Genomic DNA, 72,089 nt, shown 5'->3' with positions numbered 1-72,089 from the left:
ACTTGTAGTATGCACGGTAGGGCCCCTTCCAAAAACAAAATCGACTTTCAGGTACTTGTTTACCACGCTGTGTCCGGCTACAAAGTTTCCAGAAGCAATCCCCCTGAAACAGTTCAGCTCCACCGAAGTAGTAGGCGCGCTTTTGACAGTGTTTTGCACGAGTTGGGTTTCCAGTAGAAATTCAGGCAGATCAAGGGTCAGTATTCACGAGCGCACTGACTTCCACATTCTTGCAAAAGTGGAGGGTAAAGTTAATACACAGTTCTGTCTATCACCCTCAGTCAAACAGTGTAGAGAGGTGGCATTCGGTGCTTAAGCGAGTTTTGCGTGCGCTCTGTTACGAGCACAAGGACGACTGGGAGAACTGTCTGTCGGCACCTTTCTTTGCTTACGGTTCCACATGAAGCGACAGGGTTCTCGCCAGCAGAACTAGTGTATGGGAGGACACTCCGTTCTCCACTGAGAATGTTAAGAGAGATGTGGGAGGAAAGAGGGGAGAGTCCAACAGTGGTTGAATACGTGCTAAATTTGCTGGAACCGCTAAGCGCAACGCAAGAACTGGCCGGAAAGAACATGAGAATAGCTCAAAAGAACGCCAAATTCTATTACGACAAGAATGTGTGGCTTCGTACGTTTAACGCCAGAGACCAGGTAATGAACCTCAAACCTTCAAGAAAGAACAAGCTTGATGTTCACTGGGGCGGGCACGTTAAAGCGTTGCACAAATTTTCAGATACTAACTATGCTCTGAAAATTCCCGGTCGCAGGAAGGAAGTGAAGATATCTCTCGGTAATTTGATGATGCCGTATGTAGAGCGGAGCGGAGTCGTTAACTATATCATCAAAGAGCAGGATGGCACTAGTACCAAGTTTAAGGAGTATAGGGCGACCTCCATCGACTAAATCGGCCTAGAAGAAGTAGTAGAACACTCGGTAGGCTCACACGCTCTAAGACCCGAGCAGCTAGATGAGCTAAGAGGTGTTAGGGGAATATGTCGACAAATTCAGCTACCGGCCGGGTAGAACTGAACTAATAACGCATGAAATTGAGCTGACATCAACCGAACCAGTAAGATCAAAGCCTTACAGGGTGTCTCCAAGACAGAGAGAGATTATGGAGGCAGAGAAACAGCGCATGCTAGAGTTGGGAGTTATTGAACCCTCTGAGAGTGCCTACACGTCACCGCTAATACTGGTAGAAACCCCTAACAAGGACCCTCGTCCGTGTGTTGACTACAGGAAGTTAAATGCCATCACTAGGGATCAGCTGTACCCGATACCCAACATTGAGGAACGAATTGAAAGAGTTAGCGCTGCTAAATACATTTCAACTATAGATCTCATGCGGGGGTACTGGCAAGTTCCCCTTTCAGAAAGCGCTAGCCGCTATGCCGCATCATCTCACCTGTAGGCACTTTTCGCCCTCTCGCACTCAGCTTCGGGCTGAAGAACAGCCGTTTAGCTTCTCTAAGTTAGTGGATATTGTCCTAAAAGACTTGAAGGAGTTCGCCTTGCCCTATCTTGATGATGTAGCAATTTTTTCACACAGCTGGGAACAACACGTATCGCACCTCAAACAGGTGTTCTCACGGTTGAGGGAAGCCGGCGTAAGGATGAAAGCGGAAAAGTCTAGGTTTGCTTGTTCGCAGGTTACTTATCTTGGCCATGTTGTCGGTCAGGGCATGAGACGGCCGGCCGAACTGAAAACAACTACGATTGGAGGATTTTCTCAGCCGCGCACGAAAACAGACCTTCGTTCATTTTTGGGACTTGTGGGGTACTATCAACGGTACATTCCGAATTACTCGCAAATGGCAAGTCCATTAACGGGCGCCCTCCGAAAGGGAGCACCGAGTAACGCACACTGGGATAAGGACAAAGAGCACGCTTTCCAATGTTTGAAAACGCTATTGGTTTGTCGTCCTGTGCTTCGCGCGCCAGACTACACAAAGGAATTCATAGTTCAATGCGACGCAAGCGACAGAGGTATTGGTGTGGTACTTAGTCAGGTCGGCGACGATAACGAGGAGCATCCTATCCTCTATGCCAGCCGTAAACTAAATGTAAGAGAGGAAGCCTACAGCGCTTCAGAGAAGTAATGCGCTTGTTTGGTTTGGGCCGCCCAGAAGTTGTCGTGTTACTTGTGCGGAGCGAAGTTCATCTTCGAGACCGACCAATGTCCTCTGACTTGGCTCAATCAAATGTCACAAAAAAATGGCCGTTTGCTCCGATGGAGTCTCACTCTCCAAGAGTACAACTTCTCCGTTAGATATGAGAAGGGAAAGTTGCATAGCAATGCGGATGATTTAAACAGGCTAATTGGAATTCTGCGTTTGAGGATCCCGCCTAAATTTTTGGGTTACTAGTGTTAATTTTTTTAGGCGAAGAAGATCTCCTCTCATTTAGTAGGATTCTCTCCATGTTTGCTGAATTTGTCAGCACGAAATTGCTTCAGAAATCGCCATAGCGAAATGCAGCATTTTTTTTTGTTTCTGCACGTATGTTTTTTTTTTTGAAGCCTAGCGGGTCTAAGTGGAAGCCAAGGTACGCCATCTCGTCGCAGAGCCGTGTTGTAGGGTTCATTTTGCAGTTGCCTGTCCTTGTTGGATGTTTTGGGGCGGTGACATCACTACACAAGTGGTCGCTGCGAGCCAAGGCATCAATCACCCCTTGGCCACCAGCCGTTCTCATCCTGCCCAGTGGTTGTCAGCGCTAGACAGTCGAGAATTTTCGGGCCACGGAGGCGCTGTTAAGAACGGCCAACTGCAGTGCAAGTTTGCCACCCAGTTACAACTATGGCGGCAACATAGCTGTAAGAACGGCCAGCTGCAGTGCAAGTTTGCCATTCCGGGAGCGTCACCGCCAACTTCTAGCCACAGCGTGACTAAATCGATTTTGTGTCCGGGAACAATATGGGCATTCCCCACTCTCCGTCGCTTCAACTAGGATGCGTTCGATGAAGCAAGCTTTTTGCGGAAACCGACACCAACCTGAAGCCTCATCGCCATTGTGACGGAATGAGTTCGGCGGGCCAACTATTGTTCCCAAACTCCCCAACGCGCTACCCGGAACGGCTCCGAGTTATACGGGGCCCCTCTGACGTCGGCTCCAGACATTCGAACGTGTGTGCATTTGTGTATGTAGACCGTCCTGCGGGGAGGTGGCTAGTTGGCGATGACGAAACGAACGTTCGCATCACCTTGTATCGGGAGAGGACCGAGTGTTTAAAAACCGCTGTTGTGCGGCTGCTCAGGTCACTCTCTCTCAAGCAGTCATTTTAGGATGATGTACTTTCTCAAGCAGTCATGTTAGACTGGTATAAATACTCTAAATAAACCCATATTCCTCGTTCTCGATGAGAAGCAGTCCTTCCCTTCATCAACGTCCTCAGCGTGGATAAGTTGGACGATGGCATGGGCCAGCTATCTTCTAATTCATGCCCGCCTCCAATCTTGACAATGGATCACGAGCGATGGGACTGAGCCCCCAATCCTGACATGGCTTAAAGCATACCTCAATTTTTGGTGAGCCCTTTCGTATTCCTTCAGCAGGATGTTTCGTGTTGAGGGAATCAAAGACGTCATTCACTGTGATTGTAAACGCTTCTGTTCCCTTCGAGTCTTGAAGGCCTTCAACGCTTTCTGCCCTGTATAACTGCAATCCAATAGCAGTACTACGGCTGAACAGCTGTGGAGGGCAAAGAAAGTGTAACAGTTGCAGTTGAAAAAACTTACAACGCAACAAAGAGCCACCTTCTATATTTGGCATATTACTATTTTTAATCGCTCACCTGTGCAGCGAGTCGCACGTTCATTCTCTGCAAGTTTGTGGGGTTGATGTCGGCTGCTGAGAGCTTGGGGACGACCTTGAGATGATGCTTTCTTTCGCACTCATAGAGGAGTTGATAGTGGGCAAAGTTTATGCAGTAATCTCCAGCCTGAAAATAAGTTATCGACGGCAATCAGCACGGGTTATATATGAAATACACTATGCTAGCTCACCTGTCCATATTTTTGCTTGAGCAAATGGTTGCGTACACGCTCCACGGCATGTGGCACATCACACAGGAAATAAAGGTACGCGCGCTCAGGCAGGCATCGATGTCGAATCTTGTGAGGAGGTAAGGTTACGCTGCCGCTGATTCCCATCTGCTGCCACATCGAGCGATTGTTCCCAGCCCCGTCAATGACTACGGCGGCCACCATGGCACCATGTTTATGCAATTGCATTACTGCTTGCAACACCAGGTGTGCTAAAATCTTGCCAGGAGCAGCACCTTTCGTGGCAAAGGTCAGTTCCTTCATTTGAAATACCCCCGCAGTCCACAAAAACATCAAGTTTGAAGGTTGACTTGTGGAAATCGTACGGCTGGCGTAACTTCATTTCATCCAAAATCAGTGTGCCGAATTTCTCTCATCTGCTCTGTTGCCCAGCTGTTTTCTAATAGGCTCCATACAAAGAGCATTGAAACCATACTTGCATGGCATTCCTTTCAGAATTTCTGTGAGACGGCTCAGGGAGGGCAAAGGCAGCATGTTCATGTCAGATAGAAGCTTGTATGCTCGAGAGCTCGCTATCTTCAGCATTAAACAATTCAGAAGCCAGAACGCATTGTACCGCGCGCCACACGGAGACTGCTTGCAACTGTTTAAATATTGTCATAAATGAAAGTTGCTGTAAAGGCGGAAGTTCCGCCAGCGCTTCCTCGATTCAGTTATCGGGCATTTCAGAAAGCTTTTTCTTCAGAGCGAAAATTTCCTTCTTTTTCTTTTGATGCGCAGCAGCCACTTTAAGCAGCCTTTTCTTCACATTGCGTACTTTCTGATATCACATGAGCGTTGCGCTCAGAGCCTTAATGCTCAGTCGATGTTTCCTCTGTAAACGCAGACAACGCGCACAGACTAGTTGCTTTGTAAGTACATTGCACTGCTTGTGGTGCATATTATATGAGGTCGCCGTGTCACGCTGGCCTGATTTCATGCCCTCACATATGTTCAAGCTGTCTGCTTCTCTCAGGATTCTTTTCACGCTTGCAATGCTAGTCGCAGCTCGAAATAGCCTCTTGTGAATTTTGTTGTAGCCGCTTACTACCAGCCTATTCAAGCACAACAGTTTTCATTACTCGCTGATGCCCGGCTACCAGTTGCCTCATATAAAATACTGCACACCATTTCTGTGTTGCGTCGTCCTCAACAATTTCGAATTTCCAGAGCGCAGAAAGCAGTGTCACGTTTGTGAGTTCGTTGAGCACAAAATGTGTAGCGTATATTTCTTAAGTTCCTTCTTCCGAGCCCAACAGCAAGTTCGAAGTTGAAGCGCTGCCACTACAAGCTTTGCCCGATATACTTGCCAAAACTTGCGCTGGTTCTTTTCGTGGACGTCGTTTTCGCTTCACATTTTTTGGCTTTGAGATGTGCTCTGGCAGCCCAGGAAAGAGCCGAGGGAGTGCGCCGGGAACAAGCATCCATTTCCCGTGAGGAATCAATATTTCTTTGTTCCCCACAACATGCTTGTAGTATTTCAAAATGTGGTCGTCCTCAAAGTGGCGTTCACACACTTTTGATTTGTTTGTGAGACGTTTGTCTTTTCGGTGTAGCACGCGTTCCCAACTTTTATGCTCTCCAGCGCCTTGCGACGGTGCGAAAGAGTGGTGAACAGCGGGATCGTGTCTCAGGCCGCTGGTGCAGCCGGGGGCAAAACAGCACGGCATAGGGAACTTCTTGCTGTCATGAGACGCGGAAACGCTTCTTCGAGAAGCTTTTCAAGAGAGCAAGTCACGACACATCACACAACACCTACAAAACGGAGAAGGATAACGGCAGACGATGCAGGGCAACCAAGAGGAAACCAAAAGTGAAAGCAGAAGTCAAGTTTCAAGTTCATTAGCAGAAACGCATTTACAATACCTAGCTCAGATATGACAAATTTTTACAAAGAGGCTCAAATTAACAATTGTGAAATAACTACTTCTCGAAATGGAAACCAGAAATCTACCAGAAATGAAGCAACTTCTATCAGAAGCGAAACAAAAAGTCACAAAAGACTCGATCGCAGCGCCGCTAGTTAACGTGACCACCACTTCGGCCATCTGCTGAGCGGAGCTGTGAAACTGAAGTATGGCTACGAACGTTGTCCCAGAGAGGTCTTCTTTATTCTATTACGGTGTACTAGAACAGGGGCAGTGTGTTCAGGAAGAGCTCGCCGCTGAGGCGCTTCGTGTAGATAGGACAAGATGGCGCTGCATGCACAAAACCGAAACTTGCCTTTGGAAATGCGGTTGTTTGCTTTAAATCAAGGGTACAATCAGGGCTCGACGGGAACCAAAGGTCAGTGGGTCGCCTCGCATTGGGCGCTCACGGGAAGACTACAAATGGAGCTGTGCAGGGGGATATTGGCTGGACTAGTTTTGAAGTGAGGGAAGCTCGCAGTAAAATTGAGTATGAAGAACGGCTGAGGTATATGGAAGAAAGTAAATGGGCTGGGAGAGCGTTCAGGTATCTGTACAGGCAAAAAATTGATTCACAGTGGAGGAAAAGAACTAGGAAGCTTACCAGCAAGTATGCGGCCTGTGGGGTGGGCAACACAGCAACAAAGAAGGTCAAGTGGAAAGTCAGAGAGGCTGAATTAATCTGATGGGTGGCGGCAATGGAAAAGAAACCTGCCATGAGTAACTACTTAGGAGGAAAAAACGAAATCAGGAAAGAAACCATGTATGATAACTCAAAGGGAAGCTCATTACTTTTCGAAGCGAGATCGGGGTGCCTCAGAACACGCACCTATAAAGCGAGATATAAGAAGGAAGAAGAAGCATGTGCTTGCTGCGGTAAAGCTAGGGAAACTACGGAGCATATTTTATTAGAATGTGAAGACGTCTACCCAGCGGTCGATTTAGGCAGTACTGGCCTCCTTGAAGCCCTTGCGATCAGCGGGAGCAGTGGTATTAGTTAGAGTGGCATTAGTTAGAGGCGATTCGAGGATTGGTGGCAGAAAAGTAGGGAAACGACAAAAGACGGAGACGTACAAAAACACAGTTCGCAATAGGGGATCAGAAAATTTGGACGTGGTAGTTCATAGTGTTTTTTTTTCTTTTCTTTTTTCATTGGTTAACCTAGGTAGGATATTAGGCAGCATAGTAGCAAGAGCTTGGTGGCGCAACCCACCACCCCGTTCCAAAGGGGACGCTCATAACATCCATCCATCCATCCATCCATCCATCCATCCATCCATCCATCCATCCATCCATCCATCCATCCATCCATCCATCCATCCATCCATCCATCCATCCATCCATCCATCCATCCATCCATCCATCCATCCATCCATCCATCCATCCATCCATCCATCCATCCGATGGCGCAGCGCTTGCGCTGCGCCTTAATATTCTTGGGATAATTTTCTGCCGCAGCCGAATAGACGTGCAAATGCTCGGCGTATGTTAAGATGCATGCCCGAAACTTACTTGATGTAAAAGATGAATTATATGGGCATTCCTAGGGCATCTCAACGCCCATTTGACGGATTTACTAAACTGACAGCAAATGTTTTGCAGAGACCGCTGCAGTGGCGTAAAGCCCTTAAGTTTGTTTTGAGCCACGCTGCCACGTACCCAGAAATTATTCGGATGTAAAACTCGGCTGTAAATAACTCCGCAGTAAAGGACATCGAATTGATTATAACCAACTCGGAATCCAGGTGCACACATTATCTTGTGCGGTTCGCATTCATAAAAAAACGGCCGCGGCATCCCTGACCCTACGTCAAGCGCCTATAGTTCCTCAGCCACTCTTGTAGAAGGCAAAATAATATGTACGTACACAGCCCATAGACAAAGAGCTTACCTGCTTGGCATTTAACTTTTTTTGCGATAAACATTTGTCCCTCGTTCTTTCATTCTGTTTCGCGAAACCCCTCAACTACATTTGCACAGTTTATTCGTAATCTTTCTTTATTTACATGATGTAGTGCGCCCGAACGTCAGGCTCATGTGCGAATATGAGACACAACCGACATCCTACATTTCAATGAAAGGAATAAAACAGGTAGGAAAGACGCCAAGTAAAAGAGATCACCGCAAAACTACTCAAAGTATGCCAAAACACAAAAAACAGTGCCAGTACATTCCATTCCAAACAACAGCGGAACGATATGCGACAACGAATTCCTTAATTCATTCCTAATTATATTCGCAAAATTAGCTTTTTGAATGCGCCAGAAAAAGTTCTAAATTCAGATAAAAAAGACAAGGGTCAGCATACACATGCTGCACGCGCGAACATTAAGGTGCAGTTTTTTTTTGTCCTGCTTTTCTTCACCGATTAAGACCTCTAACATAAATGTGCAGCCTTGTTAGGACATAAAAACGCACAACTGATGATGTGAAATCATCAGCATGTAATCTGCAGCCTATGGCATAGCCAATTAAATTTAAAGCTTTCACTAGAATCATGACATCAAATATGCTGTCGCTGCCAAGCTCCTCTTTGCTGAAGAACGTTGTAAATATATTCCCTCAATTTTCTTTAGTGCTTAAAAATCAACTTGGAGGGATACAGAAATCCTCCCATTTCACAAATTTGTCAATTTTGAGACTCTGCTACTGACACTAGAGTTCTGCAAAAGAAGAGAGTGATCGTCCTCACATTTGTTGCGAGTAAAAAAATCCTGCTGAACATACTCTATTATATATAATGGATGAGGCGGTCATCGCTCGTTTTCTCCGCATAAGCCCGGTGCTCTGCAGGAGTGCTGTTTAGCCCTGCTCTACCAGCGTTAAATTTCCAGCTTCAACTAACTCATCAAGTTACGTAACGTCCCCTCCCTTGTCAAAATTATGAGGTGAGTGAAGTAGCGATACCAAGTCTTTACTGACCTCTGTGTTCCCTGTTTGCATTGACTTCGCCAAGTTATAAGAAGACAGGCAATTCTCAACAATCAAAAATTGAGACGGCGTTGGGTGATCGTTGCATCCGCACGACTACCTCACATGAAGTTCTACAACTTATATTGGTTTAGTCAAGATGTCAAGAGGTATTTAAAACCCTCTCCTTCCAAGTATTCTAACAGAGCCAAAGTGCTGCACAATGTCACACGGAGCCCATCTGCCGTCGACTGGCTCAAAAAGCCGCAAAGTCCTTTTGCATTGGAAAGCATACTTAGCGCCAGCGAACAAGCATCGAAGGGAGAGGAAAATACAATGCGCTAACTTCAACAACTTGATTTTCAGGAAACACACACCTATTTAACCAAAGGAAAGTTATGTAGGCGTGTGTTTCCTGGTGGTATCGTCTCCCTTATCTCCTTGTTCGATGGCGCTAAATATACTTTCCAAGTCAGTCTACCAAGACGCCTCCAATATGGCAATCATTTTGCATGGGACTCCCAAGGAGAGAGAAACTCGAGGAATTCCTTCAGAGCAAGCACCTTCAGAGTCCTTCAGAGCAACTGGCCGCAACACGCGGAGAACGCGTCCGTACAGCGCGTGCGACTGCAGCGCCGCCGCATACATCCGGGACCTGTCTACGCTCCCGGCTTCAAAGAAGTGCGTGGGGCGCTCCGCCGTCTGAACACACTGCCCCTATTCTAGTACACTCTAATTCTATGGAGAGGTCCAAGGCCTGCGCGTCACGTGAGATGGCGTAGGCCACGTGACACCGCGCCGGCCGGATCGCTCCTGCTCGATCGCGGTGCGGTGCGACTCATGCGTTGAGTGCGCGATACCGCCCGATTTCATAAGGATTGTAATTTTTTCCCTTTACAAGCAATTCAGTCTCTCCGTTGTGTTCTGCACAGGCATTCGATAAAAAAACAGTTCACACTTGCCCGGAGGGTGCCGGAGTGGTGCTGGGATATTCAATCATGAAAGTTGGAGAGACTCTTTGCCGCATTAAGACGTCGTGAGCTACTTGATTGGAACCGGGTGGCGTTCACTGAGGTATTGTTTAACAATGACATTGTTAACTTGTGGAATAATCAACCCATCCCTTGACATACACTCATATCACAATACCATTGCGCAGCGCTTATTAAGATTAATAAAGGGAAAATCAGACATCCACGTGTTCGCAGCAATTGTTACAAAGGAAACCCTTTTGCTAAGGAAACCCTGGATTCCTTTGTAGCGATTGCTGCGAACGGGTGGGTGTCTGATTTTCCTCTACTAATTACTTCCCTCCACCTTGCGGGTTTCCGCAGAACTAGTTACGTCAATCACTTGCCTTTGCTTCGTGTTGTCGACAAGTTCGACTTCGCCCTGCCACTTGCTGTCCCAGAAAGGCGGTGGTCCCGGGTTCGAGTCCCGCACCAGGACGAATTTTCCTTCAACTCTGAGGCTTTACTTTCGGGGAACCCGTTTGGGTTTCCGTTGTAGCAATTGCTACGAACGGGTGGATGTCTGATATTCCCTTTATTAATTACTTCTCTCCACCTTCCGGGTTTCCGCAGAACTACTTACGTTTATTACGATTATTCACAATGCTTTAGTGACAATAACATCGACACTGTGCAACAAGAGTATTCAAAATGGCACAATTGAAAAATTCTTATCAAATGTTTCAATCTAATGTTTCTCTATGTCAGATTCACTTAAATTACTTCACTGTTTAAGTCATACATACATACCCATCAAGATCTGCTTGGCAAACGCTTTCTCGGTTTGACTGTGAGTACTATAAGCCGCGATCGCATGAAACCCAAATGTGACGTTGAAGGGTAAATTGTATTCAAAGATGATATTCTCGAGCGATCATTTCCGGTATAGTGCACCATTTTCAAGATGTTTGGTGTTGTCTACATCGGAGGCGTCGAAGTAGACGAACGAAATTCTTTCTGACGCAGCGCTAGAAACGAACCGTAACCGCATACTGCACTTCTCACCTAGGAGAACGTGGTGCGGCGGCCATGGTGTAGTACATGCGGCGGCAAGCCATCCATGAATGCAATGCCGCGAGAGCGAATTGGACGAAGCTTTATGACGGCCGCAGTCGGGGCTGTATGGGCGTGACTTTACGCACACTTAGCCACTTAGCCTCGAACCCTTATGGCCCGACTGTGCAAAGCCTTATCATCATAAGTGTGAAAAATGATCTCCTTTGTAGGCAGCTAATATTCCAGAAGTAGATCATGCCGTCAAGTCCTACTGCCTCTAACATGCTGACGATCGCTTCGTGTGTTACGTTTTCATCTGCTCAATTAACATTCAGAAACCTGAGTTGACGAGAAGGTAGCGCGATTACTTTGTTATCACAACGAACGCTTCAGCGCCTCGCGCTTTTTTCCGCAGATGTACATAGCGCACGGTCATATGATCACAGTTGAGGGCTTGGTAGTCTTTCGAATAAATTCCAACAGTAATTTCTTTCTTTTTTTTCTGGAGCGCGTGTTTCTGATTTTACCGAAGTAATTTGAATCGCCACCTACCCCTGCCTGTAATACATGCTATTTGAATTTCCTTTTGTTTTAAAGACAAATATGTAATTTCGGTGATGCTGGCCATTCTGATTGTCATATACAAATATGTGACCTGTTAGTAACTTGCAACTAACGACTTCTTTATTTCTGTAGATTGCTACGCAAATACTTTTCGAACGGGAGTGTTCATTACGCCACTTAGTTATTTTCTTAGCCTGGTGGTCAGCAACGCATCCTAATTGCGTTTTGTGAGCAACTTCCACAGGCATGCGGCGCTCTCAAAGAAAACACTTTACTAGTTTACTCCGGCGCTTTTTCCCGATGACATTTCGTGCAAAATCTTCTGCAAAATAACTTTTCCTCAGCGAATGTTTTTACAAAGCCACCACTCTGTTTCCCAAAAAAGTTTAAAGAATGTGAAGTTTCGTTCGAATGAGGTGTTCTATTTGTAAGTGTATCTGTCTGCTGTCTGCTGTAGCGTGCAGGGGCGACGTTTCCTTCGGTGGCGATAGGACGCAGATAAGGCGGCGCGTCATTCCCGGGCATGTTTTTTCGTGGCGCTTTTTCATTTCCCTGGCTCGCATTTCGTCCTTCTGCGGTCATGGTGGCAACGGCAGCGAGGTGACGTTGGACCATGGAATTATGAAACTGTTCGGGAAGGGGGGGCGTTTCCAGCGCTCGTTCCGCTCAGACGTGTTTTTCCGTAGCTCCGGATTTGCGCCGTGCTTGCTGGTTTTTTTAACCCGCTACTGGAATGCTCTTGTGTATGGACCGCTTTGGCGGTTCGTAATTACTACTGGCGCCTATCTACAAGGGTAAAAAATTAATTATATATGAGGTTTTACGTCCCAAAACCACTTTCTAATTATAAGGCACGCCGTAGTGGAGGACTCCGGAAAATTTGACCACCTGGGGTTCTTTAACGTGCACCTAAATCTAAGTACACGGGTGCGTTCGCATTTCGTGTCCATCGAAATGCGGCCGCCATGGCCGGTATTCGATCCCGCGACCTCGTGCTCAGCAGCCCAACACCATAGCCACTGAGCAACCACTGCGGGTTATCTACAAGGTCCGTCGTCATCTACACGCTCCTGGTGCGTCGTCCAACTCGAGTTCTTGCGCGGCTTCGCGAGTGCGAGTGCCCCCGTGGCACTCGCCGCGTCGGCGCGGAGCATCCAAGCTGTTGTCCGCGGCGTCGAAAGAGCGGAATGTTACCGATGCAACTGCCATCCAAGTCAGGAGCGTCTCCTTCGTGGGGACAAGTGCATCGTGTGAAGGCGGTACCCTGAGTATGGATACTACATACATGGAGCAGAACAGCCCTGCTGTCGTGGCGCACACCTCGGCCAAGAGAACGAAGGAAGCTACTGGACTTCCATCGGATGAAAATGTAGCTGCAGCAGCCCCGAAAAGACTTCGCTCATAACAAGGCCTGCCCGCACCACCAACACGCACGTCTCCGGAGTCGCCAACGACATCGTGGTATAAAGTGGTTATCGAGCCTCGAGCTAGATATGACATGTCCACTCTGCAAAACAGTATCATTGAAGCTCCCATGGACGCCTGCCTCGAGACTTCCCTATTTCAAGGTTTTGCTCTACACAAACCCACTAATATACTCCCAATATGGGTGTCTGCTATGGCACTAGTTAATAAACTCGACGAACTGCAACAAGTACAAGTCTCGGAAGAATGTGTCCTTCCAGTCCAGGCGTACCTCGCCAGATGTACCGGCTTAAGACGTTACGTGGTTAATGGTGTTAACCTTGACGAAGTACCCGAGAGGCTCGAGTAGGAACTATCGTGCCCCAGACAGAAGGTGGTGGCTTCTCGCTACCTAGGCAGCGGTCGTACGTGCCTAATCACGCTTCAAGGTCCTAATTCCCCACCTGAACGTATCCTGTATTACGGCTGCGTACTGCGCCCGCGTTGAGCCTCCGTTGTGTACTGCTACTCTTGCTTTAAACAGGGACACATGAAATCATCCTGCTCCTGCCCATCCAAGGACGACACCATGGAGCCTGAACCGTCAGCATCGTTTAGGTGCGGCCTATGCCAAACAAACCATCATGACATCACTTCCACGACGTGTCCTACGAAGTTGAAGGCCGCTAAGAAGGGTTGACAACGCCAATCGCGACAGCCAGCAAGGACCACTCGAGATCCATCAATGAAATAAGTCCCTGTGTTCAACCATTACGCCGTTCTGGCCTCGCTGGAAGAGGACGCTAGCCAGATGACAAGAGCAAGTACAGCGACAAGTGATGCTGCCACTCGTACCTATAGCGCAGCTGTTAGGTCGTCCACTTCACGACGGCAACGGGCATCACAACCAATAGAAGACACGCCGCTTCCTTTGGCAGACGAAGAGTTCGAGATGGACGCTCGCCTGGTCAACCTTGAAAAGGAAATCCAACGTCTCAAGGAACGCCGTACAGTGCTCCGGCGTCATCATGACGGAGCGCGGCCATCGCATTCGCAATCGACATCTAGTCCTGCTCATATGGTAAACCCGGCATCTGTGTCGAAACCTTTTTCACCCCAAGAACTTCTGCGCTTCATTGCGCAACAGCTCCAGCATCTCCCCTCGGTTCTACTGGACAATCTTAATCTTTGATGGCTGCTACGTCTTCAAGTGTGCCAGAAGGCATCTTACAGTGGAACTGTCGCGGCATCGCGGGGAAGGTCGGAGAACTGCGTCAGCGTCTCAGATATGGGAAGCTGCGTGTTTGGGCTTTACTGCTTCAAGAATCCAACGGCCTGCCACCCATTCCAGGATTTGTGGCATACTCACCGCCTTCAATGTTGGATCGTAGGAGTGCTACGCCCGATGTCCCTCCAGGAAAGGCTGCAGCGTATGTAAGATGCACTCTTCATCAGACTCGTTTTGATCTTTCGCGGTGGTGTACTCCATGGCAAGAAGTCGTGGCCGTATTGGTTCGTCTCCAACGTACGGACGTTATCATCGTTTCGTGCTATGCCCGCCCCTACTGCGGTCGTACGGCTCGGTTGTGCCTCGGCTGGCTGGCGCACCTACGACAGAAACATTCTGGTTGCCCCATTATGGTCGCAGGAGATTTTAACGCGCCCCGCATCACATGGGGTTACGCTATTTCCAGTGCGCGTGGTACATGTGTGCTGGACACGTTTATGGACGCCCAATTCACTCTGCTTAATAATGTGTCAATGCCTACTCGTCGGCATGACCACCCTCGCGCGCCGCCACACTCACCGGACTTATCTTGGTGGCTAGGACGGACAACCGTCTCGTGGTCATGTGAACCCGACTGCTGGGGTAGCGACCATCATCCGATTCACCTTGGCTTATCTTCGGGCGGAACAGGCCGCCTCCGCCGACTATTTCGAGTGGTGGACTGGGCGGTATCAGAAAGCAATGTATCCAATTTCATACTGGACCCGTCCTATTGTCTCAAGGTGGCATTAGTTGAGGCGACACGTAGGTCCTAGGTTGATGAATCACAAACCGCTCCTGATTTGGAACTTTTGCGTCTCTGGGCGTCGCGCCGCTAAGCAGAAGTTGCATCAGAACGTCACCCTGTATCAAATACCCTTCGCTTAGAGGCCCAATGCCTTAATGCAGTAGCTCGGCGCCATGAACACCGCTTAGAACGTGGCCGCTAGATGGACTGGTGCTCTTCTCTCGGACCGTCGTCGTCCAATGCCTCCATTTGGCGTACCTTTCGAGTAATCGAATGTGGTCGGCGCCCTCCAGAGACCGCAGCCTGCGCCCTGTTAGCATCGGGCCAGACACCAGCAGTATTCGCAGAAACTGTCGCCCACACTTTTTTCCGGCTTTGGACACAGCACCGCCTCCCTTCGTTGTTCAAAACTGCCTTCCCGTGGACGCAGCCACGCCGCTTACGCTTTCCGACATCGAGGGTATACGACCTGGCTTAACTACGACGGAATTTTTAGCGGCAATAGACCTGTCAAAGCCATGCAAGGCACCAGGACCAGATGGCATACCATATGAACTTTATAAAAACATGGTAGGCAAGGTTCTCGAAGTGCTGTTGAGGGCCATAAACGAAGCTTGGGCTACAGGAGTTATTGCCGATTCTTGTCGGCATGCAGAAATTGTCCCTATTTCCAAACCTGGAAAACCCCAAGATAGTATCGCTCATATGCGCCCAAAAGCACTAACCTCAACGTTAGGCAAGCTGATGGAGCGTATGCTCGCGACACGTATTACATGGTGGCTCGAGCGGCACTCATGGTATCATCGTGGCCAAATCGGTTTCTGTGCGTGCTCATCTAGGCGCAGAGTATGGCCTTGGGTACCTATCTTCTATGGTTCGTATCGGAGGGCGCTCCCGAAGAATTCGCATGATTCTGGTAATGGATATTCGCAAAGCTTACGACCATGTGAGTCACGAAGCAATTGTCGGAATTCTCCGTTGGCTTCAGTTCCCTAGCCGTGTCTGCAGATTCGTCGAAGCCTTCCTGTGCGCTCGCACCTTCTCTATTCGCCTGACTGGGCAAGCAGCAGGTCAATTCGTCGCACATCGGGGTGTCCCACAAGGATCTGTGCTTGCACCAGTCCTTTTGAATATTGCTCTCCTTCCACTAGCTTGGAATCTAGCCACGATACATAACGCACAGTACATAATGTACGAAGATGACATCACTGTCTGGTCAGTTGATCCTGAAATCTGCCACCAAGAACAAGCGCTCCAAGAGGCCCTAAACATGACGCACAACTGGTGTGCTCAGATAAGCCTTGACATTTCCAAGGACAAGAAGACGCAGATGTCAGTAGCGAACAAGTATGGGCGCTGTGTACTGGCACTCCGACCTCTTCAATTAACTCTGGATCAGCAACCATTACACGAAGTGTCAACTGTCCGTGTACTCGGCCTTGAAATGGATTCCTCCGAATCTGCGGGACCATGGTTCAAGAATGCAAAGCATGAGGCCGCAGAAACGACACAGTTGATAAGTCGGATTGCGAAGAAATCTGGCGGAGCGAGCACCAACATGGCTCGCCTTCTTGTCCGTCCTGCATTGCAACCACAACTCGTCTACAGAGCCCAGTTTCATCAGCTCACGAAGGCACAATGGGCTCGCCTTGATGCCATTAATAATGAAGCCATGCGAGCCATAACGGGAATACCACGTCTCACTCCGTTGCCGTCCCTACAGGCCGAGTCCCAACTCAACACTATTGACGAAATCGTACACCAACGTCGATGCGTGCGCGCCCTAAAGCCATCATATTTGTTGCTCAGCTGCTTCACTGGCCCGGCAAAAGGGACAGGGAATAGAAAATCCAGCATCTACGGGACGCGATGTAGCTCCATGGCAGAGGGTACAATTAAGTGAAAATAAGCCTCTTGGTCGTCTGCATAGCCCGGTTCCTCGTCAGGCGAATGCCCATGTTTCCAGCCCTCATCGTGACGATGACAATCAAGACGATGCGACTCTTGTAGCATACACTGATGCCAGTGTTAATGGCACCATGATTCACACAGTTCTCGTGTGTGCATTGATACCGGAGGCAGGCCAGACGTGCTCGTATGTTGCCGATCCTGCACCACCATCCTACCTTGCCGAGCTTGCTGTCATACGAGACGGTTTGGCCGCGTTGCTACCTACTGTTCAAGATGCTCGATACTCTCAACTGATCATTCGCACAGACTCTACTCAAGCCATCCACGACATACGTTGGGTATCTCGGTCCACTCTATTCTCAGATAGCATTCACCGTCTTGCTGCCACTACGGATATCCTCATACGCGTCCAGTGGCTGCCTCGTACAGCCCTGCCGGGTCCCCTTGAAGCAGCTATGGCAACGCACCCACAGATTACAACATACCGACTTGCACATTTTCCTGAAGACGCCTGTGGATGACTGATCCGGGAAAAGGAAAACCTCCGACGTACCACACGAGCTCTCATACGTCCGTGTGGGTCAGACCTCCCTGGTGGGTTAACCCGCCGATAGGAGGTTACGTTAAGGAGGCTATGTTTCGGGGTCGCGCTCACCCTGTCTGTGACCGCTTTCTGGCCACAACAGTACCATGGTCCTTACTGCTCATCGTGCCCATTTTGCAACACAGAAATCTAAAATGTGACAGTGACGCACCTATTATGAACGTGCCCAGGACTTCATCTAAGCCGTCTCCATCACATCCGGGCAACAGGCCTTCGGCCTGGCCGCCCACTCGACCTTGAAGGTTTGATCCATGGACTACATCATCGTTAACTCCTCGATTTCTTGCAGAAGTGGAATCTGTTGGTGTATCTCTAACATCTTTTGTATTATGCCTAAGGGCATGCTTTCGAATTAAAAAGAAACTGTTCGAGCTATGGAAAAATGTCGTTGGAAAAACAAGCGAATCGTTACTCGCCACCTCATATATGCAGGCAGTAGCTTTAGCTGTCGTCACGGTATACATCCTACGGATCCAGTTACGGGAGGGCTTAGTTCTTCCACCCCCCCCACTCCTATCCCCCTTGACGTGCTTGCCCCCTGGATGTTCCTCTAGGTCTGCTCCTGCGCCCAATGCATGTCGAGGGCGGAGAGAGCGGATATGTCACGTTTCAATGGGAACAAAAGAACGAAGGCGCAGCTGCAAAAACAAAGCGCACGTCGCTCTCTAACGGAATGATTGATAGCAGATATCACGCCACAATTGACGTCATGGCGTTCGGCACGGTTCAAATTGACGAATCGTATTTGGCTTGGTGGAACGAACCGCCTCCGTTCTATTTTGGAACGCGTACAAGATCGCATCCTAAATGTCAGTCTTGCGCTTCGTTTGACTACGATGTGCTCTAAAATGCTCTCTGCTGGAAACAGCGTATCGGCCCCAGGCCGAGGATCGTCGACCCCGTTTTTGAATGAAGATGCAAGCTACAAAGTTGTCCTCCCGCGTCTACCAACCGGTAACGATGTTTTGAATTCTGTTTTCCTTCATGCGGACTTGAGTGGCAGACCATACCGTGCTCCCGACTTCCGAGACGCTCTGCTTGAAGTAGTGAATACTTCAGATATTGTAGGTGTCGGACAGTATCAAATGAGCCATGTATGGATGGTTACTTCCGCTAGTAGTGCGACAAAACAGACCCTCGTCGCCTGTGGTGAGCTCCGTGTCAAAGGGCTGAAGTGCATGGTGATAGATCCGGAGACTAAAAACATCAAGCTTAAATTACTATGGCTTCCACCTCACCTTGAACCACGACGCGTTGAGGAAGCGTTCCAGGCCTATGGTCAGGTGAAGTCGGTGGAGAGAGAAACAGTGGGTGACAACAAACCGGGAGGTTTCCTTGGTGCTCAAGGACACTATCACCGTAACCTCAATACCGCACATTATGTCCATTTATGGACACCAGTGCCTCGTACTTATCCCCGGTAGGCCTCCTCTGTGCCTTCGTTGCAAGCGCGTGGGACGCGTTCGACGACAATGCAGAACACCGAGATGCTTACAGTGCCATCGATTTGGTCACTCAGCGGACGCCTGCGTGTCCACCTACGCCAATAAGCTTCGTTCTGGGCAATATAGCGCAGACGAGCCACAACTGGACCACCTCATGGATTCTACAGAGGTAGTAGATGCCACCGGAGAGACTGCAGGTGGCATTAGGGACGAGGACCAGGAGACCTTGAAGCCAATGCCAACCAGTCATAACAGCTCAAGTAAGACTAGCGAAGCTTCCGGCGAGGATGACTCAGTTTGCCCACCTGGCCTAGCAAGCCTTAAAGAAAAGCCCCCTGATGACAAGGAAGAAGAGGAAGAGGCGATGGACATCAGCAAGGCCAGGAAACGTCCGGCACCATGCAATGACGAAGCAACAGAATGTGCACTACCGGCGCCCGAGAAAGTGTCTCCTAGTGCTCAGCAAACTCCCTCTCCTGGTGATAATGTGCCCCGCCGGTTATATCAGCGTAGTCAGGAGAGTGGCACAAAGAAGCCCAAAGGGGAGCAAGACCACAGATTTATCTGTGGCCAAGGGCAATGAAATACAAAAGCTTTAGGTGAGCAAAATGGCTACCGCCTTCACCCTCCCTTTATGTGTAGCGACACTCAACGTACGTGGGCTGAGGAATATAAGGCGTCAGCGGCAGTTACTACACGTGCTTAGGCAGCATGAAGTTGATGTTGGTGCAGTGCAAGAGACAAAGATATCGTCTGCTGGTGATGTCAACCTTGCGCTGCAAACTTTTCAACCTGATTACGAGGTGTGTATTAGCCAAGCATGTGGTGCTTCCGCTGGATGCTTTTTGTTAGTCAGAAAGCAGTTAAATCATTCTTCATTGTCGCTGCGTGTTGATGGGGAAGGCCGCCTTATATGCTGTGACCTCTCTTTTAATTCCCGTAATTGGCGATTCATTTGCGTTTATGCTCCCTCAAAAGTGAGTGAGAGGAAGGCTTTCTTCCTCTCACTTGCTCCGCTCCTAGATACTGACAGAGATTTGGTGCTATTGGGAGACTTTAACTGTGTTTGTCATTCCAGAGACCACTCATACCTAACTAATCGTTATGATGCAAGTGCTGCTTCCCTGCATCAGTTAACGGAAGATCACAATCTAATAGACGTGGGCGCCTACACCCCATCTTGGGTGCGGTTCACGCACTTTCAAGGCGTCTCCCATGCTCGACTTGATCGTGTGTATGTTTCGACGAGTCTCTGGTCTAACATTCACAACTACGCCGTGAAGCCTGTATTTTTCACAGACCACTGTTTAGTAGCTGTTTCATGGGGTCCCCGAAAATTCCGCAGGTTTGCTCCAAACTGGGAACTGTGGAAACTTAATACACAACTTTTGCGAGAGGAAAGTTTTGTAAACAAAGTGAAAGAATTATGGCTAGAAATAACACAATGTCAACAGCTTCCTTTGTTTGCTCGATGGGAAATGTTCAAAAATAGAGTAAAAAATGAGGCGATTGCCATTTTATGTGAGCTGTCTCAAAGAAAAAAAGCTGAAAAGCATTACCTTCATGATCTACTTCACAAGCTGCACGCTTTCGAAAGCCAGGAACCAGGGTTGTATAGCGATGAAATAAACATAGTTCGCGCACAAGTACAGAAATATGAGACGGAAGTGTACAATGGAGCAATGGTTCGTTCACGCACAACTCGCTTCACAGAGGAACAGCCCACAAAAAGGGCTCTCGGTGATGAGAAGCGATACGCGCTTTCTAAGCAAATATTAGAAATTGAGTCTGGTGGGTCTATATACACAGACACGCCCCAAATAATAAGCCTATTTGAAGCTCACTATAAAGATCTTTTCGCTGCAGTTATGCCTCAGAATGGATACAAAGAAAACGCTGATCAGTTTATTTCGCTTATGCCACACTTAGAAGAAGATGATCGACTCAGCGTTGATGGGCCAATAACTCGAGAAGAAATTAATTTTGCCGTTGAAACGCTGCAGAGGAACAAGACGCCTGGTCCTGATGGCCTTAGTGCTGAATTTTATATAAAATTTCAGGAATTCCTGTGTCCTTTTCTGCAGCAACTTTTCGAGGACGCCTATCAATATGGTGAGCTTCCTCCATCTTTCTATCAGGGCCACACAACCTTAATACCAAAAAGCACTGATGATGAAACAATAAAGAGAGTAAACGGTTATAGGCCGATATTTTTATGTAACGTGGATTACAAAATATTTGCAAAAATACTGACAAATAGATTGCAGACAGTCATTACTAAATTAATAGGTGATCATCAAACATGCGGAATTCGAGGCCGCTCTATACAGACAAATGTTCATATCGCACGTTCAGTTCTTGAGTGCCTTGGGGGTAGTACGGATCAAGTAGCTCTTCTCCAGATTGACCTCGCCAAAGCCTTTGATAAGGTTCAACACCAATTTTTATTCCAACTACTGCGACATCTTCAGTTAGGGGATGTATTATACAATGGTATAACACTTTGTTATAAACACTGCACTACAAAGTTAATTGTGAATCGTACCCTCTCAGATATAATACAACTACAGTCATCCGTTCGTCAAGGTTGTCCGCTCTCGCCGTTACTCTTCGCCATATACTTAGAACCGCTTTGCTTAAGCGTGCTTTGTGACTCGAGCATTAAAGGATATATGTATGCCGATGAGGAAATTAAAGTGCTAGCTTATGCAGATGACATTGCCTTCTTTTGCGTCGATAAGCCAAGCATTACCAAGGCAATAAACGCTACCCTGCGTTTCTGTGAGACTGCAGGAGCTACTGTAAATTTTGACAAAAGTAGAGGCTTTTGGCTAGGCATGTGGGCGCTCACTCCTTCTGTTTTCGCGAATATTCATGGGAATCAGTCTCCGTTGCGATATCTTGGAGTACCTCTCGATAACTTCCGTAATAGTGGACCTCATTGGGCGTCCACGATAACCACTATCCGTAGAAAGGTGACAACCTGGCAAGGACGTGATCTCTCCATTTTTGCGAGAGCTAAGGCATGCAATACATTTCTCGCTTCTAAGCTTCTTTATGTTCTGCAGGTCTTGCACTGCTCACGTGTCCATGTCCAGGCATTTCATAGAATATTTGCATGTTTTATTTGGCATTCATCATGGGAAGCCATGAGAAGGGACAACCTTGTTCTCCCGCTTGAAAAGGGAGGCCTGGGTCTTGTGCATTTGTTTGTGCGACAATTGATCATGCGCTTATTTTACCTTAAAAATGTCCGTCATCCATTCCTTCTCGCAGTTGATCGAGCACGTCTTGCGTCACACCTCCCTTTTCTTTTTGTCACGACAAACGTTGCTCAAGAACTACCGTTATGGGGCTTCTTAAAGGAACTTGTCGACACTATTTCTTTCTTAAAAGCCAGATTCAACCTTGAATATTTGTTTACCGTTAATCGCACGTCGCTAAATGCAGCACTTATAGATAACCTTTTCCCTGAACCGCTGTACCGAAAGCCGTATCTGTCTCTATTTGGTCAAGATGTTCTTTGCCGTGTCCGTAGAATGTGCATTGCGCCAGCAGCAAAAACGTTTTTCTTTAAGCTGCACACCTCCACACTGCCAGTTAAAACGTGGCTTCAGGAAAAAGGACTCTATGTACCCTGGAATACAAATTGTAGGCTTTGCAATCAACCCGAGACAATAGAACATTGCTTTATACTTTGTCGTGACGCATTCCTTTTTTGGGACATTTTACAAAGAACTATCAAAAAAGACTTTCCTCTCACATGTTATGGTATCCGGTTCCTTCCTTTCAAAAAGACAGCCAGTAATACACCATATGATTTGTTTATGTTATTAGGACTTTATTCATTATGGAGAAGTCGAATGATCGACAGACATGCCGAGCCACCTCGCTCGACAAGGTCTATCTTCCGTGAAGAGACTGCTCAAGTCCGAAGTGTGGTGCTTACATATGATCCCGTCCCTGAATGGATTTCACACCTGGACGCTTGTGTTTGGTTGCCAGAATATTGAACTGTCATTGGACTGTATACTTTCTGTGAATTTGTTTCTCTTGTATGATCATATGTGATGTAACTGTAGCGGTTTGACAGTAACGATAATCCCATGCAATAAAGAAAAAAAAAAAGCCTCCGTGGCGCAATCGGCTAGCGCGTTCGGCTGTTAACCGAAAGGTTGGAGGTTCGAGCCCTCCCGGGGGCGTCAGCGCTGCCTTTTGTGGCAATGTCAATCTTTTCTTTTTTTTTTACGAGTACTCTTGATGTAGTTGGTCGCGCTGCTAACCGAAGATGTTTGACACAGTCGCCTTGCGAGCTGAAGTCGCGATTTCTTTTTCTCAGAACGGCGGCTCAAAGGTCGCCCAAGCTGAGTTGTACAACAATGCAGACTGTTACTCTTTGCGACTTCGCGTTCTGCTCGCTTGCTGTATTTCGGTAAACAACAAAAACAACAACAATATATATGTATATATATATATATATATATATATATATATATATATATATATATATATATATATATATATATATATATATATATATATATATATGCACATATCTAACACGTTCATACAACTACGACGCTGTGCGTTCAAGGAATGCCAAGGCCGCGCCTCCACAATGTCTCTCATAAAACACGTCACACCATGGCGAGTACGCGGAGGCACCGACTGACGCCAGGTGCGCGAAAGTTTATACTGACGGCACAGCGATGACAAAAATGTTCAGACAGCGAGCGGTATATTGTCCAATAACACGTGCTGTAAGATATGTGGATAGTTATGTATAAGTTTACACGCTGTAATATACAGCAAGAATATTCGCCTGGATCAATAGACATATTCTAAGCATGCTTGCGTCTATCTTATGTTACGCCACTTGTAACGCCTTTCTATGGCTTGTATACAATCTCATAATCGGTTCCTATATTTTGACGCATTGTTCTTAATGCTTAGTACTAAAATCGTTACAGTTAAGTATTTATTCTTTATTTTCTGTAGAGCACCATCAGCGTATAGTGCTGTGCAAATGCGTGATTTGTTAAAGCCCGATGTGTAAATAGAGGAAAATGTCGTACAACAGGGTCTTACTCGGCCACACAATATCTGTTTTGGCAGTTTCTTGGTGCTTTCTAAACGGCGGTCGGATTTCATAATCCCTTAAAATTTAACATTGGTGTTAAACCACCCTCTTGCGTAATGCCACATTTCCATCTAATCCTGAGGTAGTAACAAAAATCAGTATTCCTCTATGATAGAGAGAGAAAGAAAATAATAAATGGAAGGTAGTGACATTAACGAGAACTGAGGCCGGTTGGCTACCTTACGCTGGGGGATAGGAAAAAGGGAGTGAAACACGACAGTAAGAGGAGAAAGTCCGCTGTGAATATCGGTCACCCCGTAGCAATAGTTTTGTGTTCTATATCACCGACACTCAATCCGGTATAGCTTTCAAAAATTGCAGCAGCGCCCTTGCGAGCCTCTTGTAGCTGTGATATGCGAGGCCATGGTCGTAAGATCTTGTTCAAGTCGAATGGTTTTCTATCCAACTGATTTAGGGCTGTCCAGAGGTCTTTAATTTTGCAAAGCTGTGCATAAGAACAGCGGGCGTCTTATAGTCTCCTAGACACCGCCGGTATTGCAGTCGGCGCTGTCAGCCATTCTAATCAAACAGGTGTATGTATGCACTGGCGAATGCAACGCCTAGACGTAAGCTGCACAGCATTGTTTCCTCACTTCACGGAAGGCCAGGTAAAAGCCGCAGTTGCATAGATGGGTCAAGATAATGCGGTCGATGCTGGGGGAATTCAGGGGTGTTCCACATATCCGATGTCATACGGTGCACCAGTTTGCGTAAGTGTTGGGCTGCGTCTGTCTTCGATAAAGCTACAGACACAAGGTTTGTTCCTTCGGGGGCATTCCCAGCAGCTTCGTCGGCGAAGTCGTTGCCGCAGATACCGCAATGACCCGGCAGCCACTGAAACGCGACGTCGTGTCCTTTCGGACTCACATGATGGTGCGTTTCTCCTATGTTCAACACGAGTTGTACACAGGACACGCGGCGAAGAGCTCTAGTAGCAAATGACATCGCACCATTACGCCCTATAAACAAGTATATCACCACACTTTTTTATTTTTTGTGTAGAAATCTTCCTTTTTACATATCGAAAACACCGTACGGCTGAATTCATTTAAGATACGTCACATCTGTGCCGCAACGTATTAATATTCCCTTAATGTTTGCTTTCTGAAATGTGACATTTATTACCACAGTAACAGTACAAACACAGGACAACTGTCTAGCACAAAGCTGATATTGCACGGTTATGCGCTCATTCGCTACGTAGAAGCATATTTCCTTTTTTTTTCATTTTGCTCATATGCGAAAATCAGCAGGCATTGTGTGCGTTTTTGTATCTGCGAAGCTATAGTAATGACCTCGATGTTTTGCGAAGCTCACAATGCCACACTTAACACCGCAGAGACGCAGGCACTCCAGTGTCAGTCCTGTATCTGCACTTCGCCGGCTTTCGTGTCGCGTGCGTTCATATATTGCTCTTCATTTTTGGCGGCCATATCATTTTGGTGGTTACGAGGTAGTGGGTTTCATTCACACCGTCCTCATTTTGATTTGGGAGAGATGTAAAAAAAAGCTAATGTATTTAGACTTAGGTATACAAGATCTAGAGCTGTAAGTGATCGAGATTGATCCCGAGGAAGGCCCCATTACGCCGTCCTATGTAGCCTGTGTGCTGACTGACAAGGTGAAGGACCATAAATTGATTCAATCTAGAAAATTAAAGAAAACAATATATACAGACGGTTAGGCTTCCCCAACCGCGAAATTTCGTCCGAAAGCACATTTCCTTGGATCCAATTAGGTATTTTTTTGCTCCAAGTTAGGCATTGCTAGGTCGTTGTTCGGCTGGTTGCTAATTAAATCATTTGCAGTCGCAATGTCTTTCTTAAACTGTTGATTTATTGCACAGGCTATGCGCATATTCAAGCACACTGGGTTGCACGTTGCATAGAGGGTTACTCGGTGTACACAGGAGGAGGAGGATTGCAGGCTTGCACAAAGACCGCTTTGTTGTTTCACACCATGCTGGCCAGTGTTGTGGATCAGTCTTCACGCTTGAATGAAGGATATGCCGGGGATAACAGGTTGCCTCAGGGAGGTGGGTAGGCTTGGGCGGATATTTTTTACCCTTTGTTCACAGACTACAAAGACGCATTGGCTAGGGCGAGCGATCACTTACACGTTCTTCAACGTATGGAAAGGCCAAAGCCAAGGTCGCGTACAAGGGGCCCGTGACGAAGTCCAAGTCCTTGATGTGTCGCAGTGTGTCACACACAGAACGCACAAAGTCAAAGGGGTTGTCAAACAGTTCCCCCTTGAAGCAGGCCGTCGCAGCCGTTGTCGAAGATAGACCATCGGGAAAGACATTCAACAAGTGCGGGCACTCCCATAGTGCCCAGCGGCCGAATTGACTGTCACGCACCAAGCCGCCAGCATTAATACTAGAACCAAATATCCTGTTTCGATTTTGGGCTTCGCGTGTTTTAAACGCCAGCTTGCACGCGTTACGCCGGCTGCGCTGATGGACGCGTTATTCGCTTTCGCTTCCACAACGCTGAATCGCGCGGGTCTTGGTGCGGAATCGTTTTATTTTTTAGTAAAAATCATTGCTAACGATCTTTACAAGCGTCCATCGAATCTGTGCAACGTGCAATTTTATATTATAGATGAAACACGCCTTGTGAAATGGGGAAATTATTGTTTCGCTATTTATGAATGCTCGTTCCGGGCTTTTTGTGCGTTCATCCAACGTTGTGGCACCAGGTGTGCAGCTGTAGTTCCCTTACGAAGCTGAAACGGACCGCATGAGCTGAACAAATAAAGGTAATTGCAATCGTGTGTCATTTTGTTATTAACGCCTCACAGGAATACTTCGTGTAGAGGCGAAACGTGCGAAAATGGTGAATGGGTGGCATTACAAACAAGGGCAATTGGCTTTTACATACATGGCGTAGAAAATACCCGAGTCATGACACATCCCAGGCAATACTAGGAACTATGAAGGCAACGTCTGATTTCCAAGCATTCCTCCATTCTCAGGCATTATTTCCTGTTCTTTAAGAGCACAAATACGTGGGCGACTGCGCGTCTCCAAAACAACTTGGCCGCAGCCGATGCAATGGTAGGCAACGTACAAGGAGCTGGCCACAACACAGGCTATCGGTCAGACCATGCTAGACGCTCGGAGAATGTCTTCTACTCGCACTCAAGACAAATGCGTTGCTGCAAAAACTGTTTTCCGTCCTTCAGAAGACAGAAATTTCGAGTTTCGAGGTAGTGGTTGTTGGGCTCCTCGGCGTTATATCATGCGCGATCTGCCAGGTCAAGCAACAGACTCCCGTGTTGCCCACTCTTGGCAATTGCTTGTCACGTTTTGGGCAAGCGTTAGTATCTAAAGCAGGTATACAGGATGTCTCAAGGAAGGCTTTAAGTAATTTTAAGTAATAGGTTTTCGGAGGTAAAATTGTTGTTGCGCGGAGTGATCAGGGGCCGTGGCGGGCGCTATCAGACAGGTTGCAAGTGTAATTTAGGGGAAAAATTCACTAGCATTTGTTCATTAACATTTAAGTTATTATAGTTAGGGCGTTGATTGTGAAGAGGAAATTTTAGTGGATCATGAGTTCATCCGGTATCCGCTGTTAGATAAGCAAAATTGTAATTACGCACTGAGTGACAGCGCTGGGAACCTCAGCTCTCCAAACAAACCAGCGGGGTCCTGCGGCAGCTGGGCGCGGCAAGGCCACGCCCAAGCGCTGATGTCACTCGGAGCGGTGCGCGTCACACGCCGTCCCACTCTTTTATGCGAAGCATATTAACGTAGGTTTCGGACCTTCGCGCGACGCCCGGCGGTGGCCACCATTGACCCTGAAGTGGGGTCGCGTGACATGACGTGACGTGATGACGTCACACCGGCTGCAGATGGGGCCTCATATCGCGCCATCGGATGTCGCCCGGCGGAGGCCTCCACGCTTCGGTTCGCGCCATCGCGCGCGACGCGGCGGCGGCGCCACCATCACTGCAACCCCTCATATGTGACGTCACGCCAGGGATGAAGCGGCGCGCGCCCGCCGTCGCGTCAGTCTCTGTGCCCGCAACCGCGCCAGCGTCTTTGCGCCGGGCGTGTATGCGGTCAAGATGCCTCCAAACGCTAAGGATACGCTAAGGTTAAGCCCAGTAGATGCGAAGCATCCACTGGGCTTAACCTTGATAAGCCTTCATTTTTTTTTCTACTGCCCAAACAGTGGAAATCGGCGTCGTGCTCGTCATCCGCTGGAAGCTCCTTACACGCACAAATGTGGCTTGTCATCACGAGCAACGCGTGCGGCCTTGACCTGCGACTGCGCGAATGCATTGCCCGATGCGAAGCGGTTTGCTTTCTGTTACACCGCGGTTGCTTTTCAAAAGATTTCCTTGCTTTTGCACTCCGGTATTTAGTAACCGATTTCGCAATATGCAGCCAAAGCTACACTGTGGTCGCAGTCATGAAATTCCTTTATTTCTCGAGACGCCATTGACGTCGTAGAATATGATCTTGAAGGCACGGGACTGCGCTGTTCCCCTGAAAAGTCGGAGCTTCTCCTATACCGCCCCAAACTCCATGGACGCTCCCCACGGGGCTCCACGAATAAACCCCAATACGAGGAAATAGAGCTGAACCTGAGTGATGGCAGACCCATACCCGTGGTCCCTGGCATCCGCGTTCTTGGTGTGACCATAGAAGCCAACGGAGCTAACTCCACGGCTATCTCCAAGATCCGTCGACAGACCTCTAACACATTCAGACCGCTGAAACGAGTGACCAACCGACGAGGAGGTATAAAGGAAGAAAGCCTCATCCGCCTTGTCCAATCTTTTATCATCTGTCACATTACTTACGTTGCGCCCTTTCTCAACTGGTACAAAGCTGAAAAGTCTAAACAGGACATCATCATCAGAGGAGCCTATAAGCAGGCCTTAGGACTACCCAACCCCATTAGCACGGAACTTGTACTACAATTAGGTATCCACAACACGCTAGACGAGTTAATCGAAGCCCAACGCCGATCGTAACAAGAGCGGCTTACTCCTCACGGAAATGGGCCGCAGGATTCTAACCAAGCTTGATATCACCTACCACCGTCAACATGGAGACAACCAGCCAATACCACGCAACATTCAGCAATGGATACACGCCGACCCCATTCCGAAAAACATGCACCCAGACCACAACAAAGAACGCAGGAAGGCAAGAGCTAACTCCCTCATCAAAGCTTAAGCCAACACCGCGGGCGTCAACTTCGTCGACGCAGCTGAGTACCAAGATCTACGGCGCTTTGCGGTAGTTACCACAGCAGGCGGCTTGCTCCGACATGCTGCCAGCATCGCTACCCCAAAATGCCGAGATGGCCGAGGAAGTGGCCATCGCCCTGGCCACTCTTGATCCAGCCTGTCACACTGTACTGAGCGATTCTCGCGCAGAAATCAACAACGACATCAAGGGTCGTATTTCTGAGCAATAACTCCATATCTTACAAGCCCCACATTCGTCTGCAAATCAAATCACCCTAGTCTGGATCCCAGCACACGCCGGCGTTGTCCACGCGCACCTAACCAACCTCAACGAGGTTACACACGCCGTAGCACGAGGACTAGTCAACCGTGCCGGAGACAGTGAAGGTGCACCCGCGGAATGCGACCGCCTTCCAAGATACAACGACCTTGTGAAGTCATTTTACCTCTCAAGAAGAACCTTCCCCACCCCTCACCGCAAGTTAAACAGAGCACAGGCAACCACCCTTCGCTGGTTACAGACGAATACCTTAATCCCGTGACCATCTCGTCGAGATGGGACGCCGCCTTGCGCAGCTCCCATCTCGACGACCAATTCTGGGCGACCCAGGAGGCCTACGAATCGACGAAGAGGCAGGACCTCGACGTGCCCACTTGGGAGGCCTAGGCCCAGCCGACTGAACTGCTGGTGCTCTTTAAAGTTCACTATCTCTATCTCTCTCAAGTAACGCTGAATAGCTCACACCGAATGGTCAAAATGTTGGCCTTGCAACCAAAACATAACCGCGCGATGGTTCACTGAGCGTACCGAACTCACAATCATGTCCTCTGGGACGTTGGCCAGCGCTGTGGCGATTCTGTCCTTGAGATCCTGGAGGCTTGTTGAGGCTGTTTGGTGCACTTCCCTTGTTACATGTCCCCAAGGCAAAAAGTCCAATGGTGAAAAATCTGTGGACCTCGGTGGTCACCGAACGTGCCCGCTGCGCCCGATCCACAAGGAAAGAACGGTCAGATCAAAGAAACGCACAGCAGAAGAAGACGAATGCGGTGGCACTCCATCGTGTCGGTAGCAGGGGCGTAGCCAGGGGGGGACTCATGGAGCTTCAGCCCCTCCTGAAATTCTTTCGTGCTGTCTTGCACCGCCGACCAAAACAACCCCCAGCGCCGGAAATAATTCTGGATTTTGTCTAGAATGTCCTTTTTGCGATCGAAAAGACATTGCCAACTCCGGCTGGATTTGGGGGCAGTGCCCATGCACCGGGGATCACATAACGCAAGGAGCCCCATCCGAGCACACTTTCAAGGGCGCTTTGATGACGAGCGGGCTCGTCGCGGCATTTCGCCGAGGCCGAGGAACTTACGGAGCGCATGGATTTCAACTCTGAATCTTTATAGGTATGAATTTCCAATAAACTTTTGATGCGAAAGGTGGATTGACTTTTGCAAAATCATGCTCTACATTTTCAGTGCCGGAACTTTGTGCGGTTAATGTTGTTATAAACACTTGATGCCATACGTGCATTGACTTTTCCAAATTCGTACATCGGACCATACAACGAGACAACCCAAGTCAACACACTATCAGACAAGTTGACAAAGCAGGCTTCGAAGTGCAATGAGACGAAGCGTTGTGGTGGTTCATTTTTGCCGTCATGTCACAGAAATTATTATCAACATTTTTTTTTCACCTGCGTCAAGGTATCCACGTCGAACAATAAAGCCAGGAAAGGGGATTACGTGCTTATTTTTCCACGTTGACTTTTATTGGCGACGACAGATTTAGCCTCTTCAATGTTTTTTTCTCGACACCCGCAGACTGTCGGAGCCTGCCAGAGAGCATATTTTTCTTGTGTTCCTCCGACCCCCGCGCGGCGCCTTTCGGAAATCCACTCTTGCCTAGTGGATTTTCGCTTGGCAGAATTTTGGACGCTTTCTGGCTAGCAGACGAGATAAATAAATAAATAAATAAATAAATAAATAAATAAACAAACATTCAACTGTATTAATTTCGGTACTATAGCATTTAGGATGATGCATGAAAATATATTGTTACGGAAGGATGAACGAAGAGAGGAATAAGATCGTGAGCTGCTGGCTGCTGCGGATTGTGGGCGGTGATCCATCTTGCCTACGCTGACTCATCCTGTATATATATATATTGTAAATACAGTCTTCATATACTCCTGACATCGCCGTTACATATTGGTGGAGGTGCGTGGTACCGCGGCTGGAAACGGAGCTCCGCAGTGGACGACGCATCACCGTCCGCACAATGAATAACGGTGATCATGCGGGATGAACGTCGTTGCCGCCTCCAACGTCACCGTCGCCACCTACGGCGCTGTCGCCTCCGGTTGTGGTGTAGCAACCCAAGGATCCTGGAATTTTCTTTGGGGTCGGTGGCGCCGACGTTCAGGAGTCGGTGGCTATGAACGAACGCGTGAGTGGAATCAACAGATGGGACCCTATGCTTATGCTGGCCAACCTGTTGTTCTACCTACGAGGCTCGGCAATGGTGTGGTACGAAAACCACGAAGGGGAGCTCACCAGCTGGGACGGATGCAAATAGCAGTTGACAGAGTTGTTTGGCGAACTAGCTGGCCGTAAGATTGCCGCAAACCAAGAACTAGCCTCCCGTGCCCAATCCCCCACGGAGTCCTATGTATCGAACATCCAGGACGTGCTGGCACTTTGTCATAAAGCCGATCGCGACTTGACAAATGCTGAAAAGGTCGGGCACGTGCTTGGAAGAATTGCTGACGACGCCTTTAATCTGCTCATGTGTAAAAGCTGTTCTACAGTTGATGCCACCATTAAACCGTGCCGACAATTCGAGCAGGCAGAAAAGCCGATGCGCCTTGCAACCAGCTGCCAGACTTCCCAATGCTGCCCCAACGTGGATGTGGGAAGATCAACCGGCACAGCAGCATGCGTCGCCATCAGAGGACGTGGTGTGAATCGTTCGACGTGAACTGGATGCGACGGCACGCTCAGCTCTCTGTTCGCGTAGCCCTGATGCTACCACTTTTTCGTTTCCCCTCGAACAAGCCATCGTTCGCCAGGAACTTGAAGACATTGGATTACGTTCTGTCTGTGCTGTCACCAATCACATAGCTAACCGACGCCCCTCCACTATTTTCCCTCCACTCCACCGCTTCTCTCTGAGTTATCGCAAGCCGACTGAGTGGAGAACTGCGGACGACAAGTCTGTATGTTGCATCTGTCGCCTCATTGGTCATGTCGTCCGATACTGTCGGCACCCGAGGCATTCAATACCTTCCACGCCAACCAACCTGAGCCGTTATGAAGAAAATGCCCGCAATGTTTCTCCAACCACCGAGTCTAATAGCGCAGACCACTCTGCTAGGAACACGTGGTACAGTCGCTCACCATCGCCGCGCTGACACCAGTCTAGCTCACCGCAAACATTTCGCCCATCTTTCCGTTCGCCGCAGCCACGTTGCTTTTCGTCCTCTGTGGCGTTTGGCCGCATCCTTTCGGAAGACTAAGAAATGCAGCCCTCGGAGGTGGCGCTGCATTCCCTACTACAGCAGCAAATCATCTGTCTGTGCCCATAATGAGAAGTGTAATAGACGGTAAAATAGACGGCGTACCTGTCCAAGCACTCGTCGACACTGGAGCCCACGTATCTTTGATGAGTGCCAGCCTACGTAGACGCTTATACAAGGTCCTCACCGGAGCTGCTGCCCGAGTGCTTCGTGTGGCCGACGGCGGCGGGCTGCTTGTTCTTGGATTGTGTACTGAGCGTTTAATTATAGCCGGCCGCCCAACTTCTGTTCTTTTTGCTGTGATCGACAACTGCCCTCAGGACGTTATCCTTGGATCGGACTTTTTATCCACTCATTCTGCTCTCATCGACTGCGCGACCGGCGTTCTTCAGTTGGAACTGCCTCAAATCGCCGATGCTCCGAGCACCGCCCCACTACACTTGTGCTCGCTTCAAGATGTGCGTCTGTCACCCGAGGCAGTTACTTACGTCACTTTGACCGCCCAGCCACATGTTCCTGACGGTGAATATGTGCTTCGCCCCATCATCGACGTGCTTTTGAACCGGAGCGTTCGTGTTCCGCATACGTTGGTCACGGTTACAAACAACGACGTCGTTCTACCGCTTCTGAATTTCAGCCTGTGGCCTCAAGTGATTCCGGCCGGCATGTTCTTGGCCAGCGCTTCTAGTCCACCGACCGAAGTCCACACTGACGCAAGCGTCCACGGCATAGGCGCTGTTCTGGCGCAAGAGCAGAATGGTATGGAGTGCGTGATAACTTACGCCAGCCGCCTGTTGTCACCTGCCGAAAGAAATTACTCCATCACCGAGCGGGAGTGCTTGGCTTGAGTTTGGGCTGTCGCCAAGTTCCGGCCATATTTCTACGGCCGCACGTTTTCGGGTTGTAACAGACCTTACGCCCTCTGCTGGCTGTCTTCTCTCTGGGACCCCACAGGACGGCTTGGACACTGGGCGTTGCGGCTCTAGGAATTTTCATTTGTTATCAACTATATAGGCGAGGACGCTGACTGCCTTTCGCGTCACCCCGTGGATCCTCCCGATCCTGTTGTGCATGATCAGGTGACTTGCGTGATGGCTTTGACTGACCTGACTGACATGCGCGCTGAACAACAACGCGACGCATCCTTACAGTCTATCATCGCCGGAGTGCAATCTGGCAGCACCGACGGCAGATGCCGAATGTTCGTGCTGCATGTCGCAATCCTCTTCCTCAGCAATATCAACCCTGACAGCCCTGATTTGCTGCTTGCGCTTCCTCGACATCTGCGAGCCATCGTTCTTGAACAACTTCACGATGCACCGACGGCGGGACACCTTGGAGTTTTGCGTACATACGACCGCGTACGACGCCGGTTTTTCTGGCTGGGTCTCTACCGCTCTGTGAGTGATCATCATCATCATCATCAGCCTGGTTACGCCCACTGCAGGGCAAAGGCCTCTCCCATACTTCTCCAACAACCCCGGTCATGTACTTATTGTGGCCATGTCGTCCCGCCCACCTAACTATCTGCCGCCCCCTGCTACGCTTTCTTCCCTTGGAATCAAGTCCGTAACCCTTAACGACCATCGGTTATCTTCCCTCCTCATTTCATGTCCTGCTCATGCCAATTTATTTTTCTTGATTTCAACTAAGATGTCATTACCTCGCGTTTGTTCCCTCACCCAATCTGCTCTTTTCTTTTGCCTGAACGTTACACCGATCATTCGTCTTTCCAAAGCAAGTTGCGTCGTCCTCAATTTGAGTAGAACCCTTTTCGTAAGCCTACAGGTTTCTGCCCCGTAGCTGAGTACTGCTAAGACAGAGCTATTGCTCACAGCTCTGTGAGTCGTTATGTCACAACTTGCAAACTGTGTCAGCGCCGGAAGAAAACTCCGCTGCCACCTGTCGGGTGACGCGATCCCATTGAATTTCCCTCTGAACCATTCTTTCCTGTAGCGCTTGACCGGCTTGGCTTTTTCTGACGACGACTGGGGGAAATAAGTGGATCGCCGTCGCTACTGATGGCGCGACACGCTACGCGATAACAAAGCCGTTGCCGACCAGTTGCGCAACACACGTCGCCGATTTTCTCCTTCACGAAGGTCATTCTCCAGCACGCAGCTCCTCGACAGTTACTTGCAGACCGCAGCCGGTCGTTCTTGGCTCGAGTTGTGGACGACCTCCTCCGCTCTTGTGCCACTGAACACAAGCTGTCCACCGCCTACCTCCCACAAACGAACGGTCTTACGGAACGTCTCAACAGAGCACTCACAGAGATGCTGTCAAAGTACGTTTCTAACGATCACCGCGACGGGGACGCCACGCTGGCCTACGTGACATCGCGTATGACTCGTCTCGACATGACACCGCAGGAGATTCACCCTTATTATTGTCTGTATGATCGCGACCCCACATTGCCTTTTGGCGCCATCCTACCTTCTGTGCCCCGCGTTACCACAGAGTAGGCTCGCTGAGTAGGCTACGAACCGATTATGGGATTGTATCCAAGCCATAGAAAGGCGATACAAGTGACGCGACATAGAACAAACGCAGGCATTCTTAGAATGTTTCTATTGAACCAGAGGAATATTCTTGCTGTATATTAGAGCGTGTGAAAATATAACTGAGCGGCACACGTTTTCTGAATTTCAGTCCATGCTAAGCTAGCGCTCACGGTGAACAATCGCGTCGCTGTTTTCGTAGTTTTCTTTCTTGCTGTCATTCACGTTTTTTTCTAGTTTCTCTGTTTACACTTCCAGAACCTATTGAAGCCATTCTTCTTTCATTCATTAGTTCACGGATCTGCCTCTATAGCAGTAATAGGTGCTTTTTTTGTATACGTCAGTATGCAGATATCGTACAGCGCGTATTCGTGGAGAATATACAGCGCGCTCTCTGAACATTTTGGTCATCGCTGTGCCTTCAGCGACCCTGCGTGTACATATATATATATATATATATATATATATATATATATATATATATATATATATATATATATATATACACATACATACATACATATATATATATATAATCACGATGCGTGTCTCAAGGGAAGAAATTGTCGTCGCTGGTGCTGTTTATCGAAATACAGCAAGCGAGCACAACGCGATCTCGCACTGAATGACAATCTGCATGGTTGTTCAACTCAGCTTGGGCGAGCTTTGAGCCGCCGTTCCGAGAAAAAGAGATCGCGAGTTCAGTTCGCAAGGCGACTATCTTTGGTTAGCAGCGCGACCCTTTGCATCAAGAGTACGCGTACAAAAAATAAAAAAAAGATTGACATGGCAACAAAAGACAGCGCTGCCGCCTCCGGGAGTGTTCGAACCTCCATCCTTTCGGTTAACAGCCGAACGCGCTAGCCGATTTCGCCACGAAGGCAGACACCCTCCGCGCGCAAATAAATGATTGTCGAGCAAAGCGCCAGACTGACATTTAGCGAGCGAGGTGCGCTTTGTTTTTGCAGCTGCGCCTTCGTTGTTTTGTTCCCAGGGGGCAAGCAGGTGAAGGCGGATAGGAGGGGCGAAGAACCGAGCCCACCCGTATCTGGATCCGTAGGATGTATACCGTGACGACAGCTAGAGCTACTGCCTGCATACATGGCATGGCAAGTAACGATTCGCTTGTTTTTCCAACGACATTTGTCAATGGCTCTAACAGTTTCATTATTCCATGCTCCATCGTCACCTCGCTGCCATTGCCACCAAGACCGCAGGAGGACGAAATGCGATCGAGGGAAATGAAAAAAGCGCCACGAAAAAATATGCCCGGGAATGATGTGCCGCAGTATCTGCTTCCTATCGCCACCGAAGGAAACGTCGCGCATGCACGCTGCAGCAGACAGTTGGTTGAGGTCAAACAATTACAGATACACTTACAAATAGAACACCTCATTCGAACCAAACATTACATTCTTTAAACTTTTTCGGGAGACAGAGTGGTGGATCTGAAGGTTTATAAAAACATTCGCTGAGGAAAAGTTATTTTGCAGGAGATTTTGTGCGAGATGTCATCCGGAAAAAGCGGCGGAGTAAACTAGTAAAGGGTTTTTTTTTTTAGAGCTCCGCATGCCTGTAGAAGTTGCTCACAAAACGCAATTAGGATGCGTTGCTAAGTGACGTAGTGAACACTCCCGTTCGAAAAGTACTTGCGTAGGAAACTACAGAAATAAAGAAGTCGTTAGTTGGAAGTTACTAACAGGTCACACATTTGTATATGACAATCAGTATGGCCGGCACCACCGAAATTACATATTTGCCTTCAAAAAAAGTCGTTTTTTCATATTGAAATAGCATGTATTATTGCTAGGGGTGGGTGGCGATTCAAATTACTTCGGTAAAATCAGAAACACCCAATCTAGAAAAAAAAAGAACGAGAAGAGTCACGGTTGGGATTTATTCGAAAAACTACGAATTACAGGCCCGCAGTTGTGATCATGTGACCGTGCGCTATGTAGTACATTATCGGAAAAAAGTGCGAGGTGCTGAAGCGTTCGTTGTGATAGGCAAGTCATCGAACTACCTTCTCATCAGCGCAGGTCTCTAGAGAAAAATTGAAAATTTGTCTCAGTTATTACAGGGCCCCTGAAGCGGTTCGGACAAATTTTGTGGACACGTAGGGTACAGCTTAAGTAGAACATTCGCACCACAATTTAAGTGAGGCGTTACGCATTAATGCAGTTACAAGCGATTACAAGTTACCATCCTCCTTAGCCATGCTTTTCCCCATCAACTCGTTCGCCGAGCGATCGGGGCTAAGCTCCGCCTCCACTGGTTCTGCGTCACAACGCGACGTCACATCGTCCACTTCCGGTTGTTTTGGAGCCCGCCCGCGCGAAACCTCTCCGGTAGCCGCTTGGCCGTCGACCCCAAGCGAGAGCTTTGGAAGCAGCGTGCGTTGCCTGCATTCTGTCGCAGCGCCGAACGTGTCTGCTCTCCTGATAACCACACGCTAACTGAGCGTTTCGACGGAACCGTGGAGGCATAAACTCAAGCTGATGAAGGAATATTAGCGTAGACCTACGTGAACTTCCTGATCGGTCTCCACGGACCAGTCACCCGTTGGCGCAGGGCTTAACCAGCCAAAGAAAGCGCTAATATTGCTCTAACCAAGTGTAAAACATTTTAAACATTTAAAACAACAATGAGTTAACTATTACGCTCCTGCGAAAAATTTACCCCAGCAGCAAAGAAGAATACATTATGTTACTGCTCCTGTGTGTGGTTGAGCTCTATGCCACCAAGTGGCTGCAACATGCAGACAATTCTCATTTGCGCTTCTGTTCATCCCCTGAAACGACACGCAAGGGGATATGGCCAGGCCCTCTCCCCTTGTGCTTGCGTTTACCCTAATACCGGACTCGCCAAACGCAATAACGTTGGTAATCTTCCGGTGTAAAGTGACGGTCGAAGTCGCGCAAATCCTGGCGCCGATCGGATATCGGCAGTCCGATGCGCTGCAGCCAGTCCGCTCGACTAGTATCTTGCAGAGAGACACGATGTAACAGCTTGACATATTGCGAGTCACTACGTTTGCAGTCCACAACGCAACAAAGTCGGATCATAGCGCTTGCGAAAAGACAGACCGACACTGACGGCGGAGCTCTCGTCAAAGACGGGGCACGTTGTAACACAAGCAGACGGCACTTGCTGTGTGCCGGAAGTGCTTAAGTGTACTGGAAAGTTTTTCTTGTGCAACCAAATAATAAAGCAAAATTACAAAAAAATGAAAGAAAACGAAAGGAAAACGAGCACAGAGAGTCACGTGATTCGGCTAGCCTCGGCAACCCAGCTTCCTCTGAAGCCGTCCCTGCTGATCGCCGTGACCTTGCGCGCCACTTTCTGGTTAGGAACAGGCCAACATGGTTCTGGGACCATTGGTGTTTGTTTAGTATGGGGTAACGATTCGTGGCTTAGTGGCGCCTGCCTTCAGAGGCATGGAGGCACGTAGGAAGAATAACGCGGACGTTTCTGCTATCGCGGGCGGTCTTCTTCGCTTCAAATCCGTTGCCTTGACTCGTGCAGAAAGACTGCAGAAGCAGATAAATACCGAGATCATTTTCAAAGCCTCAGTCGCGCTTACCACCACAGTTAGCCGGCGCCATCACTGCGAAAACCATCCAGAGGATGCAGACCCGAGCGTGGTCGACTGTTTCGTCAAATCAGCTGTTGTGTACCTGGAACTCCGGTGCGTACTTTTTCGCTACTATTTGTTTCACTGTCTTGCAGCTACCTATGATGAGGCGATATCTGTCGCGGGATAGTTATGTTTCGCGTGTTTGCTTAGTGAAATGTCCTGCTGCGTGCTTTTGGTCGTGAAAAAAATAAATAGCATACCCCTGCACTCTGTACGCCGAAGTCGTCGCCTTTCCTTGAGATTGAGGTGCACTCTTTTGTAAGATTGTGTGGGACGTCCTTACGCTGTTGAGACGTGCCTATTGAGTATTCGGCGGTCTATTGAGAGGCAGAAGGCATTGAGCGGAACGACAGCGTCGACTGGGACCGTCTGCCATAAACAGTGGGCCGGCGCGGCCTCAAATGCGGTCGGGGTCCCCGGCTCGCCAGTCGGTCGTTGGGCACAAGATGAGACAAGTTTTTTTCACAGGGAAAAGCAGTCGCTGCGGACCCTGGACGCTCCCTTGATCGCCTGAACATGTTTGCAGGTGCGAAAGACAGATTATTTCCCAGAAGATGTCCCCAAATGCGACGACCCACCGTCGGAAGGGCGGCATGATTGCCATCCACGTTTCCAAAGCGAAAGGTTTCCTCGTTTCTCTGATACCGCCCCGAAACGCGACCAGTCGTCCTTTAGGTGGCCGTCGCGGGTTGACGGTTACAATGCCGGTTGCTTACCCGACGCCTTGGTTCGCTACAGCCTTAGAGCCGCGTTGCGGTTCGGTGCGTTACATGACTGACATAATGCAGACTCGACTGCTTCATATACTTGAATTCCTGTACTCAACCTCGGCGCGCGTTCGCCAAGCTTATTATTTGCGCATATTGGAAAACCTCCGCTCTCTATAGACCGTTTTTTCGTAGGCGCCGCCATATTGTGAACGCAGTGGCGCCGCCTATGAGCAGCGCCATACTGGCTTGGGTGAAAGCGGTCTTTTGCATGGCAGGTATACGTTTCGGGGTAGGTTCTGGCGTTTGTTTTCGCGGTCGTGCGGTTTGTTTAGTATGACGTGCGTCTTCTACGTGGTAAACGGTTCTGTGAGACGTGCTGAAGTGGTTTGAGCGCGTAATGGCCGGATTTTCTGCTGGCGTTGAGGTGGACGGAACACGCAGCGCGATGTGTGCACGCATATTTGAGCCTACAATCAGCCTCGGAGATCAATTGTGTATTTCTGAATGTTCCAATCACTAATGTGGCCTTATTGTAGCATTATCCTCTATTTCTTAGCTGCGGGTTAGGAGCCATGAAACATACGCGATGATCGTAACAGCGTCTGCTACGATAGGAGCTGCGATGTTATACTTTTACAAGCGTTCAAACTGTTCGCTGCAGGTTACATTGAGTGATTACTTGGTTCGATGGATGAGGTTTCCGCCCCTGAATAAAATAGTTTTGGCAAGTAATACCAGCATACCTTAAAGTCTGAATTAAGCTTGTCCAGAAAAAGGACTGTTTACGAACTGCGCGAGCGTCCTAAGCAGTGGTAGGTGCTGGACTACATATATATTTGTTCTATATATCGCATGGTCCAAGCATACGGCATCAGCGGTTATATATTTATAAACGTTGTGCGGCGTGACTATGCGAGGTCCTATTGCGGCGTTAGCCCGTTTTCTCTTGCTTTTTTTTATAAAGAGGGTGATAACGGAATTTTTTTTTCGGTTGCGTTCGTTCCGTTCTCTACGGCGTACTCACACGTATTACGGAAATTTTGTCCTCAAAAATAGGCATCGCATTCTTTTTATGCGATACCTCTCATATATTATGTCTATATACAGGCCAAAAAGTCAATGCCGAAGCGCACAGCTTACATATGTATCGTGCCGGTTAACCAACCGCAGTGATCGCTGTGTTGAGCAGCGCCATCGGCCTCATGCACGAAGGCTAGCGTAGGCATATGGTAATTTTAAGCCTGCTTGACTTGAACTGCGCGAGAACGATGGCGGTGCATCACAAATATTTGATAGCGCCTGCCGCTTAGATTCGATTAGATGTTTCGTGGTTGCCTTAGGTTGGCCGTGCACGAGCATGCGCTCTTATGTTTTAGTCCCTATGCCAAGCGATCAGATAATGAGCAGAGTTACCATTTCATGCTAGTAATACAGAGACACCGTTTCTCTTCGTTGAATTAAAACCGTTATATGCAAAAGAGTTCACAACTCATAGACGCACCGCGGCTGACAATGCGCATCGCGTGTTTGCGCCCCCGAGAGATATTTCTGCCTACAGTGGTTACCGATGCACCGAAAGGCTTCCCTGACAACCTTATATGAACGGACATGGCTTAAATTTCACAAAGTACCATCTAAAACATCTCCAAATCGTTCCGCAGCACGCGCCAGCAATACTTTCAAGCAGCGCCGCGCCGGATCGCCCAAGCCAGAGAGGAGGAAAGGCTCTCCGCGTGCCCTGTCCTCCTCGCCCGATGAAACGGTCTATAGAAGCAACGAAAAAGGCCCGACTAAATCTACCACTTGCCCGTCACGTGAGGGCGTGTTTACCATCATTCCATTCCTATAAACTTTTTATGACTAGGCTTAAAAACTGTCAGGTGACGCTCCCTCCTAATTTGTATACTTCCTCCATGACAGCAGGGTCCGATATCTTATGAATACTTTCTGCGTGACACTATAACCTGTAAACTAGAACCAGGGCTCGACACTACAACGTATATTGTGCGTGCAAGATATTTTTTCTGCATATTAGGTGCATGAATGGGGCTGTTGAAGGAATCGTCGAACCCCAATTCGCCGCGATTTCGAGCTACAGGTCGCAACACAATCGCTGCGTTAGTGTGAATACAAATAGGCGGTCGGCTCCACATATTGCAGTGCACGCGGTGCGCTTCCATGGGAATTATTTGGCTACATTTTATGGTAATGAAACGCGCTCACTGCAGTGAAATAATTTTATATTGTCCTCAATTACCTTAATTTTCTACGAAATGCGCCGAAACTTCCTTTTTACTTGAAAGAAACTCAAACTGCCATTCAACAAGACAATGGCCCTCAGCTAAACAATGTGTGTTTGTGGATAGCCCACGTTTCGCTGGCGGTCCACCGGCTCTGTTAAAATTGATCACGGCATACTCTGTTAATGTTGCACTTGTTATAGAAAAGTTAGCAACGCTGTACAACCTCAAGCGGCAAGGTCATGCGCACTTTGCATTACCAATTTAAGGCATACATCTCCGTTCCATTATTTCCTTACTTTCCTTTAATTCGCATTTAAACGCGAACAGTTTTCGAGTTCAATTAAACAAGATAGGCCGCTGTGATTGAGAGCACGTTAACAAGATCACCAGGGTGCTTTGAATGTCTACTGTCCTTCTGCGTATCGCGGAACTCGCTCGCCGTGGGACGAGAGGAAATCTGAAGCTGTGTGAAAGGGCCTCCTATCCTACCCGCAGTACAACGATACTCTCGAAAGTGAGGGCAACTATTTCAGCGACTCAAACGCGTCTCGCGACTCACTGGCACTCTCGTACTGACGTTTTATCGCACATCGATTGGATTGTCAGTCCGCTCTTGAAAATGACTTGCTTAGAAAGTGATCTGGACTTCCTAAAAGGATATGTTTGAACTTTCCATTTGCTTTTTGAAGACGATTGTTGCATACTTAGTAGGCAATGTGTAAATGGACGTTTTAGCGACAATGGAACCAAGATTTGAACATTTCGTATACGTATGCCGTTTTTGGAATAGACTTACTTGGAATTTGGCGCTTTTATTGTACATATTGCTTCTCTCTTGGTATATCCTCTCCTTTCTTTTTCGTACCATTGCGTGAATTGTAGCAAAGTACCAACAAGCCTCAGTACTTCCACAGAGACGGGCACTCAGCCATGGTATCTCTATTGTCCCTCTTTTTTTTTTTGACGTTGGCGCCGTGATCATTGCAACGTCTGCCATGTACGTATGAACAGCTGTGCCGCCTGTAAGCCGGGAAAGTGGCGGATAGTCATCCTCTTCTCGTTAAATGAATAAACATAATGCTTCGAAGTGATTCCTTTACTAGTACAATGTCATAAAGTGTTTTAGTGCTCCTCTGGTGACGGGAGCTTTGCCGACAGATGTGCCGCGACTGCAGAAGTGGCACCTCGCGCACCCTCTGTAGTTCATGTGCGTGCGCGATTGATCAGAGTGAAAGATCGTGCTGGTGGAGAAAAGAAAAAAGTCGAAGTTTCGCTCAAAAGGCGAAGCATGGACTGCGATAACAATTTACAATACTACTATACGATGTAAGGATAGTAGTTTTATCGACCATATAGATTTGCAAACGTCCGCATGGGTGATTGCGTGACGCCGTTGTGAAGCGCGGTCACCTCCTTTTTCCCACGGATCCATTTGTTCAAAGCGTGTCAACACAATGAGAACTTCACAGCTCCGCTCCGAATTTTCTGGCTTACATTTTTGCATGCTTTTTTTTTAAAGGGGGCATCGCGTATCATCAGTAACAACATAGTGTTTATTGTATCCTCGGCGGGCTGTAGACGAGACGACTAAGTTTAACGGCCCGGTCGTATTTGCTTAGTAGTTTGGTGTTGAGCTGCTGAGCACGATCTCTTGGGATCTGATCCCGGCCACGGCGGACGCACATCGATGGGTGCGAAATGCGAAAACACCCATGTACAGTGCTCACGGAATGAAAGGCGACAGCGAGTATTTGGTAGAACCCCGCATGTGTGCAGAGAACTCGAGAGTACCATGTCATGTCGCTATGAATCTGGTCACTAAAGGTGACTCTGACTCCGCTCTAAGTGTACACACCAAAGTTACGTCGATATGACACGAACTGCAGCCGGTACACACGAAAGTCTGGGCGTTAGTTAGCCCTAAATTGACGCGTTTCATTCCGTGAGCACTGTACCTAGATTTAGGTGCACGTTAAAAAACCCCAGGTGGTCCAAATATCGGGAGGACCCCTCTACGGCGTGCCTCATCATCAGACTGTGTTTTTGGCACGTAGAACCCCATAATCTATTAATCTAATACACGTTTAAACGCGGAAGCGTTCACTAAAGGTTCAGCGACATCAAGCAAAAAAATAAAACTCATTCATCCCTCTAAAACTGCAGCAAACAAAGCGCGAATTCATATCTTCTCCGTCGAACAGGCTCGATCCACCACCACTGTCGTTCTTGCTCGTGAAGCAACATCGGAAACTGAGTGTGTTCTGGTGAGCTTTTGTGCGAGTTAAAGTACCCAACTACGCAACAGTCGTTTCAAAACATCGCGTTCACGGCTTATGCTATGTTCACACTACTGTCGTAACGCGCGTAACAGCTCTTTCGGCGTATCGAACGTAACGGCTGTAAAAAACGTTACGGCAGTTAAGCCGGCACCTTTGTTCACATTTACTGCTGCTTAAATTACGGCTTTTACAACAGGCCAATCAAATTTGGAACTGCAGAATCGACGTCACCAGCGGTCCAATATGGCTCTTGTCAACATGCGAGCGCTGGCCGAGATCGAAGAAATTCACGCTCAAAACAAACTTATAGTCATGTATTCAATCGCCCAAAGACAACGAAGGCGACGCAGAAGGGTTTGGGTGCGGCAAGTATTTCTCGACAGGGCCGTGGACGGCGATTTTCACAACCTTTTCGCCAAGCTCCGAGTTGGTGACGCTGCGATGTTTCATAACATCATTCGTATGTCGCCCCAGCAGTTCCGCTTCCTTGAAAACCTAATGAGACCACTCATCGAAGTTCGGAGCACGCATCTGCGGCCATCGATTTCCTCGGCGGATAAACCAGGTGAACTGAAAACAGTATCGCAAGGCGCACTGCAAAAATTTTCACGAACACAGCCAATCGTGCGCACGGAATGGCGGAATGGCACTTCCCGCGCCCGGAGCTGTCTGCAGACGGGAGGACGGAAGTGTCGTCACCGGTTGTTTAAAGCCGAAAGCTTATCGGTCATTGGCTGTGTCGCAACGGTCGTAACATAACAGTCGTAAATGTTGCCGACCCTTTAACACTCTCACCCACGATTTTTGCGAGAATTGCGTACGTTGGTACGTTTACGTTCGCAGTCTGAACTAGACGCATGCGCTTGTTGCGCTTCCGCTTACGTATGTTACGAAAAATCGGCGCCTTACGAACGTAGTCTGAACATAGCATTACAGAAGCGTTAAATCACGATCAAGAGCGTGATGCCATGTTCACACTACGGTCGTAACGCGCGTAACAGCTCTTTTGGCGTATCGAACGTAACGGCTGTAAAAAACGTTACGGCAGTTAAGCCGGCACCTTTGTTCACGTTTACTGCTGCTTAAATTACTGCTTTTACAACACGTCAATCAAATTTGGAGCTGCAGAATCGACGTCACCAGCGGTCCAATATGGCTCCTGCCAACATGCGAACGCTGGCCGACATCGAAGAAATTCACGCTCAAAACAAACTTATAGTCATGTATTCAATCGCCCAAAGACGACGAAGGCGACGCAGAAGGGTTTGGGTGCGGCAAGTATTTCTCGACAGGGCCGTGGACGGCGATTTTCACAACCTTTTCGCCAAGCTCCGAGTTGGTGACGCTGCGATGTTTCATAACATCATGAGCATGTCGCCCCAGCAGTTCCGCTTCCTTGAAAACCTAATGAGACCACTCATCGAAGTTCGGAGCACGCATCTGCGGCCATCGATTTCCTCGGCGGATAAACCAGATGAACTGAAAACAGTCTCGCAAGGCGCACTGCAAAAATTTTCACGAACACAGCCAATCGTGCGCACGGAATGGCGGAATGGCACTTCCCGCGCCCGGAGCTGTCTGCAGACGGGAGGACGGAAGTGTCGTCACCGGTAGTTGAAAGCCGAAAGCTTATCGGTCATTGGCTGTGTCGCAACGGTCGTAACCTAACAGTCGTAAATGTTGCCGACCCTTTAACACTCTCACCCACGATTTTTGCGAGAATTGCGCACGTTGGTACCTTTACGTTCGCAGTCTGAACTAGACGCATACGCTTGTTGCGCTTCCGCTTACGTATGTTACGAAAAATCGGCGCCTTACGAACGTAGTCTGAACATAGCATAAGCATGACAGCGCGCATAGGCGCCGACGGGAACAGTGCCTACCCGAGCCCGCTTCCGCTTCGCAGCCTTGGCGACAGGTGGCGTTGTCGCGGTTTTGCCCATCGCGTTAGCAAGCGTGCCGAACGCGAATTCGCGCAGCGTGACATCTGCCTTGGAATACAATTCAGCTTGTGCAGGGTATGAGCACGAGCACATCATAACTGGGTTTCTCCGTTCTTTCTGCGCATGCGCGAGGAGCAATGGCCGGGAGAGAGAAATGTGGGGACTTTCGGTCCTTGAGATTTCTGTTCGTCTGGGCACTACGGAGAAGAAAGTGAGGTATATTCTCGGATGCTTAAGTGGCAAAGCATTAATTACATCGTGCCGATGCATTGTTCATTATTGTCGTTGGGCAAGGTCAGCATACCGCACACTTAGGAGATTCGCGGCAGCGGAAACACTTTATGAATTCGACTGCCGTGCCGATGGGAGTTTGTTGCTTTTTTGTTTTGTTTTTTTTTACGGTGGTTTCATGTTAAATTCTGACAGTCGTAGGGGAATACGTTTGGACGTGAGGCGTTTTCTCGGATGACTTTAATGGCAAAGCATTGCGTCTGCTGATGCATTCACAAGGGTCTACTGATATTATGAAATATCATGACGACCATCTTTCTTTAGAATACATTTGCTCCGTATTCATCCGCAGGGCATAGTGTTTTGCCAGTGTGGCTGTCAGGATGTCTCAGTGTGAACGCGCCATAATGGTGCGTTCACACTGAGCCATTCGGCGTCTGGAGCGGCGCCCAGTTCGGCGGAAACCATGTCGGCGGTGGCGAGATCCGCCGGAATAGCCCCTTCCGCGCCTATCGCACCAGGACGGATTTTTGCGGCAGCTGCCGCCGGATTCCCTCACCGCGAACCAATCGGAGCGCGTCTCAGCAATTCGAAACATGGCCGCCAAGCTCGACGCGCTCGTCATATCGCAGTTTTCGAACGCGTCGCGACGCCGGAAGTGCTCATCGAATTGGTACGTAACCGCGTCGTCCTTTTCGACAAGTACCACGCGAAGCACAAGGTTTAAGCGACCTGACAAGGTGGTGCAACCAAGCCACGCGTGCTCTTGCAAAGCAGAACGAATCCACCAATGTTGGTGGCATGTACGATCTGCGGCTCAGATTGCATGGCGACGCACGTTGTAGTACTTTCACATACAGAGAACCAAATGTTCCATTCCCACGAATCTACAAGTGTGTTGTATGCTCAGTTATATTAGGAACTAATGCATCGGCACGGCAGTTGAATTCATAAGCTGTTTCCGTTCCCGCGATTCCCCTGAAGTTTGTGGTATGCTCAACGACACTAATGAACGATGTATCGGCGCGACATAATGCTTTGCCACTAAAGTCATCCGAGAAGACACCTCACTTCCAAACGTACCCCCCTGCGACTATAAAAATTTAATATGCTACCGTCGCAATAAAATAAAAACAAACTCACTTTGGACACGGCTTCTTCGCCTTGCCGGCTGCGATTTCTGTCGATTGCGTTGCCAGCTAGGCTATAGGGAAAAGCGGAGCTAACAACTTTCTTCTCCTTAGTACCCAGGCGAAGAGAAATCTCAAGGATCGAAAGTCACCACATTTCATTTTTGCGACCACTGCTCCTCGCGCCTGCGCAGAAAGAACGGCGAAATCCAATTTTTATGTGCTCGTGTATGAGCACTTGTTTCGAAAAAAAAAAGAGCAACATTAGCTTGCAGGGTCACAGCGTGGCGGTCGACATGACAAATAGGTGACAAAAATGAGCGCTAATAAAAAGAAAAAAAAGCTTTCCGGTAGACCATTTTGAAATAATGGACATAGAGTAATATCGTTCCCGCGGCCCGCTGCAGGCACAGCGCGTGCCGATGAGAGAGATATGGTCGAAAAAAAAAATTACCGACGATTACGTTACTTCCTAATGCGAAATTTGAGCGCAGCAAATAAGCTGTTTCACCTTTTCGATAGATTGAGGCAAAGAAATCGAGCAACACATGTATGCGCTATCACAGAATTTTTTTTTTATTTTTCACACGTATTCCTTTAACAAAGACTCCACTAACAGTTCTTGACAGTCATGAAGGAAGCTTTGTGGTCGGAGAAATAGGCTGATATATGTTCGACTTGGTACACCAATGCTTGATTCTCAAAGACGAGATCTATACAAGTGCCTCGCGAGGTTGTCACAGCCGTGGGACGCGTTACGAGCGAGAGGAACGGGATGTTCTCCCGTATAAGTGTTAGGAAATTGCTGTTTGTCTTTATGTCAACATTAAAGTCCCCCACTACTAACATCGGTGTGGATCGATGGACGGTTAATGCGAGTTGCAGGAAGTGCACTGCCAGCGCACAGGGCGAACGGCAGCGGCAATTTCGGCTCGGGCGGTGCACATATACAGATCCGCCGCCACCGATCTGGCTCTCTGATTGCCACCGCACAGGGGTTGCATTGGAGGAGGAGCGAAGAAAGGAATTAAGTTCGAGCCGGCGCTTTGACAACCGGAGACTCGCAGGAAGAGGGGGGAGGGGGGCGGCGTGTACACCCAGCGGCAAACGATGGGGCCAGAAGCGCGCGCAGCAAGCGGACAACACGATAAAAGGAGGAGGGAAGAGATAGCAGCGACTGACTGATGCCGCTGACGCCGATAGTGAGTCAACCCCAGCTACGGAGTTGGTTTCAGGGACAACGCCGCCGATGCCGACACAAACAATATGATACCCTCGCTTCCGCAGCGCTAAGAACCAGGTCTAGCCGTGGGAAGGTGGTCACGTATTCGTCGACGTGCCGGGGCCTACGTGAAATAACCGGCGCGTCGGCAACTGAAGAGCACCCTATCCGCCACACAAGAACAGTGGGGGGGGGGACCTTTCCTCCTCTTTCTGCATGGCGGCGACGGTGTTCTATGCAGTCACGTTATCTTGACTCTCTAGCTGCGTCAGCGGCATCCAGCGGTATCAGTCGGTCGCTGCTAGCGCTGGGGGGATGAAAGGGGGGCGGAGCTGGTTACGAGGCCGACGACAACGCCGACGACGACGCGAAACCCAGGAACGGACGCCAAAGAGCTGCGCTCTGAAAAAAACGAATAAAAATGCCACCGCCGCCCCCGGGAGGGCTCGAACCTCCAACCTTTCGGTTAACAGCCGAACGCGCTAGCCTATTGCGCCACGGAGGCAGACATTCCAGCGACAATATGAACAATACTGGAGCGGAAGAGCATGTTAACATTTTGCGTGCGACCTGGCCTTTATTTTTCCGGCTGCGAATTTGTCCTTGTGTTCACTCTCCGGCGCGGTATTTTCGCTCTCTTCTCCCTCGCAATGTATTGGGTGCAGGCCAGCACTTTCCTCCACTTTCACCTCGCTCCTTTAAGAACCTCCTTTGACATCTCCTGGAGCAACGTTCTTAGACAAGCTTCAGTTTCAGAGCTCCCTATGCGAGCCCACTGGCCGGCGTGGCCACAATGGGTGTCACTGAAACTACCGGCGCTGCAGTCGCGTCTGTCGTCATGCGCCGCGCGTCGTCTGCTCCTGCTGCGACGCGTCGTTTGCACTAATGGGCCTGTAGGCGCTTATGCGTCGGTAAACGTAGTTTAGATACGCAGCCTGAGTTTTGTGACAAACCTGCCGCGAGTAAGTAACGGCGACTTCACGGTGTCTGTGCACTATCGGCGCTGCAGTGACGTACCTCTCACGCAGCGCGTGTCGTCTACTCCTGCAATGCCACCTCTGCGGTGGGTCGTTTTCCCCAACTGGCCTGTGCCGTTCGCTCTTTGACGACTGTGTTTTGGCTTTCCGCACAATATTTTATGCGAAGGACCCTTTAATGACATCTTTAGCTAGTCTTTAGAGGCTGCAACTACACCGCAAATGAGCGGTCGCGCACTGCGATTCCGCTTTTCAACCAACTTTTTCCCTATAAAAGCGCCACGGTGCTCCCTTCAGAAGGGGCTTTATTTTTTGCTGCTCATTCTTAAGATGTGTCGTAATTAAAGACGGCGAGCGCCTGTGCAGACGTAGGGACATTACCGCATAACGCCCAGCAGTGGCTTGGGACAACGCTGTGGCGAATTGATCCACCCCCGTCAACGCTTCTTCGCCTAATAAATTTAATTGACACATATATTTTTTATAGTTGTCCGCAGAAATTATGAGACGTGCCAAACCGTTGGATGTGATCTGTGAGCAGCGACAAGGACGAAGTTAAATACTATGAACATACTTAGGTCAAAGCTTAATTGATTTTCTTTTTAACGAACAAAACAAAAAACACCGTGACACTTTTCTATTTACTTTGTCCACAAAAAAGTTATTTTGAGCTACTTTTGCTCAAAGGAATTTTGCTTATATTCTGGCTGCTTGCACCTGCTCTGTCAGCGATGCCTCACCGTTCATTTTTTTTAAAAGAATGGCATGCGCATGACAAGATAGAACTTGATGACATTAGCAGTCACCTCCTCGTAATGATTATCACATCCTAGTGCCGGTAGAGATGCATTGCTTAGCCCGTCCAGGATGCTCCAAAATAAGTCACCGTAAACTGCGTTACTGTCGAGTGTGTCACGAATTATTTCTCCCATGTGTTTGATGACGGTGAACACTCTGAAAGACGGTTCACGCAAGCACCCTGGCTTCAATGACCTCAGCTCTGTCAAGAGGCTATGCGAGGGTCGTGGCTCACCCGCACTTGGTGGCACACAAGCACTTTCCAGTGACTCAACACACCGTTCGCATGACCTGGATTTCGTAACATTCTTCAATGTATATCGAGCCAGGTAGTAGACAGCCATTTCTTGTGTTCCTGCTTTCTGGTACCCGCGGTAGCCTAAGTCATCCATGTGGCCTTCTGAAAGACTCATCCCACAGAGCTTCTTGTATAGCTTTTCTTCAACTGCACCTTTCACCTCAGCAGCAGCTTCCGCCTTTTGCCCCAAGCTGTCGTGAAGGGACACCAGAACACCATTGGGTGCCCCAGAGCAATTTCTACTCGCTGCATTTTTCACAGGTGTGAGCGAAGACAACAATCTATAAATCTGGCTGAATTGAACTACGGATGAGTGGTCCTTGTCGCCATGAAATGAACGGACAACACCGAAAAATTTCTTAAATTATGGGGTTTTACGTGCCAAAAGAAATTTCTGATTATGAGGCACGCCGTAGTGGAGGACTCCGGAATTTTCGACCACCTGGGGATCTTTAACGTGCACCTAAATCCAAGTACAGGGGTGTTTTCGCATTTCGCCCCAATCGAAATGCGGCCGCAGTGGCCGGGATTCGATCCCGCGACCTCGTGCTCAGCAGCCCAATACCATAGCCACTGAGCAACCACGGCGGGGCGCAAAATTTCTGAAACGAATAAAGAAGGCATTCTGTGAGTGATATTGCCTATGGACTTTTTAATTTATTGGTCCTATAGCGTGCAGTAATAAAAGTGATCACGAGAAAACCAACTTGGCATTTGCGGTTTGTGCAGGCATTAAAAGTTCAACAGCTCTCCACAATTTCAACAAGCATTTGCGCATTACCTCTAGGGGATCTTGGTTCAGCTTCACTGTCGGTATGTAGGAGACACCAGCTTCGTGGAGCTCATCAATTATGTCGCGTACCGACATTAGCGTAACACGCAAAGCTTCGGTTGTCTGTCGCGAAGCAAACATAAGAATGTTTCGGTGGTGGTAGTTGTGTTCCCTGATGCTGAGCAGGTATAGAAACTTCTTGATTATCTGCGCAAATAAATTATTTTTATAGTTTGCACTAAACTGTAGGGCTTCCAATAAAACGTCATGTACACTGGCTGTTAAGAACGGCCAGCTGCAGTGCAAATTAGCCACCCAGTCACAACTATGGCGGCAACATCTCTGTTAAGAACGGAGAGCTGCAGTGCAAGTTTGCCACCCCGTTACAAATATGGCGGCAACATTCCGGGAGCGTCACCGCCAACTTCTTGCCACAGGGTGTCTAAATCGACTTTGTGTCGGGGAACAATATAAGCATCCCCCACTCTCCATCGCTCCAGCTAGGATGCGTTCGCTGACGCAAGCTTTGTGCTGAAACCACCACCAACCTCTAGCCTCATCGCCGTTGTGACGGAATGAGTTCGGTGGGCCAACTATTGTTCCCAAACTCCCCAACGCAATACCCGGAACGGCTCTGTGTTCTACGGTGCCCCTCTGACGTCGGCTCCGGACATTCGAACGTGTGTGCATTTGTGTGTGTAGACCGTCCTGCCGGGAGGCGGCTAGTTTGCGATGACGAAACGAACGTTCGCATTACCTTGTATCGGGAGAGGACCGAGTGTTTAAAAACCGCTGTTGTGCGGCTGCTCAGGTCACTCTCGCTCAAGCAGTCATTTTAGACTGATGTACTTTCTCACACAGTCATGTTAGACTGGTATAAATACTGTAAATCAACCCATATTCCTCGTTCTCGATGAGAAGCAGTCCTTCCCTTCACCAATGTCCTCAGCGAGGATAGGTTGGACGACGGCCTGGGCCAGCTACCTTTTAATTCATGCCCGACTCCAATCTTGACAACGGATCACGAGGGATTGGGTTGAGCCCCCAATCCTGACAACTGGCTGACAGCGGTGAGATGGACTTTGCGACGTGGTGCTGTGACTGCGGTGAGTGCTTGGTTCTTGCTTTGACTCTCTAGGCTCCATTTTGTGGTTGTTCTGTTTAGAACAGTAGGGAAGCTAGATTGTTGAGTGTTAGCTAGGTTGTGTTTTCCTAGCTAGATTTAGAGAGCAGGATCAAGGCAGTAAAGCAGCAATCATGGAATTAAGGACACTGCTGAGAGACGAGTTGTTGATTGTTGGTGAGGAACTGGGCCTAGATGTACACCCGTGAGCAAAAGTATACGGACCACGGATTGCGCGATAAAGCCGATTGTTTTCTCTGCCGGTGAATGCAACCTGAAATTGAGGACTGCAGTCCAAACTTGGCATTGCGAACTTTCCAGTGTGCTCGTGAACCTCAGTTTGTGCATTGTAATTACGAAGAAATTCAGCTTTTCCGGCGACGCTGTGGTCCGTATACTTTTGCTCACGGGTGTACGCAAGGAAATGCTAAAATAGGAGTTATTGGAGCTAATTTCCGATCAGGCCAGTGAGGGAGAAATTGAAATGGGATTGAAATTTCTAAAAAAGAGAGAGAAACGGGAAAGAGAAAGAGAAGAACGGGACAGAGAAAAATGAGAGAGAGACGAACGCGATAAAGATCGCGAGTTAAGAAAAATGCAACTGGAACTTGAAACCAAACGTTTGGAGTTCTCTCAAAGAAGTGAAGGCGCTCTTGGACGATGAAATGAGGTAGAATTGTACCGCATGGATAGGCTATAAAAACCATTTGAGCTCGGGGCCGACGTAGGCTTGTTCCTAAGCAATTTCGAAAGGACTTGCGAAAAGATGAACTTCGGCCCGAGTACATGGCCACAGGGGTTGCTGTCTATGTTGCCGTGTGAGGCGGCGGAAGTAATCGCCAGACTGAGTGCACAGGATGCATATGATTATACAAAAGTTAAGGCTAGTCTCGTGAAAAAATACCGCCTTTCAGCCGAAGATTTTCGGCAAAGGTTTAGGAGCGCAGGCAAGAAAGATAGCGAGGGCTATCCGGAGTTTCCATATAGCTTAAAGGCTAACCTAGTCGAGTGGCTTAAAAGCGCGGAAGCGTACGAGAGCAGAGACATGATCATTGAATGCATGTGTCTAGAGCAGTTTTACAAAACCATCCCGCAAGATGTGAAACTGTGGGTGCAAGACAGAGGGAATGTAAACACTCTGGAAAGGGCGGCTGAATTCGCCGCAGAGTATGCAAACCGTAGAAAGTTGAACGCTGAGGACGGAAACTTGGACGGTCGAAATTGACCGCGGAAACCATGTCCGTTCAAAGGGGGTTCGCAGACTAAGCGATCGGAGCCTGTCGACATGGCGGAAAAGCCCGCAGAAAAGAGCGAGGGGAAACTAAACGGAGAAACCGCACAAAAAGAAAAGAAAAGAAAATTCGAATCTTTTAGACCAATTCGTTCTTTCAAATGCCACAAACTGGGACATATAGCTGTAAACTGCGGGAAGCCTAGCGTTGTTTCCTCCTACGTGGAGGAAAAAGACGAGAATATGGAACTTTTATGTCCATATCTCACGACCTGCAAGTTAATGGCAAACCATGCCGAGTGCTAAAAGACAGTGCCGCCATGATGGACATTGTCCATCGGTCTTACGTGACGGTAGATGACTTCACCGGAGGAGTACCGTGGATAAAAGAAGTTGTAGAAGAACACAGCGTGTGTGTGCCCATGGCCAAAGTCAGAATAAGTGGACCATTCGGGGCGCTAGAGACTGAGGCTGCAGTTTCCAAATTTTTGACACTGCAGTACCCTTACATCTTTTCGAATCGTTCGAATCAGTTACTGCGTGACAAAGGGCTCAAACTGGGAGAGGGCATAGTACGTTAAGTACGTTAAGTAGTTAAGCAACGTGCGATTGACCTCTTGTCAAGGCATAATCTTGATAGGCTTGTCTGTAATGTCAAGAAAGCTAAATCCCTCACCTTAGAACTGTTTTTCTCGGCGAAGACCCATAAACAAGAAATTCTTTTTCGTGCTATAGTGTCAGGGATAGGGACGTGGCAGGTCTGTGTCGCTAGTTACCTACTGAACTGCCTCGCTTCACTAGCTTTTTCAGACCCCTTTTGACTAGATAATTCTCAGGCACTAGTTCAGTAGTTGAGAGAGGAAAATCCTGGTGATTGTATAGGTTTTATGATGGATATCGAAGACCTGTATTATTCTTTGCCGCATGACGGATTGCTAAATTCCGTAAATGAGTGCATTAAAGAACAAGTGCAAGAGTCGGCTTTTATTGACAGATGCGGTGTTTCCATGGGAGCTTTCCTAGAAATTCTTTCAATGTACTTGAAGTCGACGCTGATTGGTTGGAGAGATGGCGTTTTTCTGCAGAAATCAGGCATTTGTATTGGCTCAAAGGTTGCCCCTATTCATAGCAACCTTTACCTGAGTAAGGTTGACAACTGCTTAGAGAAAGCCTTAGGTGATTGCGTTGTCAAGATATTTCGTTACGTTGATGATTACCTGATTTTCTGCAATAGGGAAGAATTCTATTCCGCTGCTACCTCAGTAAGTGAGCAATTTAAACTTTATGGGGGAGGATTAAAGTTTACCAAGGAATTTCCTCAGCGACGCGTAATTCAGTTTCTTGAAATTTCATTGATCTTCGAACAAAATCATGTTTGTTGGCAGTACTCTCCAAGATCTTCGAAGCTGTTGCTAAACATTCAATCCAAGCATTCCAAAGTAGTAAAAGACGGAATTGCCATGTCGTGCCTTAAGTCTTCCCTCACCAGATCTTGCATGCACAAAATGAGCGCCAGTTTTAATTTGCAGGTCCGGCACCTATTAGAAGCAGGTTATCCTAGTGTAGCGGTGGCAACTATGGCTGAGCGCCTAAAGAAGTCGGTTTCGAGAGGGACCGACGTGATTACAAAAAGAAGTAATAGCAAAAAAAGAGTAATGGCCATTCCGTATATTCATTCAGTGTCGCACAGGCTTAAAAAAGTTGCTAGTAGATATGATGTTAATGTTGCTTTCACTGCTCCCAATAAGCTAGGTAGGATATGCGCTGCCGTACAGAATAAAAAGGAGCAGGTAAAAGGCAAAAAACGAAAAGATATTTGTCCAGTGAAGCACAATAAGAACAACAGTTTTACTGACTGTCGTATAGGTGTGGTTTATAAAATTTCCCTTAGCTGTGGCCAGTTCTACGTAGGGAAAACGGGACGGTGTATCAATCAGAGGCTAATGGAACATAAAAGGTCGTTAACCGGTCTATCGCCTTCTAATCTTTCGCTACATTGCCGAGATTGTAACTTCACGCCAGAGTTAGATGAATGCGCGATATTGTACAGGCATAAGAATGAAGATACTCGTCTTATGGTAGAGGCATGACATATCTATAATGGTGGAAGTGCATGCGTGAGTCAGCTTTCGTTTACTTTACATAAGGAAGAAATTAAGTGCCTTAACAGTTATCTCTCACGAAGACCGGCACGTGTACCCGATTGAACGTTGTGTTACCATTCCTGAGCATGCGCAGATGAGTTTTGTGTCTTCTTTCTTTTTTTTCGCCTCAGTGCTGCCCCAGTTTATAGTCGGCGCTCGTGTTGTCGGCTTCTCTACTCTTGTGGTCGTCTGCACGCCTCACTTCTATTTTACATAATGGCTGTTTCAAAGACGTATAAAAATTTGTAAGATCATGCGACGCCTGCCACCGTTCTGGTAAACCAGGAGAGACATGGAAAGCTCCACTGAAGATAGTGCCTCTAATAACAGAGCCCTTTAGACGACTTGTAGTAGACACGGTAGGGCTCCTTCCAAAAACAAAGTCGACTTTCAGGTACTTGTTTACCACGCTGTGTCCGGCTACAAAGTTTCCAGAAGCAATCCCCCTGAAACAGTTCAGCTCCACCGAGGTGGTAGACGCGCTGTTGACAGTGTTTTGCACGAGTTGGGTTTCCAGCCGAAATTCAGGCAGATCAAGGGTCAGTATTCACGAGCGCACTGACTTCCCCATTCTTGCAAAAGTGGGGGGTAAAGTTAATACAGAGTTCTGTCTATCACCCTCAGTCAAACAGTGTAGAGAGGTGGCATTCAGTGCTTAAGCGAGTTTTGCGTGCGCTCTGTTACGAGCACAAGGACGACTGGGAGAACTGTCTGCCGGCAACTTTGCTTTGCGAACGGTTCCACATGAAGCGACAGGGTTCTCGCCAGCAGAACTAGTGTATGGGAGGACACTCCGTGCTCCACTGAGAATGTTAAGAGGGATGTGGGAGGAAAGAGGGGAGAGTACAACAGTGGTTGAATACGTGCTAAATTTGCTGGAACGGCTAAGCGCTACGCAAGAACTTGCCGGAAAGAACATGAGAATAGCTCAAAAGAACGCCAAATTCTATTACGACAAGAATGCGAGGCTTCGTACGTTTAACGCCGGAGACCAGGTAATGATCCTCAAACCTTCAAGAAAGAACAAGCTTGAAGTTCACTGCGACGGGCACGTTAAAGCGTTGCACAAACTTTCAGATACTAACTCTGCTCTGAAAATGCCCGGTCGCAGGAAGGAAGTGAAGATATCTCACGGTAATTTGATGAAGCCGTATGTAGAGCGGAGCAGAGCCGTTAACTATATCATCAAAGAGCAGGATGGCACTAGTACCAAGTTTAAGGAGTATAGGGCGACCTCCATCTCTGAAATCGGCCTAGAAGAAGTAGTAGAACACTCGGTGGGCTCACACGCTCTAAGACCCGAGAAGCTAGATGAGCTAAGAGGTGTTAGGGGAATATGTCGAAAGATTCAGCAACCGGCCGGGTAGAACTGAAGTAATAACGCATGAAATTGAGCTGACAACAACCGAACCAGTAAGATCAAAGCCTTACAGGGTGTCTCCAAGACAGAGAAATTATGGAGGCAGAGATACAGCGCATGCTAGAGTTGGGAGTTATTGAACCCGCTGAGAGTGACTACACGTCACCGCTAATACTGGTAGAAACCCCTAACAAGGACCCTCGTCCGTGTGCTGACTACAGGAAGTTAAATGCCATCACTAGGGATCAGCTGTACCCGATACCCAACATTGAGGAACGAATTGAAAGAGTTAGCGCTGTTAAATACATTTCAACTATAGATCTCTTGCGGGGGTACTGGCAAGTTCCCCTTTCAGAAAGCGCCAGCCGCTATGCCGCATTCATCTCACCTGTCGGCACTTTTCGCCCTCTCGCACTGAGCTTCGGGCTGAAGAACAGCCGTTTAGCTTCTCTAAGTTAGTGGATATTGCCCTAAAAGACTTGAAGGAGTTCGCCTTGCCCTATCTTGATGATGTAGCAATTTTTTCGCACAGCTGGGAACAACACGTATCGCACCTCAAACAGGTGTTCTCACGATTGAGGGAAGCCGGCGTAACGATGAAAGCGGAAAAGTGTAGGTTTGCTTCTTCGCAGGTTACTTATCTGGGCCATGTTGTCGTTCAGGGCATGAGACGGCCGGCCGAGCTGAAAACAGCTACGATTGGAGAATTTTCTCAGCCGCGCACGAAAACCGACCTTCGTTCATTTTTGGGACTTGTGGGGTACTATCAACGGTACATTCCGAATTACTCGCAAATGGCAAGTCCATTAACGGGCGCCCTCTGAAAGGGAGCACCGAGTAACGTACACTGGGATAAGGACGAAGAGCACGCTTTCCAATGTTTGAAGACGCTATTGGTTTCTCGTCCTGTGCTTCGCGCGCCAGACTACACAAAGGAATTCATAGTTCAATGCGACGCAAGCGACAGAGGTATTGGTGTGGTACATAGTCAGGTCGGCGACGATAACGAGGAGCATCCTATCCTCTATGCCAGCCGTAAACTAAATGTAAGAGAGGAAGCCTAGAGCGCTTCAGAGAAGGAATGCGCTTGTTTAGTTTGGGCCGCCCAGAAGTTGTTGTGCTACTTGCAAGGAGCGAAATTCATCTTCGAGACCGACCACTGTCCTCTGACGTGGCTTAATCAAATGTCACACAAAAATGGCCGCTTGCTCCGATGGAGTCTCACTCTCCAAGAGTACAACTTCTCCGTTAGATATAAGAAGGGAAAGTTGCATAGCAATGCTGATGGTTTGAGCAGGCTAATTTGAATTCTGCGTTTGAGGGTCCCGCTTAAATTTTAGGGTTACTAGTGTTAATTTCTTTAGGCGAAGAAGATCTCCTCTCATTTAGTAGGATTCCCTCCATGTTTGCTGAATTTGTCAACAAGAAATTGCTTCAGAAATTGGCATAGCGAAATGCAGCATTTTTTTTTGTTTCTGCACTTAAGTTTTTTTTTGAAGCCTAGCGGGTCTAAGTGGGAGCCAAGGTACGCCATCTCGGCGCAGAGCCGTGTTGTAGGGTTCATTTTGCAGTTGCCTGTCCTTGTTGCATGTTTTGGGGCGGTGACATCAATACACAAGTGGTCGCTGCGAGCCAAGGCATCAATCACCCCATGGCGACCAGCCGTTCTCATCCTGCCCAGTGGTTGTCAGCGCTAGACAGTCGAGATTTTTCGGGCCATGGAGGCGCTGTTAAGAACGGCCAACTCCAGTGCAAGTTTGCCACCCAGTTACAACCAACGCCTCCTATAGCTATATGCCTGGAACGTCGCTCTCTTTTCCATAGGGAGCTCTCTGCCGAGTTTTGCGACCATGCGGCGCAGGACGGCGCGCGCCAACGTACCGGTCCCCATGGCAACCACTGCCGCCGCCGCCGAAAGCTCACGACACGCCAGCCACTTGGCTGCCGACGTCGCTCCCGGCTGGCTCCCGGTAGCCGTGCCACCGGCGTGTTTACAAGGGCTGGCCGCAAGAGGCGCTCGCCACCGTACCAAAAGGAGGAGAGTACAGTCGAGGGCAGGGCAGCGCGTTTGCGGCTCACGATCCAGGCATTGTATATTATAGGAGGCGTTGTTACAACTATGGCGGCAACATAGCTGTAAGAACGGCCAGCTGCAGTGCAAGTTTGCCATTCCGGGAGCGTCACCGCCAACTTCTAGCCACAGCGTGACTAAATCGACTTTGTGTCCGGGAACAATATGGGCATCCCCCACTCTCCGTCGCTTCAGCTAGGATGCGTTCGATGAAGCAAGCTTTGTGCGGAAACCGACACCAACCTGAAGCCTCATCGCCGTTGTGACGGAATGAGTTCGGCGGGCCAACTATTGTTCCCATACTCCCCAACGCGCTACCCGGAACGGCTCCGAGTTATACGGGGCCCCTCTGACGTCGGCTCCGGACATTCGAACGTGTGTGCATTTGTGTATGTAGACCGTCTGCGGGGAGGTGGCTAGTTGGCGATGACGAAACGAACGTTCGCATCACCTTGTATCGGGAGAGGACCGAGTGTTTAAAAACTGCTGTTGTGCGGGTGCTCAGGTAACTCTCTCTCAAGCAGTCATTTTAGGCTGATGTACTTTCTCAAGCAGTCATGTTAGACTGGTATAAAAACTGTAAATAAACCCATATTCCTCGTTCTCGATGAGAAGCAGTCCTTCCCTTCATCAACGTCCTCAGCGTGGATAAGTTGGACGATGACATGGGCCAGCTATCTTCTAATTCATGACCGACTCCAATCTTGACAACGGATCACGAGCGATGGGACTGAGCATCCAATTCTGACATGGCTTAAAGCATACCTCAATTTTTGAGGAGCCCTTTCGTATTCCTTCTGCAGGATGTTTTGTGTTGAGTGCATCAAAGACGTCATTCACTGTCATTGTAAACGCTTCTGTTCCCTCGGAGTCTTGAAGACCTTCAACGCTTTCTGCCCTGTATAACTGCAATTCAATAGCAGTACTACGGCTGAACAGCTGTCGAGGGCAAAGAAAGTGTAACAGTTGCAGCTGAAAAAACTTACAACGCAACAAAGAGCCACCTTCTATATTTTGGCATATTAGTATTTTTGATCGCTCACCTGTGCAGCGAGTCGCACGTTCATTCTCTGCAAGTTTGTGGGGTTGACGTCGGCTGCTGAGAGCTTGGGGACGACCTTGAGATGATGCTTTCTTTCGCACTCATAGAGGAGTTGATAGTGGGCAAAGTTTATGCAGTAATCTCCAGCCTGAAAATAAGTTATCGACGGCAATCAGCACGGGTTATATATGAAATACACTATGCTAGCTCACCTGTCCATATTTTTGCTTGAGCAAATGGTTGCGTACACGCTCCAGGGCATGTGGCACATCACACAGGAAATAAAGGTACGCGCGCTCAGGCAGGCATCGATGTCGAATCTTGTGAGGAGGTAAGGTTACGCTGCCGCTGATTCCCATCTGCTGCCACATCGAGCGATTGTTCCCAGCCCCGTCAATGACTACGGCGGCCACCATGGCACCATGTTTATGCAATTGCATTACTGCTTGCAACACCAGGTGTGCTAAAATCTTGCCAGGAGCAGCACCTTTCGTGGCAAAGGTCAGTTCCTTCATTTGAAATACCCCCGCAGTCCACAAAAACATCAAGTTTGAAGGTTGACTTGTGGAAATCGTACGGCTGGCGTAACTTCATTTCATCCAAAATCAGTGTGCCGAATTTCTCTCATCTGCTCTGTTGCCCAGCTGTTTTCTAATAGGCTCCATACAAAGAGGATTGAAACCATACTTGCATGGCATTCCTTTCAGAATTTCTGTGAGACGGCTCAGGGAGGGCAAAGGCAGCATGTTCATGTCAGATAGAAGCTTGTATGCTCGAGAGCTCGCTATCTTCAGCATTAAACAATTCAGAAGCCAGAACGCATTGTACCGCGCGCCACACGGAGACTGCTTGCAACTGTTTAAATATTGTCATAAATGAAAGTTGCTGTAAAGGCGGAAGTTCCGCCAGCGCTTCCTCGATTCGGTTATCGGGCATTTCAGAAAGCTTTTCCTTCAGAGCCAAAATTTCCTTCTTTTGCTTTTGATGCGCAGCAGCCGCCCTAAGCAGCCTTTTCTTCACATTGCGTAGTTTCTGATATCACATGAGCGTTGCGCTCGGAGCCTTAATGCTCAGTCGAAGTTTACTCTGTAAACGTAGACAACGCACACAGACTAGTTCCTTTGTAAGTACATTGCACTGCTTGTGGTGCATATTATATGAGGTCGCCGTGTCACGCTGGCCTGATTTCACGCCCTCACATATGTTCAAGCTGTCTGCTTCTCTCAGGATTCTTTTCACACTTGCAATGCTAGTCGCAGCTCGGAAAAACCTCTTGTGAATTTTGTTGTAGCCGCTTAGTACCAACCTATTCAAGCACAACAGTTTTCATTACTCGCATATGCCCGGCTACCAGTTGCCTTATATAAAATACTGCACACCACTTCTGTGTTGCGTCGTCCTTAACAATTTCGAATTTCCAGAGCGCAGAAGGCAGTGTCACGTTTCTGAGTTCGTTGAGCACAAAATGTGTAGCGCATATTTCTGAAGTTCCTTCTTCCGAGCCCAACAGCAAGTTTGAAGTTGAAGCTCTGCCACTACAAGCTTCGCCCGATATACTTACCGGCACTTGCGCTGGTTCTTTTCGTGGACGTCGTTTTCACTTCACATTTTTTGGCTTTGAGATGTGCGTTGGCAGCCCAGGAAAGATCCGAGGGAGTGCGCCGGGAACAAGCATCCATTTCCCGTGAGGAATCAATATTTCTTTGTTCCCCACAACATGCTTGAGGTATTTCAAGGTTTGGCTTTTCGTTGTAGCACGCGTTCCCAACTTTTAAGCTCTCCAGCGCCTTTCGACGGTGCGAAAGAGTGGTGAACAGCGGGATCGTGTCTCAGGCCGCTGGTGCAGCCGGGGGCAAAACAGCACGGCATAGGGAACTTCTTGCTGTCATGAGACGCGGAAACGCTTCTCCGAGAAGCTTTTCAAGATAGCAAGTCACGACACATCACACAACACCTACAAAACGGAGAAGGATAATGGCAGTCGATGCAGCGCAACCAAGAGGAAACCAAAAGTGAAAGCAGAAGTCAAGTTTCAAGTTCATTAGCAGAAACGCATTTAGAATACCTAGCTCAGATATGAAAAATTTTTACAAAGAGGCTCAAAATTAACAATTGTGAAATAACTACTTCTCGATATGGAAACCAGAAATCTACCAGAAATGAAGCAACTTCTATCAGAAGCGAAACAAAAAGTGACGAAAGACGCGATCGCAGCGCCGCTAGTTAACGTGACCACCACTTCGGCCATCTGGCGAGCGGAGCTGTGAAACTGAAGTATGGCTACCAACGTTGTCCCAGAGAGGTCTTGTTTATTCTATTACGGTGTACTAGAACAGCGGCAGTGTGTTCAGGAAGAGCTCGCCGCTGAGGCGCTTGGTGTAGATAGCACAAGATGGCGCTGTATGCACAGAACCGAAACTTACCTTTGGAAATGCGGTTGTTTGCTTTAAATCAAGGGTATAATCAGGGCTCGACGGGAACCAAAGGTCAGTGAGTCGCCTCGCATTGGGCGCTCACGGGAAGACTACAAATGGAGCTGTGCAGGGGGATATTGGCTGGACTAGTTTTGAAGTGAGGGAAGCTCGCAGTAAAATTGAGTATGAAGAACGGCTGAGGTATATGGAAGAAAGTAAATGGGCTGGGAGAGCGTTCAGGTATCTGTACAGGCAAAAAATTGATTCACAGTGGAGGAACAGAACTAGGAAGCTTACCAGCAAGTATGCGGCCTGTGGGGTGGGCAACACAGCAACAAAGAAGGTCAAGTAGAAAGTCAGAGAGGCTGAATTAATCTGATGGGTGGCGGCAATGGAAAAGAAACCTGCCATGAGTAACTACTTAAGAGGAAAAAACGAAATCAGGAAAGAAACCATGTATGATAACTCAAAGGGAAGCTCATTACTTTTCGAAGCGAGATCGGGATGCCTTAGAACAGGCACCTATAAAGCGAGATATAAAAAGGAAGAAGAAGCATGTGCTTGCTGCGGTAAAGCTAGGGAAACGACGGAGCATATTTTATTAGAATGTGAAGACGTCTACCCAGCGGTCGATTTAGGCAGTACTGGCCTCCTTGAAGCCCTTGCGATCAGCGGGAGCAGTGGTATTAGTTAGAGTGGCATTAGTTAGAGGCGATTCGAGGATTGGTGGCAGAAAAGTAGGGAAACGACAAAAGACGGAGACGTACAAAAACACAGTTCGCAATAGGGGATCAGAAAATTTGGACGTGGTAGTTCATAGTGTTTTTTTTCTTTTCTTTTTTCATTGGTTAACCTAGGTAGGATATTAGGCAGCATAGTAGCAAGAGCTTGGTGGCGCAACCCACCGCCCCGTTCCAAAGGGGACGCTCATAACATCCATCCATCCATCCATCCATCCATCCATCCATCCATCCATCCATCCATCCATCCATCCATCCATCCATCCATCCATCCATCCATCCATCCATCCATCCATCCATCCATCCATCCATCCATCCATCCATCCATCCATCCATCCATCCATCCATCCATAATTTTCCGCCGCAGCCGAATAGACGTGCAAATGGTCGGCGGATCTAAGATGCATGCCCGAAACTTACTTGATGTAAAAGATGAATTATATGCGCATTCCTAGCGCATCTCAACGCCCATTAGACGGATTTACTAACCTGACAGCAAATGTTTTGCAGAGACCGCTGCAGTGGCGTAAAGCACTTAAGTTTGTTTTGAGCCACGCTGCCACGTAACCAGAAATTATTCGGATGTAAAGCTCGGCTGGAAGTAACTCCGCAGTAAAGGACATCGAATTGATTATAACCAACTCGGAATCCAGGTGCACACATTATCTTGTGCGGTTCGCATTCATAAAAAAGCGGCCGCGGCATCCGTGACCCTATGTCGAGCGCCTATAGTTCCTCAGCTACTCTTGTAGAAGGCAAAAGAATATGTACGTACACAGCCCAAAGACAAAGAGCTTGCCTGCTTGGCATTTAACTTCTTTCGCGATAAACATTTGTCCCTCGTTCATTCATTCTGTTTCGCGAACCCCCTCAACTACATTTGCACAGTTTATTCGTAATCTTTCTTTATTTACATGATGAAGTGCGCCCGAACGTCAGGCTCATGTGCGAGTATGAGACACAACCGACATCCTACATTCCAATGAAAGGAATAAAACAGGTAGGAAAGACGCCAAGTAAAAGACGTCACCGCAAAACTACACAAAGTATGCCAAAACACAAAAAAACAGTGCCAGTACATTCCATTCCAAACAACAGCGGAACGATATGCGACAACGAATTCCTTAATTCATTTCTTAATTATATTCGCAAAATTAGCTTTTTGAATGCGCCAGAAAAAGCTGTAAATTCAGATAAAAAAGACAAGGGTCAGCATACATATGGTGCACCCGCGAACATTAAGGTGCAGTTTTTTTTGTCCTGCTTTTCTTCACTGATTAAGACCTCTAACATAAACGTGCAGCCTTGTTAGGACATAAAAACGCACAACTGATGATGCAAAATCATCAGCATGTAATCTGCAGCCTATGGCATAGCCAATTAAATTTAAAGCTTTCACTCGAATCATGACATCAAATATGCTGTCGCTGCCAAGCTCCTCTTTGCTGAAGAACGTTGTAAATATATTCCCTCAATTTTCTTTAGTGCTTAAAAATCAACTTGGAGGGATACAGAAATCCTCCCATTTCACAAATTTTTCAATTTTGAGACTCTGCTACTGACACTAGAGTTCTGCAAAAGAAGAGAGCGATCGTCCTCACATTTGTTGCGAGTAAAAAAATCCTGCTGAACATACTCTATTATATATAATGGATGAGGCGGTCATCGCTCGTTTTCTCCGCATAAGCCCGGTGCTCTGCAGGAGTGCTGTTTAGCCCTGCTCTACCAGCGTTAAATTTCCAGCTTCAACTAACTCATCAAGTTACGTAACGTCCCCTTCCTTGTCAAAATTATGAGGTGAGTGAAGTAGCGATACCAAGTCTTTACTGACCTCTGTGTTCCCTGTTTGCATAGCCTTCGCCAAGTTATAAGAAGACAGGCGATTCTCAACAATCAAAAATTGAGACGGCGTTGGGTGATCGTTGTATCCGCACGACTACCTCACATGAAGTTCTACAACTTATATTGGTTTAGTCAAGATATCAAGAGGTATTTAAAACCATCTCCTTCCAAGTATTCTAACAGAGCCAAAGTGCTGCACAATGTCACACGGAGCCCATCTGCCGTCGACTGGCTCGAAAAGCCGCAAAGTCCCTTTGCATTGGAAAGCATATTTAGCGCCAGCGAACAAGCATCGAAGGGGGACGAAAATACAATACGCTAACTTCAACAACTTGATTTTCAGGAAACACCCGTCTACTTAACCCAAGGAAAGTTATGTAGGCGGGTGCTTCCTGGTGGTGTCGTCTCCCTTCTCTCCTTGTTCGTTGGCGCTAAATATACTTTCCAAGTCAGTCTACCAGCACGCCCAACAAATGGCTGTCGTTTTGCATGGGACTCCCAAGAAGACAGAAACTCGAGGAATTCCTTCAGAGCAAGCACCTTCAGAGTCCTTCAGAGCAACTGGCCGCAACACGCGGAGAACGCGTCCGTACAGCGCGTGTGACTGCAGCGCCGCCGCATACATCCGGGACCTGTCTACGCTCCCGGCTTCAAAGCAGTGCATGGCGCGCTCCGCCGTCTGAACACACTGCCCGTATTCTAGTACACTGTAATTCTATGGAGAGGTCTAAGGCCTGCGCGTCACGTGAGATGGCGTAGGCCACGTGACACCGCGCCGGCCGGATCGCTCCTGCTCGATCGCGGTGCGCTGCGACTCATGCGTGTAGTGCGCGATACCGCCCGATTTCATAAGGAGTGTAATTTTTTCTCTTTGCAAGCAATTCAGTCTCTCCGCTGTATTCCGCACTGACATTCGTTAAAAAACAGTTCACACTTGCACGGAGGGTGCCGGAGTGGTGCTGGGATATTCAATCATGAAATCTGGAGGGACTGTTTGCCGTATTAAGACGCCGTGAGCTACTTGATTGGAACCGGGTGGCGTTCACTGAGGTATTGTTTAACAATGACATTGTTAACTTGCGGAATAATCAACCCATCCCTAGAAATACATTCATATCACAATACCATTGCGTAGCGCATATTACGATTAATAAAGGGAAAATCAGACATCCACGTGTTCGTAGCAATTGCTACAAAGGAAACCCTCCTACTAAGGAAACCCTGGATTCCTTTGTAGCAATTGTTGCGAACGGGTGGGTGTCTGATTTTCCCTCTTTTAATTACTCCCCTCCACCTTGCGGGTTACCGCAGAACTAGTTACGTCAAGCACTTGCCTTTGCTTCGTGTTGTCGACAAATTCGACTTCACCCTGCCACTTGCTGTCCCAGAAAGGCGGTGGTCCCGGGTTCGAGTCCCGCACCAGGGCGAATTTCTCTTCAACTCTGAGGCTTTTCTTTCGGGGAACCCGTTTGGGTTTCCGTTGTAGCAATTGCTACGAACGGGTGGATGTCTGATTTTCCCTTTATTAAATACTTCTCTCCACCTTCCGGGTTTCCGCCGAACTACTTACGTTTATTACGATTATTCACAATGCTTTAGTGACAATAACATCGACACAGTGCAACAAGAGTATTCAAAATGGCACAATTGGAAAATTCTTATCAAATGTTTCAATCTAATGTTTCTCTATGTCAGATTCACTTAAATTACTTCACTGTTTAAGTCATACATACATACCCATCAAGATCTGCTTGGCAAACGCTTTCTCGGTTTGACTGTGAGTACTATAAGCCGCGATCGCATGAAACCCAAATGTGACGTTGAAGGGTAAATTGTATTCAAAGATGATATTCTCGAGCGATCATTTCCGGTATAGTGCACCATTTTCAAGATGTTTGGTGTTGTCTACATCGGAGGCGTCGAAGTAGACGAACGAAATTCTTTCTGACGCAGCGCTAGAAACGAACCGTAACCGCATACTGCAGTTCTCACCTAGGAGAACGTGGTGCGGCGGCCATGGTGTACTACATGCGGCGGCAAGCCATCCATGAATGCAATGCCGCGAGAGCGAATTGGACGAAGCTTTATGACGGCCGCAGTCGGGGCTGTATGGGCGTGACTTTACGCACACTTAGCCACTTAGCCCCGAACCCTTATGGCACGACTGTGCCAAGCCTTATCATCATTTATTATCCTCCTTTACTACACATGGCGATAGTCGTCTGATCGGTCGACGATTCCGGCGCTTCCAGCGTGCCAGGCAACGGCCGGTGAAGTCGGACACGTCATGCAGGAGACGCGAAGACCGCTAAAATTTTATCATGCGATTTAATCGTGACTTGCAGCATCGCAGTGTTCAGTTGTTGCCGCAGTGCTAGCGGACAAGAGCGCGGCGAGCGAGAGCTTGTTTGTTCGTCGAAGGCACAAACGCAACACACTCGCTTCAGTGAAGGCGAACAGCAGACTGCTGGTCAGCCAAGCTAGCGCGCGATGCCCCCTATTGTTGCGGCATGCGATAGGAGATGCTCTATTGCTGCGCCAGGCACACAGGAATGTAGGGCTATGGCAGGGCGTCCAACTGTCGCCAATGTAACGTAACCGCGGCACGCGTGGGTCGCGTTCGTGTTAAGCCAGTGTATACCGCACCTTTTGCTTGGCCACCCCAATGCGCTCTTCTTCGAGTGGGGAAAGAACGCATCGAGGCCCTGCTGCTGAACGTAGATAACTAGAGAGAGAAAACGGGCCGGACTCCGATAATGCTTCGCAATAAAAAGACATCACGGGTGCTCAACAGCGTTATCACAGCGCACGAAGCAGGTAAAATTGCATACTAACTCTACGGCAAGCAGATATCCGGGTCCTGGTCGCTGATACACTGAAAAGGAAAGCAGACAGCAGGGGCGCTGGTTCTCGACACATTCTTCACTTCACCTGTCATGTCGACGTTTCACGCTTCCAGGCCTTTTCAATTAGTCTTTGATACCAACTTGGGGTCATTAGTAACTGTCATGAAAATGTGCCATTTTACAATGACGAAAAAGAGTCCTAAAAGTTCTCCATGCTGAGCGGCATATGGATCATCAGGGACAGCAACCTGATGCGTTGGCATGCTGCGGCACACATGCACGGGGTATGTGCCACTTCCAGACATACCCTTTCACACAAATGCTTTGGCGAGCTGCACGATGAACACATATAGCAATGTGCCATGCTTCAATTACGTGAGTATATGCCACTGACTGTGCAGCGAGCGAGGGAACAATACTCAGCGTTCGAGGCACCGGCGAGCCACGCCTCTTTTCTCCGATGCCATGGGTGGACTTCGCGAGAGTGTCACTATATGGCCAGCATGTTCAGACAGAAAGAAGCACAATACAGGAGCCCAGTTGCTGCATTGCGCTTTTCTCAGCGTTTCCGCACACCGGTACGCCATGCAGTTCAGCGGTCACACGCAGGCTTAGCGGCTGTGGCGCTAGATGGCGCCGAGTGATCTTATGGAAGCGTGAAAAAGAAGACCCACTGCAGTGCATGGCTCATACATAACTCGTTTTGATGGTGGAAATACGTTGTGTTGCTATATTGATTCAATGCTAACGCATTGGTGTCGACAGTGATCGTGAGATGGTTTTTGCTGCAGTTTTCTAATTTAACGACTTTGTCCTCTCCAGAAGGCAAGTGATCCCAGATCGACAAGGAGGCACGTGCTGTCGTTGTGGAATTAAAGAGGTTCCATGACTAGGTATTTGGCGGCCGACAGTAATATATGCAAACCCTGACAGTAACATATGCCAAATTACTGTCAGGCGTTTTCTCACATAAGTCACATAAGCGTTCCAGGAGATATTCATGCCAATGACCACCCCCAAAAATCTGTGACTTGCTCTGTCCGAGATCAGCGGTCCGCCGACGGATATCACGTATAAAGACATTGGTTTCCTGGTGAATGGTGCCTGTGCACTGCACACTTTCAGTTCGCATGATATTTGAAGTACTTATTTTCGAAGGCCCGATGATGGGGTAAATTGCCTGCCTTCTGAAGCGGCGCCGAAGCTCAAGTCGCGTCACACCCGACGTCCAACTACAGATGTCGTCGGCATAGATTGAGGGCGGTACGGTGCATGGAAGATTGCCGGCGAGTCCAACGAGTGTTAAATTAGAGAGCGTTGGCCTAAGTGCTCAAACCTGGGGGACCCCATGGTTACCGTAATGGTCGGAGGTTACGCAATCCTCAATAAGTGTGAAAAATGATCTCATTTGTAGGGAGCTAATATTCCAGAAGTAGATCATGCCGTCAAGTCGATACTGCCTCTAACGTGCTGAAGATCGCTTCTTGTGTGACGTTTTCATCTGCTTCCTTAACATTCAGAAACCTGACTTGACGAGAAGGTAGCGCGATTACTTTGTTATCACAACGAACGCTTCAGCGCCTCGCGCTTTTTTCTGCAGATGTACATAGCGCATGGTCATATGATCACAGTTGAGGGCTTGGTAGTCTTTCGAATAAATTACAACAGTTTTTTTCTTTCTTTTTTTTCTGGAGAGCGTGTTTCTGATTTTACCGAAGTAATTTGAATCGCCACCCACACCTACCTATATTACATGCTATTTCAATTTCCTTTTGTTTTAATGTTTTAATGACAAACATGTAATTTCGGTGATGCTTGCCATTCTGATTGTCATATACAAATATACGACCTGTTAGTAACTTGCAACTAACGACTTCTTTATTTCTGTAGATTGCTACGCAAATACTTTTCGAACGGGAGTGTTCATTACGCCACTTAGTTAATTTTCTTAGCCTGGTCGTCAGCAACGCATCCTAATTGCGTTTTGTGAGCAATTTCTACAGGCATGCGGCGCTCTCAAAGAAAACACTTTACTAGTTTACTCCGGCGCTTTTTCCCGATGACATTTCGCGCAACATCTCCTGCAAAATAACTTTTCCTCAGCGAATGTTTTTATAAAGCCACCACTCTGTTTCCCGAAAAAGCTTAAAGAATGTAAAGTTTCGTTCGAATGAGGTGTTCTATTTGTAAATGTATCTCTAATTGTGTGACCTCAACCAACTGTCTGCTGTAGCGTGCACGCGCGACTTTTCCTTCGGTGGCGATAGGAAGCAGATACTGCGGCATGTCATTCCAGGGCATGTTTTTTCGTTTCGCTTTTTTCATTTCCCTCGATCGCATTTCGTCCTCCTGCGGTCTTGGTGGTAACGGCAGTGAGGTGACGTGGGAACATGGAATAATAAAACTATTCAGGGGGCGTTTCCAGCGTTCGTTCCGCTCGGACGTGTTTTTGCGTAGCTCCGGATTCGCGCCGCGCTTGCTGGTTTTTTTTACCCGCAACTGGAATGCTGTTGTTTATGGAGCGCATTGGCGGTTCGTAATTACTACTGGCGCCTATCTACAAGGTTACAAAATTAATTAAATACAGGGTTTTACGTGCCAAAACCACTTTCTTATTATGAGGCACGCCGTAGTGGAGGTCTCCGGAAATTTTGACCACCTGGGGTTCATTAACGTGCACCTAAATCTAAGTACACGGGTGTGTTCGCATTTAGTCTCCATCGAAATGCGGCTGCCATGGCCGGGATTCGATCCCGCGACCTCGTGCTCAGTAGCCCAACACCATAGCCACTGAGCAACCACTGCGGTTTATCTGCAACGTCCGTCGTCATCTGCACCCTCCTGGTGCGTCGTCCAACTCGAGTTCTTGCGCGGCTTCGCGAGTGCGAGTGCCCCCGTGGAACTCGCCGCGCCGGCGCGGACCATTTAAGGCCAGAATACATGGAGCGAACTTTCACGACGAAGTTCGGGCGGCAGAAAATCTGCCGCGGCGCGACGCCGTATGTTCGTCGGGCTGCGCTACATGGAGCGAAGGCCGTGCCGGCGAGTCGCTGCGTTGTTATCAATGTGGCTAGACGAAGCAAATGCGCTGTAGTGAAACGCATGACATAAAAGATAACTTTAACGACACCTATTATCGCTTTTGAATTGTGGAACACTCTAAAAACGCGTAAAATTTCGTTTAGAAATGATGTCTAGTGTTTTTTATGTGTTTGAGACATTCATGTGCCGATGTAGTTTAAAGCAAGCGGCAATGCTATACGTTGTGGCAACACTGGGCAAGTAAACAACTTTCGGCTCTTCCAATGAGCGTGCGGCACGCTTCTGAACAGCCGAAATTAACTTGTCGTTAAATTCCAGCCGCGCCGCTTTGGATGCCATGACTACGAAAAGCGGGAGACCGACGTGAACGAGAGAGCGGGATTGGGATACACGAACAAGCGGGGAAGCCTAGTCGGAAGTAGTGGCGGATAGTGAGACCTGATTGGCTCGCTTTGAGGCGCCGCTCGTTTGCCGCTTCCGGTATCGCCGACGCCCGACGAACTTTTCTGCGCCAGCTAGATCGGCAGCGAACGACGTTTTCGCCGCCGCCGCGCGTCGCGCGTACGCCGCCGGGCGTCGGAAGCCGACTATTCGTCGCATATTCGCTCCATGAATTCTGGCCTTAAGCTGTTGTCCGCTGCGTCGAAAGAGCGGAACGTTACCGATGCAACTGCCATCCATGTCAGGAGCGTCTCCTTCGTGGGGACAAGTGCAACGTGCGAAGGCGGTACCCTGAGTATGGATACCACCAACATGGATCAGAACAGCCCTGCTGTCGTGGCGCACACCTCGGCCAAGAGAACGAAGGAAGCTACTGGCCTTCCATCGGATGA

The 72,089-nt window shown here is 48.3% G+C and overlaps 3 non-coding genes across 3 annotated transcripts; 1 reads left to right on the top strand and 2 right to left on the bottom strand.

Annotated features, from left to right (window-relative positions):
- The first annotated feature begins 22,934 nt into the window (after positions 1-22,934).
- On the top strand, positions 22,935-23,008 carry TRNAN-GUU (transfer RNA asparagine (anticodon GUU)). Its single transcript has one exon. It is a non-coding gene; the product is annotated as a tRNA-Asn (tRNA).
- A 12,962-nt stretch (positions 23,009-35,970) lies between these two features.
- Positions 35,971-36,044, bottom strand: TRNAN-GUU (transfer RNA asparagine (anticodon GUU)). Its single transcript has one exon. It is a non-coding gene; the product is annotated as a tRNA-Asn (tRNA).
- Positions 36,045-48,987: 12,943 nt separating this feature from the next.
- TRNAN-GUU (transfer RNA asparagine (anticodon GUU)) lies at positions 48,988-49,061 on the bottom strand. Its single transcript has one exon. It is a non-coding gene; the product is annotated as a tRNA-Asn (tRNA).
- Positions 49,062-72,089: the final 23,028 nt, after the last annotated feature.

The sequence above is a fragment of the Dermacentor albipictus genome, unplaced genomic scaffold, assembly GCF_038994185.2.
Source record: "Dermacentor albipictus isolate Rhodes 1998 colony unplaced genomic scaffold, USDA_Dalb.pri_finalv2 scaffold_11, whole genome shotgun sequence".
Lineage (NCBI taxonomy): Eukaryota > Metazoa > Arthropoda > Arachnida > Ixodida > Ixodidae > Dermacentor > Dermacentor albipictus.
Note: the sequence above shows the minus strand (reverse complement) of the source record. Positions and strands in the feature narration are given on the sequence as shown.